The 54,910-nt window shown below is 31.3% G+C and overlaps 5 protein-coding genes across 7 annotated transcripts; 2 read left to right on the top strand and 3 right to left on the bottom strand.

The window, feature by feature from the left end:
* The first annotated feature begins 2,187 nt into the window (after positions 1–2,187).
* On the top strand, positions 2,188–5,140 carry LOC107889748 (uncharacterized). 2 transcript variants are annotated; one of them, XM_016814298.2, is made up of 2 exons: positions 2,188–3,244; positions 4,536–5,140. In XM_016814298.2, exons 1-2 carry the CDS (start codon positions 2,808–2,810, stop codon positions 4,774–4,776), a joined length of 678 nt encoding a protein of 225 aa, XP_016669787.1. In that variant the 5' UTR covers positions 2,188–2,807; the 3' UTR covers positions 4,777–5,140. The 2 variants fall into 2 exon arrangements, with proteins under 2 accessions (XP_016669787.1, XP_040932785.1); XM_041076851.1 differs by lacking the exon at positions 4,536–5,140 and adding an exon at positions 4,167–4,493 and having other exon boundaries at positions 2,254–3,244.
* A 178-nt stretch (positions 5,141–5,318) lies between these two features.
* Positions 5,319–8,860, bottom strand: LOC107889747 (serine/threonine-protein kinase BSK6). The gene is made up of 10 exons (XM_016814297.2): positions 8,174–8,860; positions 7,863–8,083; positions 7,628–7,763; positions 7,425–7,558; positions 7,229–7,334; positions 7,051–7,136; positions 6,546–6,734; positions 6,216–6,380; positions 5,923–6,036; positions 5,319–5,647 (listed from the first exon to the last, which is right to left on the bottom strand). The coding sequence occupies exons 1-10, from the start codon at positions 8,253–8,255 to the stop codon at positions 5,405–5,407; spliced, it is 1,476 nt and encodes a 491-aa protein (XP_016669786.1). The 5' UTR covers positions 8,256–8,860; the 3' UTR covers positions 5,319–5,404.
* Positions 8,861–13,295: 4,435 nt separating this feature from the next.
* LOC107889746 (phosphatidylinositol:ceramide inositolphosphotransferase 1) lies at positions 13,296–16,782 on the bottom strand. The gene is made up of 12 exons (XM_016814296.2): positions 16,234–16,782; positions 16,060–16,149; positions 15,502–15,588; positions 15,324–15,392; positions 15,093–15,173; positions 14,798–14,869; positions 14,643–14,703; positions 14,442–14,544; positions 14,109–14,204; positions 13,974–14,020; positions 13,761–13,888; positions 13,296–13,666 (listed from the first exon to the last, which is right to left on the bottom strand). The coding sequence occupies exons 1-12, from the start codon at positions 16,264–16,266 to the stop codon at positions 13,589–13,591; spliced, it is 945 nt and encodes a 314-aa protein (XP_016669785.1). The 5' UTR covers positions 16,267–16,782; the 3' UTR covers positions 13,296–13,588.
* A 26,009-nt stretch (positions 16,783–42,791) lies between these two features.
* LOC107889744 (uncharacterized) lies at positions 42,792–44,862 on the top strand. Of its 2 annotated transcripts, none has more exons than XM_016814294.2 (3): positions 42,792–43,370; positions 43,725–43,863; positions 44,155–44,862. In XM_016814294.2, the coding sequence occupies exons 1-3, from the start codon at positions 43,338–43,340 to the stop codon at positions 44,730–44,732; spliced, it is 750 nt and encodes a 249-aa protein (XP_016669783.1). In that variant the 5' UTR covers positions 42,792–43,337; the 3' UTR covers positions 44,733–44,862. The 2 variants fall into 2 exon arrangements, with proteins under 2 accessions (XP_016669783.1, XP_016669782.1); XM_016814293.2 differs by having other exon boundaries at positions 43,725–43,899.
* Positions 44,863–45,354: 492 nt separating this feature from the next.
* Positions 45,355–50,061, bottom strand: LOC107889743 (uncharacterized). Its single transcript, XM_016814292.2, has 4 exons — positions 49,853–50,061; positions 49,675–49,737; positions 46,093–48,687; positions 45,355–45,997 (listed from the first exon to the last, which is right to left on the bottom strand). The coding sequence occupies exons 3-4, from the start codon at positions 48,601–48,603 to the stop codon at positions 45,698–45,700; spliced, it is 2,811 nt and encodes a 936-aa protein (XP_016669781.1). The 5' UTR covers positions 48,604–48,687; positions 49,675–49,737; positions 49,853–50,061; the 3' UTR covers positions 45,355–45,697.
* Positions 50,062–54,910: the final 4,849 nt, after the last annotated feature.

Raw genomic sequence — 54,910 nt, 5'->3', positions numbered from 1 at the left:
GCACCCTTGAGGTAATGGAGGCTCAGTGTTGTGACATCCTAGCATTAGAGTTGCAACACCCACATCAGAAGTAGTTCTCCTCAAAGTTTGGTCATGTCATCTTCCTACACCAACTCAAATGCACCATTAGATTCCCAACTGCACCATTTTGCCAATTTGGACCTTAAAAGGACTAAAACTAAATAAAAAACGATTTTTAAAACTAAAAATCAACGAAAAGTATAGAAAAGACTCGTAAATTGCTTGAGAACAAACTCATTAAATGTTTTAGAGAGCCCGACTTGACATATTAAATTTCGATAGATCAGCTACGTATGAATTTGCTTCTACTTAAGTTATTAATTTGTAAAAGTTAGTTGTTATGTTTAGCTTGAACATTTTGTCAAGTGTTAGGCAAATGGTGCATTCAATTTTAGGACTTTTTGCGTTTCTTGATCATAGTTGTTATTTAGGCCTTTCATTTCTTATTGGGTGAAACAAGAAGTAGGTATTCTCATTTTTTTGGGATTGGCTTGTAAGTGTCTTTTCGATTGGAAGAACTGACTCCTCTCATGGGGTGGTAAGGAGATTCTATTGAAAATGGTCACCCAAGCTCTACCATTCTACTACATAAGTGTCTTTTTGCTTCCACTTAGCATTTGTAATGGCCTTCAAAAGTTGATTAATTCTTATTGATGGAGCTCGAACTCAGGTAATTCTACTCATTTATATTAGACTTCTCAAGCTTGATAGTACACTCGTCGAATGGAAGATGAAATGTGTGCATCTCGGGTTTCCATCTTTCCACCAACACACTTATAAGTGTGGGTTCCAATTTACATCCCTACCTATACGAGCCACGTGCAAAAATCTCACATCTTTCAAGTATGATTCAATTAAAAACGATAGAGGAGCGGGTAGATTATGAATATAAGTCTCCAAAATTTGTTCTTTCGACTATATATAAAAACCATACAAAATATTAAATTTCAGTATGACAACAAAATATTTAAATTAGATTAGATTAAATATAATGAAAACAATTATTACCATTTGCAATTGATCGATCAAAATGTGTTTGTCATCCAAATGAATTAGAGATTTTGTCATTACTAATTTCAAGAAATACAAAATTAATTTAAAAAACCTTAATACCATTTTAACAAAAAAAAAAGAGAGTTGAGAAAAGAATAAAAATTGAGTGAGAATTAAGAGAAATTTAAAAGAGATTCGGGGGAGAATTGAGAATGTGAGAGAGAGTTGAGTTGAGATTGAATTAAAAAAGAAAAAGAATTAGGGGTTTATATAGGGAAAAAGAAGAGACGTTGGAAGGGGGGGTTAAATGGCCATTGAAATAGTCGTTGGGGTGGGGGAGCTGTTGGGTTTTTGAACGTTGGGGTAAGAGGTACCTGTTATGAAAAATGCTTCCAGTTCGCCGATCCACTAAAAATGCATCCATTTGGACGTGTTTTCATTTTTTCTTCCTAATTCGATAAATTTTAAAAAAATCGGCCAAATCCAATAATTTTCCAAAAGAAATCAGTATTTTTCTGTATTTAACCCCAGAATTTTAGCATAAATATAAGTAATCATATAAGTTTTTAAACGGATAATAAAAGAATTTAAAAAATTAAGGGTGTCGGAGGCTGAGCACAACAATTTCGATTAACTAAAAATATAGTGATCAAAACCTCGAATTTTAACTTAATAAAAGGACTAAGACAAGAATTTGACCATATAAGCGTGAGGCCGTGAGTCAGTGGTGGTCCACGTCCAGTCAAACCGCTTCCTTAGAACATATTTATCAGATGTTTCGCATGTTTATCAGACTCCATGCGGGCTTACTCCACTCTACCCTTCCATACATCAAATCATCATCACTGTTCCCTTTGCTTGAGAAGATGAGCGATCAAAGTTTAGTCAAATCGATGCACAGAATTTAGAGATGGAAATGGAGTTGAAGTAATTACTTTTATTAGCTTTGTAAAGATGTAAAAGCCAAGTGATGAATATGTTACAATTTCGTTTCTATATTAAGTTTTAAAACAGGCCATTCATTGAAAACCCAATTATTAAATGCCAAAAATATCTATTTAAGAAATATCCACAAAACAACCTAAAAAAACCCAACATAAATATGTGAAAATGGAAACAGAGAAAGAGAGCGACACCAATAAATATTAAAATAAGAAAGACTGAAATTGGCAATTTTCCGACATGTAAATTTGTTTGTTAACCTCGAAATTCTATTGTAATGAAAAGGACTGCGCTACTCATAAGAGTACGCCTACCTCAATTCTTAACCGCCTGATTATCGTCAAGATTCACACATCACTATATTGATACCATCGGACGTATAGAATCTGCTTAGGACAGAGATCCTCAAGTACCAACACCAAATCTTCCAACAACTTTGTTTCTCCGTCTTTGTGTTTTTTTTGGCTTTGAACAGAAGACCCCTTCTCCTCTTTAAGCTTCTCTTTCACTCTCTCTTTCTGTCTTTGTATTTTTTTTCTATGCATTTTTCTTAAGTGAGAAGCCATGGCTCTGTAAAAGCTTTCCATGTTTTCAACTTTTGGTTCTCTGTGTCAGTCCTTTTTTGCTTCCATTTTATTGTAACTTTTCTGGTTTAATGAAAGGGTAATGGAGGTAAAGGGTAATCTAATCCAATTGTAACTTGTTTAAATTTTAACATTTTATACGAACTCTGTTCAAAGCCCTTTCAAAAGCTTGAACTTTGAGACTGTTGAGTATAGAAACACTTGATGATCTTCAAAGCTTGAAACTTTAAGCCTGCTAATGCTCTTCAGCTTCTGGGTCTTTCCAAAATGTCATCATTTGAGATGTCCCATATCGATTTAGAGCAAGGAACTCACCGCCGGAACGAGAGCGAAGTCAGCGCCGGCGAAGCTAGCGTGTGCTTCTCCGACGCCGACGAGGGCTCTTGCTACTCTCAGTTTTATTCCACCACGGGTGGTTCTTACGATGAGTACAGCTTCGGTTGCGAGATTGGTGGCGATTCGGATTCCAGGAGGGTGTCTTCGGCCTCGGATTGCTCGGTGGAGGTGCGGGCTCCAAGTGGAGCTAATGAACTCAAGCTGCATTTGGCCAAAGTTGAGAAAGATTGTAGAATTTGCCATTTGGGTTTAGAGAGCAACAGCCATGAATCTGGTGCCCCTATTGAATTGGGTTGTTCTTGCAAGGATGACCTTGCTGCTGCTCATAAACACTGTGCTGAAGCATGGTTTAAGATCAGAGGAAATAAGTAAGTTAAAACAATTCCAATTTCCAACCCTTTTTTTCTTTTTCTGGTTCAATCTTCTTAACATTGCTAACTTTTTAGTAAAAAACCATCTTTTTTTTCATGGATCATAATTGAGATTTCTATGTATTGTTCTTTTGATGATTGCTTGGACTTGGGAATTGAGAGTTACTCTTTCTTGATAGTTAAAAAGGTCGATTATCTTAGATGTTAGTTTTACAATCCTAGTTAAAAAATAAGGTGTAAGGTGAAAATATGCATGTGAAAAGGTGAAATTTGCTTAATGTGAAAGAAAGTGGGATGGATATTAGATTTGAAAATAAAGCTAAAGACTAAGACGATTCTTTTGTCAGTCTAACTACACCGACGATTCTGTGCTGTTATGTGCTTTTTTTGAGGTATAGGAATCTCTCTCTATTTTTTTTTCTTCTTTTTGTTACTTTATGTTCTCTTTCCATGTAGGAAAGTGGGGATTTGACCTTTTATTGATGCATTATCTAATTTTTGGTTGATGATTATTGTTTGGTGGTGCATCACTTTGTGAATTTTTAATTCGCAATTGCAAATTCTAGATTTCTTGCTTGACATGATTAGGGATTAGTGATATTTTAGGTGCCAAACCACTGGTGCAAGGAATTCCTTGATTCTAAAGTTTTAGCACATCTTGCATTGCCATGTTCTGCACTTCATGCCTGCCTACATTGGCGAAACAATTGTTGACACGGTGACTACCACGTTTGCAGTGAACTGAGCAGTGTTTGCTAGCTATTGTACCATCGAATTTCCAATTATGTGGTTAATTGGTCCCTCCATCATTGACCTTTGTAATTGATTAGATTGGATTTAGAACTGTCTAACAAATGATCTGTTGTGCTCCTAATACAACTCTTCTATTGATCATCTAAGTTTACTGGTTTTGGATAAGAATTCAAGGTATCCGTCTTATATGTTGCGAACGAAAGGTCATAGGCAACAAAGTGTTTTCTGATGTGATCACATACCAAAAGAGACAGGCATTTGGAATTGAAGAATGTCAACTATGATATCCGAGTTAACGTTCAGCTGTTAGAACAATGAATGAACTTGTTATCTTTACACGGGAGCATGATTCTTTATATACAATGACATCATAATAATTTATGTGATACATAGATTCTTGTATTTAAAGCATTTAAGTGATAAGTAAAGTGTAATGATCGTATATCAAATCATTGTATCTGTAACTGATAATGCATTGCTTTTCTTTTGTGGATTATTGTATTATGTACTCAGTCAATCTGCTTAAATCATTTAGGACCTGTGAAATTTGTCATTCTATTGCACGCAACGTAGTTGGAGTGAACGAGGTCGAGTCGACAGAGCAACCAAACGAGACAAACAGTTCCACTGCAACCACTGCAGTCTCGGGAGCAGCATCCTATACAGAGTCTCGAAGCTTCTGGCATGGTCATCGCTTCCTCAACTTTCTCCTTGCTTGCATGGTATTTGCATTTGTCATATCTTGGCTCTTCCACTTCAATGTACCGTCATCCTAAAACTTCTTTCCGCGCACAGTCGTCGAACAAAATCGAAAGAAGGAAAAAAAAATAAAATAAAGGAACAGAATTAAAACTTGTTGCTGTGATGATGAGCAATGGAATTAGCCTAGAGTCTCGTGATGGTTAATACGAATTATATACATCTCTCTTCTTCATACGTGTAGAAAGCTTGTTATATTATGCACATTCATCATAGTTACTAAAGCTGTGATATCTTGGTTTAGTAGACGACCACCATATCTGGTTTTAGAAGAGCTCTTGATGGTTCTGCTCTGGTTGTGTGGGGTGTTGTTATATGGGATTTCGCATTTAAACACGGTTGTGATTCCAAGAAAATATCCAATGGGAAATTTTAACCAAATTTTCCTTTCCATGTGATCAGTGAGATAGTTGTTTTCTTAATGTTTGAAGTGATTGTCTTATAGAATCTAACCTAAGCTAGCCATTTTGAGTTGCAGGAGCTATTGTCCTTTCAATAGGAGACTGAACAAACGTTAAATATAAAAAACCAACCATAAAAACATTGAAGAATTCTGCAATGCGGCGAAAACCCAGAATAAATACAATAGCCAGAAGAAAAAAAAAAGAGAAATTAAATAAAACAAATTGAAAACCTATACAATTTTCAGTTTTTACTCCTTTTGGCTTCCAAGTTGGTGCCATCTTTGAGGGTTTCTTGAGCATCACCTTCCATCCCTAGGCTAAACAGGCAAGTCGCTTGTAAATACAAAGCAGTGGGCCACTGTGGCGACACCACCTGGGCTTGCATCGCATCTCCAAGGGCCTCTTGGGGCCTATCATTCATCAAGTAGGACAAGCAGCGTCTGGCATAGACTGTTGGTGACACTATGGTCCCGCCATCGATGAACTACATAAGAATGGTCAACATCTTCAGTCTATTTATCATACTGTTCAAACCATCAAAAAGTATCTTTCCTCTATGGCATATTAATGCACTAGTTGTTAGTGCTAAGAGAAAAAAAGCTGAGAAAATCGAAAACTAACGAACAGTAGTATGATCTTGTTTCCTTGCGTTTGAAACATGGTGTATATTATTTCAAATAGGCAGTATTGAACTCAGTATGTTGTTATAGAGCAACAATCACAAGCAGTATAGATTTGTAAGATTTGTGAGAAACTCACCCGCGTGTAGCAATCAATTGCAGTTGCAAAATCCTTAGCTCGGAAAGCGGTATCACCATGTTTCTTGGAGTTCAAGGTTTCCTGCATTTGGCTGGTCCACATTTGAAAAGAAAGCTGAAAGGAACCAGAGAATTCGCATACAAATTACATGATAGGTGAAGTAACATTAAACATGTAAAAATAAAACTAGACTCAAGATAACTAAAGAAGTCGGGTAATGGTCCTTTGCCCCTTGAGCTACAAGGTATTTTGCACCTCATAAAAGTAGAATATCGAGGACAGAGTTAGCAAACCTCATTAGCAATTCCCTCATCGTCTTTGTATCCCATCTTCTCCAATATTTCATGTATAGCGGTCAAATCTATCCTCATGCAAGCCTCTCCAAAAGGTGTCAATGACAATGGCTGTTTTGAAGAAGCAGTTCCATGTGGAATACCCATCAACACATGTGATGGTACCTAGCAAAATTCCATATAATTAATGAGAAATTTAATGGTGTTTACAAAACATAAATCCTTAATAATGCAGGACATCGAGTTGGGGAGATACCAAACTGCACAGAATTAATGGTTGGAGATTATGATCTTGCAGTATTTAATTCAATCAGCAATTATTGTATGTACCTCTGCTTCCTTCTGAACAGACATGAGAGATATGACGAGGGATTTGGCATTTGGCCTCTCACGAGCTTCATACTGCAAACAGCGAGAAGCTAACCTCACTAACTCCATTCCGTCTTCGTTTGAGAAATGGCCCTCCAAAGCAGAATCCATCAACATGAGAAAATTCTTACCGCGGATCAAATCAAGTGCCTATAACGAAGCAAACAAACTAAAATACCATGGACAATTCAACCAAGATACACTAAAAGCAAACAGCATCCAAATGTTGACATCACATCTTCATCTCCCGCATGCAGTTATTGCCGAACCTTTAACTCACTTAAGAAATTGAATCACAGAGCAGAAATAACAGTAAATTCTAATTATCCAACCAAAAACTGGTACATCCAGATTAACAATACGAATGAAACAATGATTTTTAAGATAACATCACCAAGCTTTCTCTTGCAGTAACATAAAGATCATAATTGCAGTAAAAAATAATGCTATGACAAAGAGAATTTACATGGCTGGGAGGAATATGTTTGCCGCTCATAAGATCTAGCAGCAAGGTTCCAAAGCTATACACGACACTTTCCGGAGTCACTCGACCTGCCATAGAAGCACATCAAGACTTTGAGTTTAGATTCAAAGAAATAGATTTCTTAAATAAAGATTAAATGAGTGGTTTGAACACGATTAACCTGTTCTCAGGTATTCTGGTGGTGTAAAAGCTAAGTTTGTACTGTAACTCTTGCCATCTCTGCTGTTCTTCATGAGCCCAAAACAAGACAGCCTGGGATTACCATCCTTTTACCAAAGAAAAAAACCCAATTCAGAAATCATAATCAAAGGGTTATTTGATTTCACAAGCAAAATCTTGAAGAACTTAATAAGTACATTATCAAACAGAATCCTATAAGCATTGAGATCATGGTATAAAGCTCTTCCTTTACTGCTACAATACTCCAAAGCTTGTGCCAAGTAGAGTGCCACCCTCAACCTCATTGCCCATTTCATTGGCTGATTTTCCCCTGACAAAATTAACCCTGTAAGTAACTTCAATTAACTTTAATTCCAAGCTTCACTTTTGAGTAACTTACAGTGAAAAAGATGCTTAGCCAGCGTTTCATTGGGCATAAACTCGGCGACCAACAATCTCTCATCGCCTTCACAACAACAACCGATCAGATTTGCCAACCGCTCACTCCTTAAACTCCCAACAGCTTTGGCTTCCTCCTAAAAACATGAAAATTTCAAAGTAATCTTTACTCAGTTTAATGATCAAAAGTTAGTAAACAAAATGAAGCGATGAGCAGGGAAATGAATTAAACGGACGAGGAATTGGCGAGAATCGGGCCAGGCGAACTTGTTAAACCGTTTAACAGCAACCCAGCGGTCATTGTCGAGTTTCCCTTTGTAAACGACGTTAGGAGCTTTTTCACCGTGTTCCGACACTATGTTATCGGAAGAAAAGCCAGACGTAGCAACTTTGAGTTGCTCCAAGCTAAACTCACCGAAACTCGGCCATGCATTCTTCTCACCTTTGCCCCCATTCTCTGCATTTCATTAAACTTTTTACTCCAAAAAAAAAACACTAAGCTTTTTTTTAACAAAGAACGAGAATCTGAAGATAAAAAATGCAGTACCGAGATCGGAGGATTCGAGGACAGAAGCTTTAAGGTGAGAATGAAACCAGCAGATAGAGAATTTAGAACAACGAGCTCCCATTTTTTTTTCTTTCAAGTCAAACGATCAAAAGACGGAGAATCAACGGAAAGTAAAATAATCAGATTCCGTACATTTCTGCAACAATCCCGAACTCTGATCGTCGTGAATCCAAAGTTTCCCTTTTTTCCCCCTTTCTTTACTATAAAAATGGGAAATTTTACAGAAAAATAAAAATGTTCGCTTTTAAGTAATTATCAAACCGATTCTAAAAGGAAAGAAAAAGCTCTTTTTTAAATTTATTTTTTGTTTTTGAGTTTTTCAGCTTTTTCTACAATCTCATCATTTGAGTTCCCTTTTCCCTCTCATTCTGTTTTGAACTTTGTAGGTGGTTTTTCTGGAAAATATGTTATGATGAGGGGGTCATTTTGAAAATTCAGAGACACAGTGTTCTTCAAACGCGTAGAGGTAAAAGTTGGGACAAGATCAAAGGATGGTATAGTTTGGTCTGGTCTGGTCACTGACATGGGAAGCGGATTTATGTGAGTATGTGGGTTGCTTTTGTCTTTAGATCTTATCTAGCTTTGACAGAGACCAATTCACCATTTTTTTGGGTTAAAGTTTCCTGCTTTGGCTCAAAGTTGATGGGTTGATTTGCTAAAAAAATTTAAGTGAGAAATGAACATATATTGTATATTCGACACGCTTTGTATGACTATGTATGTGAGCATGATCATCTGGAAAATGATTGTTGATATTATTAAAACAATTTCTTTAGGAAAATTTGAAATTATAGACTCCATTGATGATTGTAGGAAATGGTGGAAAAGCATGTGATCATTGACAATGAAGCGAAATTGTCGTGTAATTTGACTCGTCAACCTCCTGTTTTTTTCACTCTTTTTTTCTTTTCTCGGAATTTAAATAATGTGATTCCAAGAAGCCATAATCAAAGGAAAAAAGGTGGATGTCTTTTTGAAGGAGATTTTATTAACTTTTATAAATTATTATGATAATTACTAACGAGTTTGATTCTCAATCGGATTTGAGGATTGCTGGTAAAATCGGGACAAAATTAATTTGTATATTTTTATTAGATTTAAAATATAATTTTAATAATTTTTTAAATGACAAAATTAAAATGTTATTGTTTTGGAGTTAAAATATAATTTTACTATGTACTAATTTAAAATTTTAGAAATTTTAAAGAGCTAAAAGTTAGGACTCCTACTAATCCCTGATGCTACATTTAAAGAGAATGTTGATTCGAGTGTATTTTTCTTCAATCTAAAGGTCGAGAAAGTGTTATAGGTAGAAGTAATATTGTATCAAATAATACCAATAGTATCAAAACTATGACCTCCATGTTGTTGTATCAATGGCTTGGATTATAGTTTTGTGATGGAAAAAACAATTACAACTTTTGTGCCCCATTCAAAGGCCTAATTTGATTGGTACTTAAATTTAGTTTATAACATATGTAATTGGTTAATCACTTAGAGAAAGAAAAATGTTGATACTTTTCAATGATGAATTGGATCATAGGTTGAATTATGAATTATATAGCTAGGAATTTACAAAACATAAATGAATTAAAAAATGTTGGAGTTAATATTCCAAAACATTTTTCGATATTTAAATCCGTATTTAAATAGAGAATTGATAAAAAAAATTTAAATGTATTTGATACAACAATTTAGCATTGATAAAGAAGAATGTCAAAGAAGAAATTAGAAACATGCCATGATTGCAGCATCTTGCCCTTCTAGGGACGTTAGTTGCTCATTCTTCTCTGCTACTTCGGTTGAGTTAGGAAGGCTATGTGAAACCTTCTCTCTATTGGAGGAGGGAATTTACTGATGTCACGTCACGTATTCTTACGCTAGTATATCAAATAATGGGCATGTTGAGTCTAGACTCGTGACAAGTTATGTGCCTTAGTTGAGCCGAAGTTGTTTGGATCACTAGTTAGGTTAAGACTGCCAAGGTTGTTTGATTTTAATTGGAATGGCTGGTCGGATTGAGAATTAGTTGAGATATCGATTTACAGAAATGTATTGAATTAGTTAACATATGAACGGTTGAATTAGATTTTTAATATTTTATAGTGATTTATTTAATTGAACTGTATTGATTGGTCTAACAAATTGATAACTTGATCAATTTGACACTAGTCCGGTTCTGAAAATCTTACTTATAACCACGTGTAGGCTTTGTGCCCTTATTGAGTCGAAGTGCATTTAGGTTGTTGTTTAGACTTTAAATGGATCTAGTCCATTTAAATAGGATACAACGCAAGATATATTTGATTAACGAATAATATTTGATATACTATTTAGTGCATGAGTTTCCTACACCATTAGCAAATAATAACAAGGCACATCAGTATTGGATAAGACAAATAAACACATTTTAAAAATAAATATTAATAACTTTATTTAATCATAATTAAATATTAGTTATCATTTTTATATTTTTCTCGAGTTTAAAGTTTATAATTTAGAATTTAAGAATTTTTGAGTTTAAGATTTGGAGTTTTGAGTTTAGAATTTAGTGCTATTCATCCATCACTATTTTTTATATCACTAGTGAGATATCATGTTATTTTTTAGTGACAGTGTACTAAAAATTCACTCATCAATTAAAAATTAAATATAACCCTTAAATTGTTCACTTTTATCAAATAATTTAACCAATAAAAAAATAATTTAGGCACAAGATTTCATATGAAACTGAAAACATAAAGGTCCATGTCGCAATTTAACCATGCCCTCCTCACAAGATTAAAATATTCGAAATTTGTGTTGAATATTATTTAAATATGAATATGAACATATGGTTCAAAAAAGTTAAAAAAGAGTTAAATATTGAAAATATTGCTATTTTCAAGACTCGGACCGTAATCATAATAGCAGCGATGGATAACATATATTGCACCAACGGCCGAGGGATAAATATAAAAATAAAAGGATTAAGAGAGAGCATCCATGTCTGACATAATTAGAAGCACCCACTTAGGGTTCAAGAGGACCCAACGGGGAGAGCATGCAAAAGGAGACAATGGTGGTTATTCAGACATGCAATGCTATGCAACCAACAATGATGAGAATTGCAGCCTGCTGTTTTGCTTTTTTCTCTAAATCAGACACGCCGTTGTTGCTTCTTCTCTTTATTGACCAACTTTTCCATAGCTTAAATCGCGCCCCTGCATGCTTCGCTTTCCTACTCACAAATCCCCCACACCACTTCCCCTTTGCTTATAATATCACCCAACAATTATGGGGCCTCTTTGCTGTCAACTTGTCCTCGGCTCTACCCCATACCCTTCAAACTCTACTATAGATAAGCAATGACTTCTGTATCATATCATATATATATATATGAGCTCAAATGCTTGATTTGTGTATTCAGGCATAATGATTTATTTTATCTTACAACTTTATAAAAAAATCGTTTTAGTATTTGAATTTGTATTTTTATCAAATTACTTCAAAATAAATGAAAAAGTTAACATTTAATAATTTTACTAATGTAACATCCACATTGCAGTCTACATATATGTTACATTAACAATTAATTAAATTTTTATTATTTTAAAACAATATTTTTATAATTTTTAATAATTTTTAAAAAATACATAAATTACTTACGTAACAATCTAAAGTTAACAAACCTTAACTTTTTTGAGTAATAAAAAAATTTCAACTTCCGAAATTAAAAACAAATCACATGAGCTGACTAACTAGTTTTTTTTTTACTGTGTTAGTGATTTGAAAATAATCATAATATTAATAATAGTAAAAATACAAATTATACATAGATTAAATTCTCAATTTAAATATAATACAAGGAGGAAAATATGATTTAACCTAAATATACAGCTGGGAGCATGACATGGTTCTATCTTTACCCCTAAAAAAATAAAATATTATAGAAGTAATTATATTAGAAATTAGATTATATTTTTCTTTTTACTAAAAAACACAAATAAATATTTATATATTAGTCTAAAGAGTAAATTGATCATTTTATTACAAATTCTATCCATTTCTATAATTAAAAGCTTATCATTATACATCATCCTGATATACATGTGACACGTCACATATCATTGTCTAATTATTTTACCAGACACACTAATTTTTACAAAAAGTACTAACTAATTTATAAAAATTAATTTGACAATTTTTTGACTCTTAAAAAAAATATTCATGATATTTTATGGAGAAAAAGGTTACAGCACTACAGTTGGATAATTGTTAAACTCCGTTAAGATTCGTTGGCTATAATGCGCTGCAGTTAGACGTTGCCGAAAGTATGATTGGATAAAAAAGGGAAAAATCTTGCTATTAGTCCTTGCACTCTACATAAATTATGGATTTAATCTTTATACTTTAATTTGATTAATTTTAAACTTATGTTTTCTGCATTGATTTAGTCCCTGTATTTTTCAAATTTGAAATTTTAGTCCTAACCAAATGGTAGCAACTAAATCTATTTGGTCAAATTCTACTATTAATCTCGTATTACACAATATTATAGATTTAGTTCATGTTCTGTGATTGAATTATTTCTTGTCTTTATATTTCTAAAAATTAAAAACTTTTAGTCTTAATGCAAATAAGAGCTGTTAAATCCATTAACTAATTTTTGTGTGTAGTATGTAGAAATAACAAATTGACATGACCATTACATGTAATAAGTTTATCATATCAAAATTTAAAAATAGCATAATTTAATGAACTTAATAAATGTTATTTGGTTAGAATAAAAATTTTAGAATTTGAAAAAGTAAAAAGATAAAGCTGCCTGGCTTGGTTGCGTGGAGGAAAAAGAAGCCTTCCCTGGCACATTATTGTACACCTTCCAAACGTATAAAAAAGTGTACTAAAAAGTGGGTGCAAAACCTGTAGACAACTGGCGCTCGGGAACGTTCAGGCAATGCGCATTAGCTTACATTAGAATCAGATCCTGCCAACGCCACATCGGTCTTTTTAGTTTGTTGAAGTAATTATAGTTAAAGCCAGGCTGCCACAGCCATATGAACATTAAAGGGCCCAAGACCCTACCAAAAATCCTATCTTGAAATGGGAAACATAAAGATTTTCAAGTCAATTGAAAGCATTCTTATCTCAATGGCCTTCGGCATTGAGAGAGACCAACAAATTATATTTCACCAATTCGACATTTGTTTAGAGAGAATAGGGAAATTCCATGATACATGTTGATGCTGATGATGGTTTTAACAAACACACTTTAGGAGGACTGCACAATTTACAACTGCACTAAGGTTCAGTTTTCTTATGATTACAAATTCAAATTTACCAGCCTTGGAAGAAACATAAAGGATTCAAGCAGGCAGCCCCATTATAGTGACAGCATGTAATTTCCATCACCTATGCTCCGTTCATTGCAGTATCATGGATTCCATTGCCATCTTCCTGAATCTTGCCATTTACTTGAGTTCTCGGCCTCTAAACAAATGAAGAAGGAAACGTAAATACGAGAATCTAATTTGGATATCGTCATGAAGGTATCCAAAGAATTAACAAAATAAAATTACTATACCCAATCTGCAGGATCTACAGAATTCCCATTCAAGAGCTTGTGGTTCTCTTCTTTGGTTTTACTATCCTTGTCTTTGGTGCTCAATGGTAGCAACATTGGTGAGCTTCCACTGCTTCTGTCAGGCAATTCTGCAGTAATATCTTACTGTTAGAACATTATGCCAATTGAAATAAGATTAGACGAAAGTTCAATAAGATCACAGAATATTCAGACCTGGCAGTTTCTTGTCTATGAAGAATACCACTAAATTAACAGTGTACCTGCGGAAAAATTATACCATTGTCAAACTAAATTGAAAAGAAATAAAATATCGATCATAGAGAGAAATTTCAAAAGTGTACTCCATACCATGCCACAACTACATCAACCATGTAATGTTTGCGGGATGCCACAATCAAGAGACTTTGAACAATAGCTACCAACCACGCAAAGTGCTTTATGAAGCTGCAATTAGACAACAATACCATCAGAAAACTATCGATTATTTACTCGTATGTATGTCAACATAGCAAGCTAGAGTTACCACATCTAAACATGGCTATTGCGAATAAAAAAGTCTATAAGAATACTATTCGATACAATAATTTTTAGGTGTTACCAACGATTATATTCATTTAATTCTTTTTCCTTTTGGGGGCTAATAGCTAAAATCAAGTAAAAAGAGTAAGCTATCTCTTTTACCTTCGAGTGCCATATTTTTGATAGGTGAGCACAAAGACCAAGGTGAAGATCATGTGTGATGAAAAAATCAAGTCACCACAACCATATATTACACCACGAGGAACTGCAAATTTGACAAGCAAATCAGCCAAAATATTTATAACAAAAACATGCCATTATCTTTAAAAGCAATAATTGAAATTTTCAACAAAACAGACATACAATTAATTAAGAGGACTTCCAACACACTCTCTGGTTTTGGCAATCTGGCAAGCTTAGAACCCTACAAAAAACAGAGTTGTTTAATATATGATCATAAAATTCAAAATATAGAAATAAAGGTAAGGACAAGCTCCCATATAATTTCAAGACTATACCTCTCGGCAATGATAATTTGGTCCAGGAAGCTGAGTAGAATAGAATGTGATGATTCGGAGAATCTGAGAAGCCTGCAGAAAATAAATAAACAAAGAAAAGAAACAATTCTAAGTAAAATACTGAAGAAATGCTCAATGTTTCAAAAGTTATCAAGATAAATTAGTAAAGGTAGTCTTCAGCAATGAGTTCAGTTTTATTAGACATATTACTGATGAAAACGGTAATACTAGAACAAGACTCTATGTTAGGTGCACATATAATCAGAACAAATAGAAACTAAGCATCAGTACTCACAACTAGAAATGCTAGCACCCTGCACCAAACAAGAACAGTGTAGATCTTTTTACTCTTGAAGATGAATGGATGGAAAGTCCACTGCAATATCCATTAATATGTTAGAAGTCAGAGAAATAAATATTGCTAACAGAACTGAAATAAGAGAACTGCAATATCAAGTACTAAAAAAGTGAAAGGACTACCCCAAGAGAAGTAAAATAGAAAAGGACAGTATCAAGATAACTTTACCAATAAAAATGATAAAAAGACAAAGGTGAACACAGTCTCACTGATGTAGGCTTTATCTTGCCCAAGCTCCTAAATTTACAAGATAATTAAATATAAGAATGCATTTCGCCAAACAATTGGCAGATAATAGAGATAATCAAAGAGCAAAAACGAAAACAAAAACAAAACTAGTTCTTACTGGAAGAATATAGAACCCAAGATCCTGAAGTGTTGGCCCTGGCCTATGAAGGTAATGAACTCCTCGGGCAGCTAGACCATGAATATACTGCAGAGATGAAAAATGCACATTTCAGACCCAGAACAGAAGACACAATCTAGTTATGAAATGACCATAAATTAAGCATACTTTTTTTTTGGAAAATAAAAACACTAAGCAATACAGAAAAGCTTAATCAGTAGACCATGAAATCCATTTAGGTGAAAATTTTCGTTGCTAAAGCAGCGTTATCTGTATGAACCACGTTAGAGATTTATCTTATGCTAAAAGCATAAGCTCCGTTTCTCCAAGTATATGAAACTACGATCATTACAGTTTACCAGATCCTACCATTTTTTAATCAAAACAAGGAACTCACTTTTTTTAAAAAGAAAAAAAGACAGTAAAATGTTTGGTTTTCCACTGCCCATCAATACTTAAAACGCTAAAAAAGTTCGCTAGTAGGATTTTTTTTTTAAATTATTCAAACAAAATATATACTGAAAATAGAAAATGGGTTTAATTTGAACAAAATGAAACCTGAAAGATGAGACCAGCAAGAAGGTATTTCCAGTTATCAAGAAGAAGGTTGATCTCTGTAGTTGTCTCTGAACAAATTCTCTTCCATAACTACAAAAAAGAAAATAAAAGAATACTCACAATTTAATAAAAATCCCTTATGCTTTTCATTTCTCGTAAACTAAGAGAAAAAACCTTTGAAGCTTCGCGACCAATGTAAAGCGTCATCTTTATTGCGGTGTAACAACAAGGTCCATAGCACTTCAAAACCCAGCAGTTAAGGCTAACATCATTAAAACTAAAAACAACTCGATCTTTTGAAAAGAAAAATCCCCTTTTACCCAAAACCTTAAACAAGTTAACCGCCGCCAAAAAAGAAAAAATTTAAGTGGGCGAAATTTATTTAAGCTTCTATTTCCTTCCACCAATAATTAACTGAAAATCGACGCCCCTCTTATCGATTCTTCAAGCGATCATCAAAGACAACGCGATCCCTCTATCGAGATCGACAAATAAGGAAGACAAAGAAAATGAACGAGGGAATAAAGTGTTGAATTAAGGCTTCTTCAGCTTCGATATAAATATGAAGGAAACTTTTCTTTGAAAAAAAAAAAAAAAGACTTTGAGAAACTCTTTCGCTGGATTTATCTCTGTGTATCTTCTTTTTGGGTTATGGATTCGCTTATTATTAATTTTTTTTCCTAGTAGAGAACGCGACGCGAGTTGAACACGGAGAAGGACATTACAATGAGACTTTTATTTTCAATTATTTTTAAATATTTTCACCGCTATTAGCCTATTCCTACTATTATTGCGTGGTTTAATTCTGTCGAGGTCCTTGTACGCTTTCAACTTTTAAAATTGTATCATTTTTAGTTTTAAGAAGATTTACAAGTTAATTGTTGTTAAATTTGAATGCCTGGTCGATTAAATTTTAATTTTTTAAATCAGAAAATTTAAGTTTAGAGGTTGAAAAAGTAGAGGACTGTCGGGATATTTAAACCTTATCACGAAAGTGAAAGAGACAGGAGAAACGGTAATTCCTTAATTACTTTTAACGTTAATTGAAGTTGAAAGAAAGGGCAGATCTCTAATTTAAAGTTTTGGAGAAAAAGAAAGGCGTTCATAAATTTTGTTGCTTTTTCTTTTTTTAACTTTTACTTACTTACTGGACTTTGGAAAGGCAGTAATTTTTTATTTTACACGTCTATCCATTGTGAGCTCCGTTTTCGGCCTGCAATTTCGGGTAAATCTGCAGTTAATAATATAACTGCTTTATTTACTAAAATGCCCTTTTATGGGTGAGTTAGTCACGAGCGTCTCGGCTTACGATAATTATGAAGCAGCCTCGTGGTCTTGGGTCTCTGTTTGACTCTTTGTATTTACTCGTCTTACGATTTTCAAATTTTGAAAAATCAAATTCAAAGTTGAGTTGCCAGATTTTTTCTTTAAAAAATACATAACTTATTAAAAAGCAATTAAAACATTTATATAAATTTGTTTTAATAAATCAAAATTGTAAAAATAATAAAAACAAAAAGCAGAAACTCTGATTTCCCTTTTTTTCAATTTCCAATTTTCCGGCTAAATATAAATCAACAATTTTAATCGATTTAATTCAACGGTTGAATTTGATTTTTCTAAAAAAAGAAAGAAAATGTAAGAGTGGATTATTTGAGGTTTAGAAGGTGATTAAGTTTAATGATTAAAAGGGGACAAATCCACGTGGAGATGCCATGTTGAACCCACCATTTGATTGATAGATGGGTTCCATTTTCTTTTCTTTTTTGAAAAAGGATACTTTTTCGGCCATTTGCCAACTGCCAAACTGTGAATGTGCAAACTGCAAATACTCAGATTTTGTTATTTTTGCCAGTATGTCTGTCTGTCTGTCATTATGTCATTTCTTGCTTACCATTACTCCCTTCTAATTTTCTTTTTTTTTTTTATTGATAAAAATATTATTTTTCTTTCTTTATATACATGCTGAACAAATAGTCAATAGATTTGTATAGGCATCCAAGTGTTATATAATTAAGGGAGATATTAAGTTTGAATCTCAACGAATAATTATAATCTTTCAATATGAATCGTAAAAATAGATATAGAGAATAAATAAAATTTATAATTTTTTTAAAAACTTTGAATAAAATATTTCAGTATATTTGTTTGAATTTAAAAGATAATATTAAAAGGGACAATAATGAACCGTAAAAATAGATAAGGAGAATACAAAAAAAATATTCATAACTTCTCATTAACCTTTAAATAGAAAAATAATTGAGCTTCAACATATTTGAACTCATGCTCTTTCGCATTGGCAATAATGACAATATCAATCGAACTAAAACTCAATTAATGAAATTAACATAAAAACTAAATGTGAATTTTCTTAAAATTGTAAACTTGATATAAGTAAAATTATGATATCTTGAGTTTAAACCTCATTATTCACGTTTATATGCGTTCATTTGTTTATATATCAATATATATATAAAAAAAACATAAATACCCTCAAAATATTTTTATTTTATTTTATAAAACTAAGGAATATTGGTGATTCTTAACTAAGTTAGGACCCGATTAATGGGCGAGATTATCTCAGTTAGTACATTAATAGATATTAGAAATTTAACTACATGAGTATGCGTGTGGAAACTACAAATTTGGTGAGAGAAAACATTTTATGTTAAAAGTTGACTTTTTTAAATTTATTTAAGAATTATTATTGGTGTAGCGATAAAGAATTAACTCTACTAAATATGAGTTTAATTCCTAAATATGTTAATTTTTAATTCTTTTATTTAAAAATTATATAAAAAATATGGAAAGACAAAAATGTCATCAAAATAATAACAGTAATCATTTAATAAAAAGATGTATAGTAATAATTTCCTAACCAAGTTGGCACCCGGTTAACCCGTGACACCAACTCAGTCGGGGTTTTATAGATAGTATAGATATATACAACTAATGGAAGTAATGAAGTGTGAATAAAAAATTAAAATGTATAAAAATATCAAAATAAAGTTTTAGCTAAATGGTAAATTAAAGATTTTGCTAATACAATTAGTGTGAGTTTAAATTTCATTATATACATATTTTTATTGTATTCTTTAGAGTGAAAAAACTAAAATACCTTCAAATAATATTACTTATTTTAGTTACGTAAGAACATTCTCATAACTTCCTAATTGAGTTGGTGGGCGGTGGACTTGTGACACCAATTCAAGAAAGGGCTTTATTAATAGTAAGTATAAATATACAACTGATGGAGGTAATAAAATTTGCATAATTAAATTAAAATGTATAAAGTATTAAAATAAAACTTTAGTTGAATGACAAATTAAAATTTTATTAATGTAATTGGTTCGGGTTTAAATCATATGATATGCATATTTTTATTAGTTTTTGTTAAAATGAAAAGATTAAAATACCTTTAAATAATATAAATTATTTTAATTATGGGAAGGCATTCTATAATTTCCTTAACGAAGTTGGTGACCCATTTAAAAATATTAACTCAATAAAACACTTAATAAATATGATAGATTATAGGTTATAGGAATGGCTAAAATGCTACAATTTAAATTTTTTTGAAAAAAAATTATTAACATTTAAAAAAAATGTGCTTTGGGTCCTAATAATTCAAGTTTCGACTTTGCTTAATTCTATGTAAAAAGGAAATGTTAAATTTTTTTATTTATGTATAGATTCTCATGCGCAAAACTAAGGGGCTAGCAAGGGTTCTTGATTCCCTAAATTGGAAAAAATTTCATTTAGGCTTTTTAAAAATTTTAAAATTTTAAATTAGTAAATATAAAATTATACTTTGCCCCCTAAAAATAATAAAAATTTAATTTAATCTTTAAAAAATTATAAAGATATAGGCTATTAAAATGATAAAAATATATTTTTACTATCGTAAAAATTACAATTTAATTTCGGCCCCCTAAAAATATTTTCTAGCTTCGCCCCTGTAGATTGTTATTTTGTTCATTGTTAAATAGGGTCAAATGAATGATATATGATTGTTTTGATTTATTTTTAATTTTTATATTATTTAAATATATATGATAATGTTTTTACCCTTATTTGTGAATGTAATAGCCCGATTTTAGGCTTAGTCGGAACAGTGGTTTCGGGACCACAAATCCGACGAAAAAAAAATGTAATGGCTTGAATTTTCAGAGGTGTCGGAACGGTGATTCGAGATCACTAAATTCGACAAATTGGTAGAAAATATTATTAATTTAGTAAGTATAAGTTAAATATGAAGTTAGGAAAATTTTTGAAATAGTGAATAGTGCACTAGAAATAAATATTAAATAATTAGAATCGAAATGAGGTATCAAGACCTCGGGGATTTTAAACTGAGCCATAAATATTTTTATAAATATTTATGGAGTGTTAAAAAGTTAGTATTAAAGTTTCGTTAAGAAATTTTAAAGTTCCGATAATTAATTGAACAAAAAGGACTAAATTGTAACAAATGCAAAATTTTGGGAAATGATTAAATAGCTTAAATGATAAAAGGAAGAGGGCTTAAAAGGCAAATAGACCCAAGGTCTATTTGGGCTGGACGGCAGAGGCATGAAATCAGCAAGAAAGTAAGGAGAATTAAGGGCAAAATTGCAAAATTGCAAAATTTGCTTAATAAAGTTAGGACCCAAGTGGAATTATCTAGATTTCTCTTCATTTTTCTGAATTCTCATCAGCTAAAACACCATGGAAGGGCTTCTTCAAGCTGGTTCTTCATATTTTTATTACAAGTAAGTTCAATTCTTGACTATTTCTTGAAATTTTTGTATTTTTATGACTTTTACAACTAGGCCCACTTGTTAAATCCATTAGTTTTTGATTTTATGAAAGAAGTTGAAAGTTGATATGAATATGTGCTGGAAGTATATGATGATTTAGCATGAAATTAGAGCTTTAAATTGTTCATATGCTGATTTTATTGAAAGAATTGAATAGAAAGTGAATGTTTGGGACCTAATAGTAAAAGAGTTTGAAGATAGAGTTATATGTGGAAATTCTGAATTTCAATAGTTGTGTAACAACTTATAATGTCTATTAAAGTACTAATTGAGAAAATTAGATTAATTGAGGGGTTAATTGAGAAAGGACCGAATTGTATAAACTGTGAAATTTGGGGCAAAATGGAAATCAACATTTTGCACTAAAGCAGTTTTGGACAGCAGCAGTAGTGTAACTTTGAAAAATCACCAAAAATTGTAGAGATTGAATTAGAGGATGAATAAAATATGAAACTAAAGCTTATTGAGTCTAGTTTCTTATAAAAGAAATGATGTGAGCAATGGAATTGTAAATCATGAGATATAATAGATTTTGTGAGACAAGGTCAGAATGAATTCGGGTTCCCCTGTTCTGACTTTGGAAAATCATTAAAAATTGTACAAAAATGATTATGAGTTATAGTTTATATGGTTAGAATCCTTAATGAGTCTATTTTTAGAAGAAACAAGCTAAAACATCATCCGAATTCTGTACAATGAGATAATTAATTTTTAGTGAAGAGTGGTCGGAACTGTCAGACAGCGAAACAGGGGAAAATTTAAAGAATAAACTGTACTATTTGGCTGAACCAAAAATTATGAAAATTTTATGGTATGAAGATATGTGAGTCTAGTTTCAGGGAAAATTAACGGATCTTAATTTGGAGCTCTGTAGCTCCGGATAAAAATAATTTAGTGACTCTGACTCGGATAAACAGCTTTGAATATACATGTTAGTGAATATTGAAATTATGATTAATGTTGTTTAAGTGTGTTATACACATTAAGGATGTGGAATGGAGAGGAGGAGGAGGAAAATTGGGAAATATATGAATGATTCGTGTATAGATGGTCATATGTTTGATTATAACTCATAAACGATGAAATATGAATGATGCTTATTTTTGTGCATTATTGGTCATGGTTTAAGCTCATGTGTGAAAATAAAGTTTCATAGTATGTGTGTATGGTATATTCAGTATATGATTTGGCATGAAATAATACCATGAATGGTTTATGAATTAACACATGTTGGTAAGCCTGATATATGAATAAATGATCAAATTGAGCGGAACGCCGGATTTGAGTACTTCTGATCAAATGACAAAGTGATAAGTGGTAGCTTTAGCTACACTTATCTGATCAAGTGACAAGTGGAAAGTGATAAGTAATAGCTTCGGCTATACTTATCTGATCAAGTGACAAAGTGATAAGTGATAGCTTCGGCTACACTTATCTGATCAAGTGACAAGTGAAAAGTGATAAGTGATAGCTTCGGCTATACTTATCTGATCAATAGACAAAGTGATAAGTGATAGCTTTAGCTACACTTATCTGATCAAGAGACAAAGTGATAAGTGGCTACACTTGTCTGATCAAGAAACAAAGTGATAAGTGGCTACACTTATCTGATCAAGAAACAAAGTGATAGGTGGCTACACTTATCTGATCAGGGACAAGTGATAAGTGATCACACGTAAGACCATAGTTATACTATGGCAAAGTGAAAGTGAAGTACTCAATTTTCCGTGACCGTTCCCTAATTTGATTAAGGATGGTAAGTGACAAATGGGCCCAAAAGAATTAAAGTAAATGGATAAGTGGTAGTGTATTTATATCAGGACGATGTTGTTATTCAAACTAAGGTGATATTTTCATTGCTAAATTGAGAATTTCATAAATGTGTTATTGAATGGTATAATCAATAAACATTGAGTTAAATGGTAAATACGTATTAGTTTTGAATTTGATGTCATTGAATTGTACGTGAATTAAATGGAAATTGCTAGTGATATGATTTAAATTATGAGCATGAGAAATTGCGAATTGAATGAAATGGAAATGAAGCATTAAATTGCATGAGTATGTATCGGGTCTCGCAGGCCCTAATTATTATGATTATAATATTTTGAGGATATATTGTGAAAAGTTATAGAAACATGTTAATTATTTTGAAAGTTTTAATTTTGATGAAATTTTATAACTCGGTTAAATACGTTTACAAGTGTATGTGTTTTGGTAATGCCTCGTACCCTATTCCGGTGTTGGATACGGGTAAGGGGTGTTACATTTAGTGGTATCAGAGCTACGGTTTAGTCGGTTCTCGGACCAAACGTAGCATATGTGAGCCTAGCTATACATGCCACGTTATTACTCTTGATGATGTGATATCTCCGGGCTCTAACGAAATTGCTTTGTTAAGACAGAGATGATTTTCAATCGAGCTATTTTCGATAATGCTAAAAATGATATTGAGATAAATGAAATATGCTCACGTTATGTTGGAATTTGGAAAGGTAAGTATAAAAATTTGTGATATGGATGTGTTCATGTATGAAAAGAGATGACTATAAGTTAAAAAAAAAAGTTTATGTTGTGACAAGCTCATCCAAGTATGTTGGTGATTATATAATGCTATGTGCTCAACATATTTGATTAAGTGAATATGATAAGCAAATTTACTTAAATAGATGGAACGTGTGTATGTACATCTGCTTGAATAAGTGAAATTAGTATGTTCATATGATAGAATCTTATGTTTAATTGTTAAATTAAAGATAATAAGATATTTTGTTTTATGTCTAAACCATGAATATTATAATAGTATGAAAAATTGAATTGGAAGTCAAATTGAGTAGAACGCAGGAATGAGTACTTTCGTTCAGTGATATGTGATGAATTGACGGAAAAGACCATGGTTTGACCATGGCAACATGTGAACATGTGATTATGTGATTCCGTGTAAGACCATAGCTGGGCTATGGCATCGGTAAGTGATATGTGATTTCGTGTAAGACCATAGTTGGGCTATGGCATCGGTATGTGATTTGTGATTACGTGTAAGACCATAGTTGGACTATGGCATCGAGAAAACGAAGTACTCAATTCCGTAAGACGTCCTCTAATTTGGCAAATGTCGGTAAGTAAAATAGAAGCAAAGTATTGGAATTTAATTAGATATTAACGTTGAGCTTGAGTAAGTAAATTCGTTGTGTGAAATTGTGAGTGACAGAAAACATTTGTAATAAATAGATGTGTTAATTTGCTTGGAATGAATTACGTGGTTATGATGGTATTACATTGATGATGAATACAAAATCATATATATATATGTATCTATGAGAGCAAGTTGAAAGATTTATGACTTCACCATCACCCCCTTATCAGTATTGTTCTATGACGAAAATTATCTTGATGAGACAGATATGTTTTTCAACTGAGTTAATTCTAATAGTATAGAAATAAATACTAAAATGTTTGAGTGAAAATGTATTGATTATGAGTTGAAACTCATAAAGGTATGGATCAAAGAATAAAACATTTTTTTTATTGATGAATGTTATAATTATACAAGCATATGAGTTATGATATTTGGATTATGATGCTATATAGAAATTTTGATTGTGAATTAGTGATTTGAGTTAGAATTTTGTGTTGAGAACAAAAGTGATTAAAAGCAAATGTTTATTAAATGCTTTGAGAATGTGAACTTAGTAATGAATTGGCTATTCGTGGTGGTATGTGTTATGTTCATTTATGTGTAAGATAAATTTGAGGCTTTACTACACTCACCCCCATATTAGTAAAATGTTACAATGAAATTTGTGAGATTTTGGTTGAATAAGCTTACGAGTGTAGTGTTACAGAAATTCGTGTACGGGAGAATAATAATGTGGTCGGAAAAGTGAATGAATTAGAAAATGAGGACAATATAAAAAGAGAGAAATATTTGATAGTTCTGAAAACTACTCAGGTTATCAAAATGGATATCATTCTATATGGATTGTAATTTTTCGATACTTTGTGTAGCTTCAGATGCTGAAATATCGCTATCCTGATTTTCTTATGAATCTATGTGATTATCTGTAAAAGATATGAAAATCCAAAATCATGTGTGAATTTGAAATATACTGTGGAAGTAAATCATTAACCTACCATCTGGTAAGATTTTCGGGGACGAAAATCCCTAAAGGGGGGAGAGTTGTAATAGCCTGATTTTAGGCTTAGTCGGAACAGTGGTTTCGGGACCACAAATCCGACGAAAAAAAAATGTAATGGCTTGAATTTTCAGAGGTGTCGGAACGGTGATTCGAGATCACTAAATTCGACAAATTGGTAGAAAATATTATTAATTTAGTAAGTATAAGTTAAATATGAAGTTAGGAAAATTTTTGAAATAGTGAATAGTGCACTAGAAATAAATATTAAATAATTAGAATCGAAATGAGGTATCAAGACCTCGGGGATTTTAAACTGAGCCATAAATATTTTTATAAATATTTATGGAGTGTTAAAAAGTTAGTATTAAAGTTTCGTTAAGAAATTTTAAAGTTCCGATAATTAATTGAACAAAAAGGACTAAATTGTAACAAATGCAAAATTTTGGGAAATGATTAAATAGCTTAAATGATAAAAGGAAGAGGGCTTAAAAGGCAAATAGACCCAAGGTCTATTTGGGCTGGACGGCAGAGGCATGAAATCAGCAAGAAAGTAAGGAGAATTAAGGGCAAAATTGCAAAATTGCAAAATTTGCTTAATAAAGTTAGGACCCAAGTGGAATTATCTAGATTTCTCTTCATTTTTCTGAATTCTCATCAGCTAAAACACCATGGAAGGGCTTCTTCAAGCTGGTTCTTCATATTTTTATTACAAGTAAGTTCAATTCTTGACTATTTCTTGAAATTTTTGTATTTTTATGACTTTTACAACTAGGCCCACTTGTTAAATCCATTAGTTTTTGATTTTATGAAAGAAGTTGAAAGTTGATATGAATATGTGCTGGAAGTATATGATGATTTAGCATGAAATTAGAGCTTTAAATTGTTCATATGCTGATTTTATTGAAAGAATTGAATAGAAAGTGAATGTTTGGGACCTAATAGTAAAAGAGTTTGAAGATAGAGTTATATGTGGAAATTCTGAATTTCAATAGTTGTGTAACAACTTATAATGTCTAGTAAAGTACTAATTGAGAAAATTAGATTAATTGAGGGGTTAATTGAGAAAGGACCGAATTGTATAAACTGTGAAATTTGGGGCAAAATGGAAATCAACATTTTGCACTAAAGCAGTTTTGGACAGCAGCAGTAGTGTAACTTTGAAAAATCACCAAAAATTGTAGAGATTGAATTAGAGGATGAATAAAATATGAAACTAAAGCTTATTGAGTCTAGTTTCTTATAAAAGAAATGATGTGAGCAATGGAATTGTAAATCATGAGATATAATAGATTTTGTGAGACAAGGTCAGAATGAATTCGGGTTCCCCTGTTCTGACTTTGGAAAATCATTAAAAATTGTACAAAAATGATTATGAGTTATAGTTTATATGGTTAGAATCCTTAATGAGTCTATTTTTAGAAGAAACAAGCTAAAACATCATCCGAATTCTGTACAATGAGATAATTAATTTTTAGTGAAGAGTGGTCGGAACTGTCAGACAGTGAAACAGGGGAAAATTTAAAGAATAAACTGTACTATTTGGCTGAACCAAAAATTATGAAAATTTTATGGTATGAAGATATGTGAGTCTAGTTTCAGGGAAAATTAACGGATCTTAATTTGGAGCTCTGTAGCTCCGGATAAAAATAATTTAGTGACTCTGACTCGGATAAACAGCTTTGAATATACATGTTAGTGAATATTGAAATTATGATTAATGTTGTTTAAGTGTGTTATACACATTAAGGATGTGGAATGGAGAGGAGGAGGAGGAAAATTGGGAAATATATGAATGATTCGTGTATAGATGGTCATATGTTTGATTATAACTCATAAACGATGAAATATGAATGATGCTTATTTTTGTGCATTATTGGTCATGGTTTAAGCTCATGTGTGAAAATAAAGTTTCATAGTATGTGTGTATGGTATATTCAGTATATGATTTGGCATGAAATAATACCATGAATGGTTTATGAATTAACACATGTTGGTAAGCCTGATATATGAATAAATGATCAAATTGAGCGGAACGCCGGATTTGAGTACTTCTGATCAAATGACAAAGTGATAAGTGGTAGCTTTAGCTACACTTATCTGATCAAGTGACAAGTGGAAAGTGATAAGTAATAGCTTCGGCTATACTTATCTGATCAAGTGACAAAGTGATAAGTGATAGCTTCGGCTACACTTATCTGATCAAGTGACAAGTGAAAAGTGATAAGTGATAGCTTCGGCTATACTTATCTGATCAAGAGACAAAGTGATAAGTGATAGCTTTAGCTACACTTATCTGATCAAGAGACAAAGTGATAAGTGGCTACACTTGTCTGATCAAGAAACAAAGTGATAAGTGGCTACACTTATCTGATCAAGAAACAAAGTGATAGGTGGCTACACTTATCTGATCAGGGATAAGTGATAAGTGATCACACGTAAGACCATAGTTATACTATGGCAAAGTGAAAGTGAAGTACTCAATTTTCCGTGACCGTTCCCTAATTTGATTAAGGATGGTAAGTGACAAATGGGCCCAAAAGAATTAAAGTAAATGGATAAGTGGTAGTGTATTTATATCAGGACGATGTTGTTATTCAAACTAAGGTGATATTTTCATTGCTAAATTGAGAATTTCATAAATGTGTTATTGAATGGTATAATCAATAAACATTGAGTTAAATGGTAAATACGTATTAGTTTTGAATTTGATGTCATTGAATTGTACGTGAATTAAATGGAAATTGCTAGTGATATGATTTAAATTATGAGCATGAGAAATTGCGAATTGAATGAAATGGAAATGAAGCATTAAATTGCATGAGTATGTATCGGGTCTCGCAGGCCCTAATTATTATGATTATAATATTTTGAGGATATATTGTGAAAAGTTATAGAAACATGTTAATTATTTTGAAAGTTTTAATTTTGATGAAATTTTATAACTCGGTTAAATACGTTTACAAGTGTATGTGTTTTGGTAATGCCTCGTACCCTATTCCGGTGTTGGATACGGGTAAGGGGTGTTACAGTGAAATATTTCAACCAGTTATAGTCGACCAAATGGTATATTGGTTAATTTATCTATTCGAATTAATTTAATACACTTTTTATATAAAATGCAACTATAATTGAATTACATTATCTTATTTAATTGAAAGGTAAAATTTTACTATTTAATTAATAAAATCAAAAGTAATTTTTTTAAAATTATTTTTAATTAAAAAATAAGAATGAGAAATTTTATTAAAAAATGCTTGGAGTAAAACTTGATCATAAAAATATAGAAAAAAAATTAAGATAATAATATACAAAATGGTAGTTCATGAAATATATTAAAGAAAGGGTAAAACTAACACAAATCTTGATTTAGTAAAGTAATTAAAATTACTTAAGAAATAGGTGATAATGAGATTATCTTATATATTTTCAAATCTTGGCACTATTGGTAATATTGTATTATTGGGCCAATGTAATCTTCTTCATCCAAATATGGGAATGTGATTCCAGAATTATTATCACTCATAATTCCACATCCCATTAATTAAATGCCTCTAGATGTTTGATGTTTCATTTGTTATGATTTAAATGAAATGTGATTCTTTTAAACGTAATTGTTAGTAATCATTGTTGGGAGAATTCCTTTACAATGTTTGATAGACATTAGCAAGTATCAACGTTAACACGCTTGGTCACTTAACACTTTCCTAATGATATATTGTGAGTTTATAAAATTAACAATATTGAATAAAATTTATGAAATTAAAGATGTTAAAGGCACCAACCACCTGATCAATAGTAGGCACATAGTTGATTTGAACTAGCTCTCCATGACTTTTTTCTCGTACAAAACACAAAATTGAGTTCAACATGCTTTATATGAGCATGTTGTATTGAGTTAGCAAAGTGCACAACATCATTGGTATAAAAATACTAAACAATCGGAATTGATGATAGAGAAACCCCTAGTTTGCTTAGTAGCGAACTTAACCATTTAGTATCCAAATTCAAACATGGTATTTGTCAAGCTTTGTATTCTACTTCTGTAGAAGAACGAAATACTACACTATTTTTTTTAACTCTATTCACTAATGAGTTTGCCTCTAAATTTTGGAGTGTGTCCAAAGACTAATTATAATATGATTATAATATCATAATAATTTAACTTGTCTGATGATACAAGTATTCCCATTATTATTTCAATTATTATTTTTATGTATTAAGTCAATAGATTAATAATAAAGTCCCTAAAATAGTATGATTATTATTAAATTATTCTTACTCAAGAATTATTTTGGATCGAGACAACAATAACATGTTTAGGCTAATGTGTAGTTGATTCATGATAAGAATTTTTCATGCATATTTGTCAACACATGGATACATGTTAAATAGAGAACAATGTACTAAATTGACCTACTATGAGAATTCTTCTTAGATAATTATGTAATGATCACAATAATTCTCATAGTGATATTAATTTATGTGATATTTAGACTTGAGATCATATAGTTTCCACATCGAGAGTCGTTTATTTTGACGCAGATAAACGTCTTTTGTAGCTAGATGTACTAAATAGATTGTTATTGTATGCACCACAAACTATGTAGTGGGATAATAGTGGCTGAGATAGAATTTGTCCCTCCTATATAATTGGAGTAATATATTGGGCCACCTGATAGAATTAGATTAAAAATGCACGATCGTGCTCAAATTAGTCGATATGAGATATCAAACTATTTGTATATATTAGTTTTTTCAAGATTCAATAAATAAAAGATTTAGCTATAGTAGTGTAATTGTGTCAAGACTCGCGTTCAATCGACATCATGAACAAAATGATGGACTACATAGTAACATTATCACGAAAAGGTTATTTCGAACCATAATTTCCTGTAACTCGAGCAACAATGATGTATTGCTAGATGCCATTCATTGTTTGTAATATTAGAAATTGTTAGTTTTGAAGTCTCAAGTTTTTAAAGTCTTAAGTCATTTGTTGAAACTATGAAAATTTTATCAAACTTTTTCAAAGCATTTCAATGACTTGCAAAAACTAAAAAATATGTCATGTGTTTCATAATGTTCCAAATATTTTTTAGTCAATATCAAAGTGTTTTAAGGTGTTTAACATATTTTCCAAGGCATTTTGGTAGCCAAGTGTCGATACTTGAGGTCTAAGTATTGATACCTGCAAGTTAGTAGCTAACAACATTTTCTAGAGGGGAAAGGTATGGAGACTTACGAGGCAAGTATGGAGACTTGGGACTATAAGTCTTAAGACTTAGCCCTGTAACAACTATAAATGATTAGTTTTATATCAAGTATCGATACCTCCTTGATAAGTATATATCGAGACTTAAGTTGTAGGAACACATTTTTAGCCCGCAATTAATGTTTGCAACGGCTCTAAATAATCCCCAACGGCCATAAACGTCCACAAACTTATTCTTTGGTATAAATACACTTCAAAGACATATCAAGACACAAGAGAAACATCCCCAAGCAACAAAGTCAAGAGAAAAGCCTCAAAATTCTTTATTCTTTCATTTTCTCTTGTATATATCTCTAGGAGTTGATTAGATCTTTCATCACTCTCATTTCATTTTTTAAGAGCTTTATTTCATTTTCTCTTGTTAAATCTTTGTTTACTCTCTTTCATATCACCAACTGTAAATTGGGAGGGTTTTAGTGAAGCCACAAAAACTAAAAAGGGTTCTAGTTTAGCCATAAAAGCTAGAGGAAAAGGTTTTATCTTAGCCTTAAGAAAAAGGTTGAGTTGTAAAGGTTATGCCTTCTCCTTGAAAGGTATCAATTATACTAGTGAATTGAGAAATCGTTAGTGGTGAAAAGCTAAGGTAGTGGAGGTAAGTAATTAAGGTTGAACTACTATAAATTGAAGTGTCGAAACTATTCTTCATTGTTCTTTTATTTTGGAATAGTTTGTAAAGAATTTTTAAAATATCAATTCACCCTCTCTTAGTATTACGGGCCTAACGGAAGTATTTTAATTTTATTATCAATGTTATAGGACCCTACAAGGTTGCACCCAATAGTGGAATAGTTGAGATCCAAAGAAAAAATATATTTGTGCATGACACATATGGTATAAGAAACATATTTGATGTGGTTTTAATTAGAGAAAAATTTTATTTACTAAAATGATTTAAATAAGATATTTAAATAATTTGATTAAAGAGATCTTATAGGATTCTAAAAGAAAATAAGATATTACATTTATTTTTAAATCTCTTTTATCTTCTCATAAAGTGTTTATTTTCATTATTCAAAACAATTTGAAAAAAATACAACTTTGTTATCCCATTTTTTCTAAGCCACCCAAAATTATTTTCGAGATGACTTTTTGAAAAGTTCACCAGACTTTCAATCGTGTTGGTTGGGTGGATATAGTAAAGGCCGGATTGGAAAGGTTGCATCTGTAATTTATTTTTCGAGTTGAGAATACCTTATTAGACTCGAATTCTCCGGATAAAAAAGAAACAAGGTATATTTTGAATCTTTTACCACCTCGGATCTATTATATTGCACAGGGCTCCATGGTGAGGGATTGTCATATTTTTGAATTACGTTACATCAACTATTTTCTAATATCCCAACATATGGTATCCGAATAATTTGTGAGACATATTTGTATTATTTTCATCGAATTGCAATTTACATGATATATTTATTCTGTGATCTGTTTGAGAATCGCATGATATATATCATCATCGCACGATTTATTTTAATTGATTATGCTCATCACCTAGCAACTATTAATTGTTAACATGATACTGACATTTGAAGCAACGTAACAAAAGTTGTTTGTCATTAAGTGTTAATTCATAATGTTGATGAAAGTGTTTAGAGATTTGTAGATAGAATACAAAAATGATGTTAACAACTTCAAGCAAACAAGTTAACTTTATTATACATGACTTAATACAAACTAAGCTAACATTTGTGGACCGACTTTAATGCAAACAATGGCAATAAAATAAAGTTGAGCCTCAATACTACTTATAAACAAGTAACATGAAACAAAGACAGAGAAAATAATATCCTTATAAAATATAACTTGTTTTATAGAAACAATTTTTTCTTATCATTTTACAACTAAATTAATATTCAATTGCCTTATCATATTAATTCATTCAGATATTTTAACTATAATATAAATTAAGAAAATTATTCTATAAAAAACAAATAAGAAATTAATGTGACAGTTAAGGGCAGTTGTGGCTGTTTAAAATATAAAGGAAAGGAATAGTGATTTATGATTATCAACATATATGATAAAAGGAAGATAATGGGAGGCAGGCGAAGGAGGCGTCAATAGTCAATGGTCGTTATTGCCGGCCCTTCTCCACATTCAAGGTGGGATCTTCCTTTTTCGCATCTTTGGGCAAACCGTTGCAATTAACGGCTCCACAAAACAATGTATCTACAGGCGAGGCGGTGACCGGACCAAACCCAATTCCAACACCCAAAAACAAACCTAAAAAATATATATTTTAGTTATTTATTTAATTTTTTATTTTTTTTTAATTTTTAAATTTACATTATTTATCAAATCACATTAAAATAAATTAAAAAAATTAACATCTATAAATGTGGCATGCACATGTATTACGTTAGCAATCAATTAATTTTTAAAAAATTAAAAAATACTTTTAAAATATTCTTAATCATTTTTATTTTTTAAAAAATATTTTTATAATTTTATTATTTTTTTAAACTTTAAAAATTAATTAATTATTGACGTGATGTCACATCAACAAAGTTAATATTTTTTAATTTTTTTATTCACAAATTTAAAGGCTAATAAAGACGAAAAATTAAGTGAAAGATTAAAATAAATTTTTTATGAAATTAAAAGATCAAATAAATTATTATACATATTTTAATATATATAAATTAATATTAGAGCCCACCGTAACGTGAATAGAAAACAATGCAAAAAATTATATAAAAGATTAATGAAATTTTAATTCAAATGATAAGTTGAAGATGTGGGGCTATTAATGTCTTAGATATAAGTCCTATAATGTATTTTTTTTAAGATTTATTCTTTGTTTGAATTGATTTTATAAATTTTATAAAAAAGGTAAAAATATTTTTTATACCATAATTAAAGTTTTAATTGAATTAGTCTCATCCTTAAAGTCTTGAATTAGTTGTGAAATTTTCAAAATCTCAATATTTTTATAAAAATATAAATATAATTTTGAAAGTATTTTTTTATCTTTTTATATACAATTTTAAAAAAATACATACAAGATTTGAACCCAATACTTCGAAATCTTCCTTCTCTTTAGTAATACCATTTCAACAATAGCCACGTTTGGTTTTCATATCAATTTTGTATAGATGTGTTAATTTTTTAAGTTAAAGTTTTACTAACAAGTGTTTAATCCAGTAATAAGGCACATTACATTTTTAAAGAAAAAATTCATGTTCGGACCTTGAAGACAATATTATCAAGAGGGACAGGCATAAATCCTGAGTATAGATCGTAAAACGGATATAAAAGATGTCAAAAAATTAAAAAGTTTTTAAGTCATTTACTATTTAAACCGATATCAAATTAATTCTTGACATAAATTCAAACATTCATACTATAGATAGCAAAGCTTATATAAATACAACATATTTAAATGTGATTTTTAAATTAAAATGATTTCATCAATGAGTTTGAAGTGGTTTCAACATTATGATTTATAAAAAAGAAAAATTAAACTAATTAGTTTTGAAATTAAGTGTGCAGACAAAAAAAAAAGGGTTCATTTTTATAATGAAGATACTGATTAACTCCTAAACTTACCCGCCAAAGAAATTAAGATGATATAAAGTATTGTGAAGTGGGGAGTTGTCATTTAGTGTGATTGTTGAATGAAGATATTTGTAATTAATAAAGCCTATCTTAGCAGATAATATTTTGATTTAAGCCACTTTTCTTGGAAAGGATTATTTACAGTTGAAAACCTGTTCCGCATGACAAATTATGAATCCAAAAGTCAATAAAGTTTCGAAAATTAAAATATATGATGTCAGAAATTGGATGGGTTCCACCTCCCAAATTTCTTCCTTCAACTACAAATTAACCAAGGGATGAATGCATAATGGGACTTGGGACTAGCTTACTACCTTTCAAAGTAAAATAAATTAAATTAATTAAATATATATATATATGCACTAAAGTAGGGGAAATTAGTAGAAAAGGCTGATTTTAGAATTTAATTAGAAATTTAGGTTTTTTTTCCCTCAAATTTATGGAAATAGTTTGATTTTGAAGAGATAAATAGAAAATGCATTCAACAAAACGTGTTTTTGTCCTTCCAAAAATTTTTTCGTGTTGGGTGTTGGAAATTTGGGGGAATGATTTATTTGTGTATGTTTTTTTAGGGAGAAATTATGATAATTTTAAGGTATCTTTGAGTTCACGGTGATGTGGTGGCATTCGGAGACCTATATATTTTATTTCTCGTGTGAGGAGCGCACCATCACTTTAGAAGGTGTTGCGTTGAAACTCGTGCTCCCAATTGACGATGTGTTGGCTCGATTGATCACTGGAAATAACCAATAGGAGGTGAATTGACCTTTTAAAAATTTTGTGGAAACTTGAAAGAAATGATAGAAAAATTGAACACAATGATTTATAATGGTTCGACCCCAATTGCCTACTCCACTACCTTAGTTTTCCACAACTAAGGATTTTCCTAAATTTACTAATTTGATCAACCTTTGAGGATAAGGTTTAATCTTACAAATCCCTTAAAATTTCTATCCAAATCTTAAGACACAAACTCTCTCAAAGAGAAACAAAAAGCAAACAAAGAAATATTCCTTACAAGATTAGAATGTTTGCCAATTAAGTACAAATATAAAGAAAACACTTGAGCTGATAGAAAATACAATGAATGCTCACAAGTATTTACAAGAAGAAGATAAAAAATTGAAGCCCAAAAGTGATTGGTAATGGAATTTTTTGTATCTTGAAGCATTTGATCTATTGTAATATCACTTATTGTTGTAGGACCTTTGGAATCTAGTATTTATACCCTCTAAATTGAATTCCAACTGTTGTGAGTGTTGAGGAATTGAATAGAGTCATTGGAGATGAAAATACCAGATCATTAAAGTCACTTGCAACAAAAGGTATCGATACTTTTTTCTGCGCGTATCAATACTATTAGCATTTAATGTCTGATTCAGTGACCATTAAAGTTGGTTTACAACGATACAAAAGACATTTTATCGATACCTAATATCGATACTTTTTGTGATTGTTCAAAAATCTCAAAGTCAGAATCTAAAATTTGTATCAATACCAACCAAGGTATCGATAGAAAAAGTCTAGGTATTGATACTTTTGATTTTTGCTCAATATTTTTCAACTCTGAAGCTTAAAACAGTATCGCTAAAAACTACAATAGGTATCGATATTGATACTTTTTGTAGGTAGAAGTTTTTCAATAAATTTAAAAATGTTTCAATTGAGTTAAAAGATTTTAAAACCATTTTTGAACTTTGTCCAAATTTTTTCCAAGTGTTCAAAACAATTTTTAAGATGTTTGGAAGTCTTGAAATTTTTTTTATGTTTTCAACTTTATAATTTCTTTGTCTAAAAAAAATTTATTCAAAAATATTTTTATTTGTTATATCAAAATAATTCATCAAATAAAGCTAGTTTAACATGGTGGTTATGCAGTCATAAATTCAAGTATAACTCGGGCCCCTAGTTGGCGGAGTTATGCGGTAACGAGTTCAAGTTTCATACCATCAAAAGAGAATGCTTTATAAACTCCATACATAAGTTTTATATCATAATGATAGGGAAAAGGGGGGTCACCAATATCATCAACTTATTCTTTTTCTCCATCAAAGTAGTATCCTTAACCTCATTGTTTGAAACTTATGTCAAAGGTGGAGACAAGAAGACTTTCAGAGGGAAGTGATTATGACGATGGAGAAAAAGCTGAAATGCGAGTCGAGTCGATCTAATTCTACTCAGATACACATGGACATTTGGGAGAGGATAGACCAACCGAGGTTATCCAGTTATTGTAGGAACCCAGAGCATAGTAAGCCAACATGTCCACACTTGGGGGCAACATTGAGGAGAATACTTAATTTGTTCACAAACTAAATGATTATTTATATGAGAAAATTTTAAAATAAAAAATTCATTAGCATTGTCGGCCTGAATGTGTGCCACAACCCAGTGGGTGCCAGTTATGAAGAAGATTTGTCGTATTTAGGGTTCCAGCTCTTCATCTTCTTCATCTTCATCTTGACTTCCACCGTCTTTTTTATCTTTATCTTTATTTTGTTCTTTTGTGCTAGGTGCATTTGTGTCCTAGGTTCCTATCGTATATTGTTTGTGGTATTAATATGTGGTTGCGAAGATAACCCACCTCTAAAGAACAATGATGCTAAAGTTGTGGCAAGTGTATGGTGTCGAATAATCCAGTTATGGATAGAATGTTGAAATTGTAGGCGATGGCAGATACATCGGTGTTGTTATTTATAGTGGCATGTTATATGGTCTTGGGGATGGAGCTGGTGCAAAAAATATACTTGGAAAAGGTGTTGATGCATGACATAATGGTGCATAATGTGGTGTTTATGTAAAACAAATGGGGTTAGTGAAAGTGTTGGATATATAAAGTAATAATCACTTAATCAAAATTGTACCTTTTTTATTCGTTTAAAATGAATGCTTCGGTCGAATAGTATTCTTCATTATCCTAAAAAATACAACAGGTATCGTTTAGAATAAAAAAAAATTCACAAAATTACCAGTGAGGTAATTTCACAATTTCTTTAAACTTTTGGACCAAGTTGTAAATAAAAAAATCTCTAGAAATCTTCCGAAATAATTTCTTTAGAGAATTTTCTCTTTACAACTTTCTCTTGAATTTTAGTATGTGAAAAATAATGACTCATGGCTCAATAGAGAGTTTAGAGAGCTCAACTATGATTAAAATTAATCACTTTAATATTAAATTAATAGAATATTTATTTATAAGATAAATATTAACTTAAATTTAATATTAAGATAGTCACTTTAATATTAAATTAATAAAATACTATCAAAATAAGTATTAAATTTAATTTAATATTAAATTATTAAAATAATATTATTTTTGAAATAGTTAATTTGAAATCAAATTATTTGGTAGAACCCCAGTAGAAGTGTGATTCCTCTATTGCTCAACCGTCAAAGGACTGCCCATTGGCTACTAGAATGTCGCCATCGCTGGCACCGTAGGGTCCGATGGTGCTATCACAGGTGCAACTCTGACGGCACCCCAAGTCAGTTCCGTCTAAGACAATGACAGCCTAACCGGTCCAGTCCTGCCACTGGTTGGCCCATTGGTTCGGTTTCACATACTAGGCCAGTGACGAAATTATAAATATTATTATGTACCTAATATTAAATTTCAAATCCTTATGTAAATATTATATAATTGAAAATTTTAAAAACAAACCTCGACTTTTGATTGTTGATCTAACAATAATCGGATACGTTCGAGCTCGTCTGGTATACCCATATGACTTACGTCATTGTTCCACCTATTCAAATAATATGTTATTTCAAAAATATAATAATGAAAAAAATATTATGATAACTATATTATTAAATAAATTTTACCTTATTACGAGTGGAAATTCATAAAGGGTGTTTACTCGGGACGTAAAAATGGTAAGTGGTACCATGCCCATGACTGAAGAAAGAGTATGCAACCACTGATTTTAAATTTTTGTGCTTTTGTTGCCTGACACATCTCTCGATACAATGCCGCTAACACAACTGATGCCTAACTGAGTCGTCTCGCTTCTTTTAAGTCGATTAGTTGTAGGACCCACCTTAAATGTACCAAAATTTGAGATTTATTTGGCATTAGAAGACCCTCGATTAACCTCAGGATTAATGCTTGTGTGTATTGTTGTCTTTCAACGACATTAACGGAGTTGTCGATATATGAGAAATTATTTTCTAACCCTTTTGTCGATCTTTAAAATCAGCCTATTTCCTTAAATTTAAGAGAAAAAAAACCTAATTTCTTAATTAAATTTTAAAATCAACCTTTTCTTCTAATTAGCCCCATTAAATTAATGTAATGACCCGAAATTCACGGGCACCGAAAAAGTGAGTTATAGGGCCTCTGTCTTAGTGAAATAAGTTCGAAAATAATTATTAAAAATATTTATGAGCCTAGTGGTATGTCTAATTAGGATTTAATTAGGTGAAATTAGCTTAATTTAGAATAATTAGCAAAAAGAACTAAATTGAAAAAGGGGTAAAAGTTTAATTCTAAAGCAATAGAAAATAAAAAGGACTAAAATGGCAATTAAGTATTGACTACAAATGAGGCGGCATATTGGTGAAATAAAATTAAAGATTTTATTTAGGTTTTATATATTATAATGATTATTATTATGGTTTTATATTAAATTATTATAATTATTAATTAACATTATGGTTTTATATTAGATTATTATTATTAGCATTATTATTAAATAAATTAAATAGTAGATAATTGTATGGTAATAAAAATATACATGTGTAAAAATTATATTGGTACATTTGTAATTTAAATACTTAATTACTTATAATTTAAGTAAAAAGATATTTGTTAAATAAATAATTAAATTATTAAAATTATGAGATTTTTGTTTGAGAAACAAATTAAATAATGACAATGGTAATAAAATCATTGGTACAAATGTAAAAATAAATATGTATCCAATTATAATATTAGTATTTGTTATGAAAATAGATATTTATTAAATTAATTAAATATAAAATATAACATAAAAGAAATAAAACAAATGAAACGCAAAAAAAAAAAAAAAAGAAAGAAAGAAAGTTACAGAGAGCATTCGAAACAGGGGAAAGAAAAGAAGAAAAAGATAGAAAAAAGGAAAATAGGGTTTTTGAAGCTTGGAGTTAATTTGGTAAGTCAATTAAGTCCTTTTTAGTTAATTTTGATGTTTTAGAAGCTTTAAAATAAGATTTTGATGAAATTAAGTTTATAGTTCAAGAGTTCATATGTTTCCAAATATGGTTCATGTTGGACAAATTATGGAATTAGGGATTTAATTGAATGAATTCTAAGTTAGAATTGATTAAGGGATTAAATTGTAAACTAGGCTATAAGTTTTATGTTGTAGGGACTAAATTGAAGAAATTTCGAAATTAGGGAAATATACAGGAAATTTTATAGTTAAATATAAGTTTAGACAAAATTTGAATAGAAAAAGAGAGTGAATTGGATTAAGAAAATAATTAAGTTTAGTTAGGATTAAATTGGGAAGAAGGTAGGAATTGTTTAGAAATTTAATTATTAAATTAATGCTGTAATTAATAATGTAAATTGTTATTATAATTTTTTTCGTAGCTAACAAGGAAAACGAGACATCGGCATCCAAAGGAAAAGAAAAGATCGTTGAGGAGTAAACTCGTGTTTCAGGTTTGTATTACTATAACTCAAACTATTTATTAAATGTATATTGAATTTATAGTTATGAAATAATTAAGATAAGGTAAGTATTATATTTGAAATTAAATATGAGTATGTGTGAAAATTAATTTGTATATGAATTAAGATAATAGATGTTTGAATTGTTTGAGTATTGAAAATTTTTGTGGAAATGAAATTGAAATTAGAAAAGTAAAATAATACCCTAGTAACATGTCGGACTAGATTTGATACAAATGGCATGCCATTGGATTTATGATGTGATGAGGAGATTTGTAGTTCGGCCGAGAAGATGTTTCTGTTATTATATACTTTGGTTTATCCGAAGAGGCATTTAATGCCTTATTGGTGTGTTTGGGAGGATATATTATACCGGTGTGTTATGGAGGATTTACAATATTCAGGATGTGTTTAGGTTGGATATTCTGGTGTGTTTGGATGAAATCCGCGTATCTGTCAAAGTCCGAGCCTTGTTAATAGGGTAAATAATTGAAATGAAATTTTGAAAATGAGATTATTTGTTTTAGCACTATTGAAAAGTATGAGAAAGAATATATGAACTAAATTATGAATTGAGTTGGTATGAAAAAAAATAAATTATGAATTTAAGAATTATGAAGTAATATAATTATATATATAATTAGTTTAAATAAATAATAAATTTATGGTTGATGTTTGTAATTTATTAATGTTAAATAGTCTTGATTTATAGTAATACCACTGAGAATGAAATACTCAGCGTACGGTTGTTTCCGTGCGCAGGTTATTAGAGTTTCGGATTCGGTCTAGCATCCAAAACAAATCCGACTCCAACAAAAAGATTTTGGTGATGTATTTCTTCCTTTTGTTAAGTGGCATGTACTAGGTAGTTGCATATAAATTATGTGTATACATTAAGTTAAATGATTTTGGTTGTATATAAATGATTATAATGTTTTGGACAATAATATGATATAAAGTTGTGAAATGGTAGGTTTGGTATTAAATAATTGAAATGAAATAAATATTATTAATTATACATATATACTAACATGTTATATTGTTTAAACTAAGGTATTAAATTATTATTTTAATATAAATTGGATGTAATTGAGTATACTTAATCATTGGTTGGAGTATTGATATTAGTTTGTTTTTGGGTTTAAAGTTTGCAGGGGGTTTTATGTAAAAATAAGCAGAAATGCTGTCGAAATTAAAAAAAATTCCGGAGAATTTGAACAAGTTTCGTTTCACTTTTAATTTACATTTTAGTTTCGAGCGTCTATTATTAGGACTTAACTATTATATTATACTACGAATATTATTATTTATTTGTGAATTATTTTGTAAGTTGTTGATATGTTTAGTAATGCCTCGTAACCCTATTTCGACGATGGTTTAAGGTTAAGGGGGTGTTACAATTAAGGTGGTCTACAAATAAATAAATTTTGTTCATGTAGTATATTTAGAATAATGTTATTTGTTTTTATAATTTATTGACACATAGAAATCATATAAATATAAATAAAAATTCCTTAATTAATTCTTTAAAATAAGCTATATTATTTGAGGGTAAATTAATCTTTATACGTAAAAAAATCAATAAAAATATAAAAATGATGGGATTTAAACCTAGGTTAATTGTAATTGTAAAATTTTAAGTTTACCATTCAACTATAGCTTCATTTTATTATGTGTTTATATATTTTTATTTTATTTATTTTATTTTTAAATATACATTTGTGTCATAAATCCGTAATTTTCACAGGCATATGCGTGTAATGAGATTTCTAGTAATTAAAATATAAACAAACAATCACAATGGAAGTTGGCGTTAAATATTTTTGTTAACATGTAGAATCAAAATTAAACTAATTGATTAGAAGAAGTCGTAATGGACATTTTTTCCAAGTATTTGAATTGAATGAAGTTATAATTGTTGAGAGAGCTTTACTTGAATACCATCCTGGCGCTGAATAGTATCAAACTTAAATTGTAAAACAAACGAGGACACTTGTAGTTATACAAAAGAAAAAAAAATTGTTGTTGGACATGTTTTTGTGTATTATGATACAAGAGGTGTCGTGAAGATGGGTGGTTCACCTTGTAAGACAAGACAAAGAACTGCAGGATAATGTCTGATTTAATTGGGAGAAGGAAGGAGATGATAAGGCTTGGGATAGGTCAAGAGAAAGAATTTGGGTTGCTTAGGTCTTTCCTTAGACTCGAGGCATTATATAATTGTCATGTTCTGACTCAATATTCCATGTGCTCAATTGTTGTTAGCAATGGCGAAGCCTAGTAGAGGTCCATGGGGGGCCATGGCCCCCTAATGTTTAAATTCTTTTGTAATTTAGCTCTTTGTAGATATATTATAGCCCCCAAGTTTTAAGACTTTTGTAAATTTTCAAAAATATTGCTTCTTTCGGATTGATTGTTTTTATGTTTAAATCGATTATCTTATTGGAATATTGGTTCTTTTGAATAAATTATTTAAATGTTTAAATCGATTGTAATGTTGAAATATTGTTTCTTTTGAATTGATTGTTATGGTGGAATACTGCTTCTTCTTTTTTTGAATCAATTGTTTTTATGTTTAAATCGATTGTTATATTGGAATACTACTTCTTTTGAATTAATTGTTTATAAATTGAAATCGATTGTTATGTTGGAATACTACTTCTTTTAAATCTATTGTCATGTTGAAATATTATTTCTTTTGAATCGATTGTTATGTTAGAATATTGCTTCTTTTGAACCGATTATTTATGTGTTTAAATTGATTGTTACGTAGTATATCTAATTTTAACTTGGCCCCTCCAAAAACGGGCTATTAGTATGCTAGAAGCAAGTGCTTGATGCCACATGCCTAAATAAAGTAACACTAAGACGTATCATGGGTGATTTTAGATAAAACGCGATAATTGAGACTTACTATAGTGATTAATGAGTAAGTCCACTTGTAGACAAATTATAAACCAAATTTTCTCACAAGAGTCCTACTGCTCAAGGTCTATCTTCCAAGCTATAATGGCAGGGTGTAAAATGTGTTAACAAAATACTTAACATTATTTTCAATTGTTTATTTATTTTCTCAGTTTTAAATAGGTTACGAACTAAATTACTTTATTGATTTTGAGAGAAATTAAAATTAGCTGGGAGCCTAGAGTGACCTCCTGAATATTTATACCATACAGTGGTTGAATAAAAAAGTCTACACCCTAAACCCTATATTGAAGCATCGTTTATTCCAAAGGCCTAAACTAGGCTTCAAAGCATGTCAAAATTAGAAAGGCTGCTGGGTGGTATCAGGGTTAGGCCAGTGGGGGACCCTTCCCTGGAAACTCCAGATGAAAGGAGGGCTGACTTCGCTTGATGGCTAATTTGTTTGTTGCTTCCCCTTCCCTGTCTGCCGTGCGTGGGTACCAATTGCCAAATGCCAAATACACATCGGCACCTTTCAATTACCTAACACTAATGTCGCCTTCCTCTTCCTGGATTTATCTTAGCCTCTACTCTGTAGGCTTCAATTTGAGCCATAGAATTTCACCAAACAGGCTTCAATTATGTGAACCCAAAACCCAGGTCTGTTACATTAGCTTATCTTTTGTCGAGTGAATCCAGGGAGCCCATGTCTGAGTTTATGTTCAACTGGACCTTTGAGGCCCATAACCTTTTACTCATTTTCTAATACATGAATGCCCTCCACAATGAAATCTCCCATTTTTTTGCTTCCAGACGCGCCTGTCCTGATCCTACACAAGATAGAGCAAATACAGCAAAACCCTTTTACCTTTCAAACTCCAAAACCCCTTTTTCTTTCCTCCCTCTCTTATATTTATCTTTCTATGTAAGTAACTTTGGGTTTCACTTTCATGGCAATCCAAGGATCTAGCTTTTGCTACAATGTAAGTTTTATTTTATTTTCCCTACTCCTACGTGTCTTTGTTTTTGTAATCTATTTCGCTCAAGTTTTAGTTTGCTGTTAATTCCTCGAATTTGAACAAATGGGCATTTTTTTATTGTTTAATCTAGTTAATAGCCCCTTTCAATTTCTTATTCAAATCCTATAGATATGGTTCCAACTGAGATCACCTTCTTTTTTATATATCTATTCATTTGGGAAAAAAGGAATTCTTGAAATGATGAATAATGAAAATTTCCCATTTGCTTGAGATAAAAGGGCGGGGGCGGGGGGATTTTGTTTATTTCCAGGTATATTTACAACAAAATTATCCTTAATCTTCTTTTAATTGGTATAGGCAAATGTTAATTGCTTGCCATGTTCAAGCACTAATTGTTTTAAGGGACTTCGTTGCTTTTCTCAACCACTTCCAATTCCAAAGCCATGCATTACGGTAGTAGCTAAGGCTTCAAGAGGAAATAAGACCAAGTTTCCGGGTCAGTGCCTCTCCAAGTTGCCTAATGGAAGACCTCGTCAGTTTCTTGGCTTTGTAAATTATCTGAATGTATATATTTCTGAGGGTTTTTTTTTTCATATAAATTAAGTAATTGTGAAGTTGGTTATCTACATTTGGAATTGAACTCATATTTAGCTTCCAATGAGTTCTTCGATATATATATTTTGTTGGAAGAATTTTACTTTTATTTAGGTTTCTTCACTCTACCAATGTATTTTCTTGTTGGGATTTGAGTTTGAGATAGTTCTAATGGCTGATTAATTTAGTGCAGCACCCTTCAGACAAAATCCACATGTGCTACTGTCGATGCTTTGTCAAGCCAAAGGCGATGACGTGGAGGGTAACCTGAGTGCTGAAAGCATCATATCGGATGAACAAACCTTACAGAGGGACCTACAGATTGCCATCGAGGAAGAAAACTATGCTGAAGCAGCAAAAATCAGGGACGATTTACGAGTCCTACATGAGGATAGTAAGGCTTCTGTACTGGCAGCAAATTCACGGTTTTATGATGCTTTTAGGAGAGGGGATCTAGCCACAATGCAGAACCTTTGGGCGAAAGGAGATGATGTTTGTTGTGTGCACCCAGCGGCAAATGGGATATCCGGTTATGATTTCATAATGGAAAGCTGGGAAATTGTGTGGATGAACTATGAATTTCCGCTAGAAATAGAGCTGAAAAATGTTAGGGTTCATGTTAAAGGAGATTTCGGGTATGTTACATGCATGGAATTTGTGAAGACAACAAAAGGTAACAATTGGGGGGCACAGTTTGTAACAAATGTGTTTGAGAGGATTAATGGTGAATGGTATATATGCGTTCACCATGCTTCTCAAGCTGACTTGTGAATCATATTTCATTATCATTATGTTTTGCACTCCTATTATATACTTTTTTTTTTCCTTTTGGAAGATCATCTGTAGAACACATTGTGAACATTTCCTTTTCGATCAAGTCTGGGTTTCTTTTCCCTCTTAATTTGGGTGGATGTTTGCATAAATCAAATAATTTTTTTAATGCATTGCCGATACCAGTATTATCTGGAAATAAAATGATTAGCTGCTGTGGTGGTCTACATTGTTCATAAGATGGTAGTCAATTTGCTTTATAATCGCATCAAGTTTGATCTTTGCTTCAAATATATATAGAAGGTATTGGATAAGTATTTGGTACATTGGTGGAAAGTTTTAACTCCATTGGTGAGGTTAAAATTTTATAATGTGTTTTTAAGTTATATTTTAAAAAATTTTTAAAAATAATAAGACGTGGCAAAATTGCAACCTCGCTTCCGCCTGTGTACCAAATAATTGTCCATGCTATGAAATCTTTTATACAATTTATATTTTATGGAATTGAATTGACCATTACATTTTAGTTTAGTTGTATTCATACACAGAAATCAATATTAATTTAAGATTTTACATTCAGAATAAGTGCATTTAGATTACTCAATCCAATGATCATAGCAAGGAAAATAACTGATTGGTATATTTCATAAGCATATTATTAAAAGGTTTGTGCTAAGTGCTAACACAGCTAAGCAATTGTTGACCTTAAAACGAAAACCCCACTTGATTAAAACTGTGAATGGTATATAATGAATTACCAATATTATTTCCTTTATACAAGTGATCTATTGATGATGTGCAACTCTTAACAAAATCATCATGATTAACCATGTTGAACAAGTCTACACCCAAATCCAATGGATCATGAATGGTTTGACTCTCAACATGGCATCCCAGTGTTTTGTACCCTTTGAGATTTTTGATAACTATACCTGAAAAACCAAAGCTGGTCCCGGCATTTGAAACTATACTCTCCCAACCGGGGAATGTGGTGGGTTCGGAGCATATCTTGCAGGCATGGTTCCAAGGGCAACGGTTTGTTTGTTGTCCATCTCAAGGCTGCCATTCAACATTGTCTCCTTTATAAGTTTTCCTTCAGGCAGGTCACCAAATTCTGGAAAACCAGAGGATTTCCGACAACTTATAATTGTTACTGAGACAAAGAACGCTTGTAATGCAGTGATTGATGAACTGAACTCAATTGCATAAATTCCATTTTTATGTGGAACCAAGCTGAAGATAGGCATGTCCTGTTGTGCTTCTCCCTGCATGAAGTACAAAAGAGGAACTAATTTAGATATTCAAACGACATTATGATACAGTGGTGAACTAAATGGCAATGAAAAAGAAAGGAGAATACCTGTGGATAAAGTTCAAGATGGTTGGGATCCGGGCATGCTTGATACATCCTTGAATTCTTACAGCAACTGCAGTTCTGGTTGGAGAGAATATGTAATTTACAACCAACATCCCAACCTCCACAGTCACATAATCCACCAAATCTCCACCGGTCAATCAATGGGGAAGGTATTCCTTTGTTAGGCAAGCTGTGGACACCACCAGGAAGTATGGCAGTAGTAATATTGGAGCTCGAATTTTCTATAAAGGTGCAAGTGCATCCATATGTAGCCAAAGATTCTGTAGAGCCATTATTCGTTATATCTTCAACCTGCTGTACATTGCTTTCACCAGGTATTTTGATGACAACAGCAGCAAGCTCAGTACTTGGCGTAAACTTTGCTGATGCTTGATCTGCTTGTCTTTGCTCCACACTGAATAGAACAGACTCCTTTACCAAATCTGAAATATGAGAGTCTGAAATCTTCATTTGTCCAATGATATTGTAGATGTAGCCACATTTTTTATCCTTGTTTCCTTTACTTATCCAGCTGCCACTCTTCTTAATTTCACTAACTGAAGAGAATACATAAATCTGATCAGATCCCCCCTTGGCAGATGATGCTAGACTTCTCATGGTAGTTGCAAGCATGTTATTGCCATCGTTGACAACAAATCTGAACAGTGGGAGTCCATTCTTTGTTGCAACCTCTAGAAGAGCTTTAATCATTGATCGCCCCAACTTTTCTGCCTGAAAGGATTCGTTTGTATTAACGGTCCCTGGATTAGAGGAGTTCAAGCCTCCTTGTGATCGTTGAACAGCATCAGTGGATCGGAAGGAATTTAAGCCCTTGGACTTCAGTAGTGGATCTAGCACCCTTCTTAAGGGGCTGGATCTAGTTCTGGTATGGCCATTCAACTTCTCTCTGTTCATATCATCCAGAAAACCAGAAGAATCAGACCTCACTGGGCCGGACTTGACAGAAACATAACCGGGGTTCATTTGTGGGACTGTAGAACTTTCCTTAAAACTGAAACTTCTACTCAGACGACTTAAGCTGAAACTAAAACGGCGATTTGGTGAGCTAGTTCTGCTTCCTTTGGTAGTCAATTCAGCCATTTCTTCTTCCAGTATCTTTAAAGTTTCAACATGAGCATCCTGAGACTTGGTCTTGTTCTCTGCAGAACACTTGCCCTGAGATCTTATATTTCCTGTGCTATTTAACACAGACCTACTAGATGCATCAGAAGAAGGCTTCAGACCTTGTGCCATAATTCTAGTTTCAGGATTCCTCTCAACTCCAGAAGGAAGTGGACAAGAATGAGGAACATCAGAACATAATTCAAGAAAATGATCCTTCTGAAGTAGGTCATAGGAAAAGCTATTCCGTTTTGCTTCATTCAAAGTCCCATCTCGGAGTTCTTCAGAAAAGCTGCCTCGGGCAGATCTTGGAAGAAGAACAACATTCCTGCGCTCACCAGGTAAAAATTGATGAGTAAGATCAATTTTGGATTCCTCCATCTCTTTGTTCTTAGTTTTGTTGCTCTCAGCACTTAGTGTTTTGCTAGGACCCAGTGGAGCTGCATAACTTCTGGATTTCGACGAAGAAGCCTCCAAATTTTTAGTGCTTTTTTGATCCAAGTCCTTTATGTTTACATCAGTTTCCCGCCTTCGCTCTACTCTCTTTTTTGCTCCACCATTACAAACACTTACAGTTTCCTTTGGCAGAGGTGAGACCCCATGGTTTCTCATGTTTGATGACATATTTCCCATTTCTGAAGTGACTTTCTGATCTAACTCTTTTTTCTTCCCCTTCTCAAGAATTACATCAGAATGAATTTTGCCAAAGGATTTATTTGTCTTGGATGTCTTCTTCTGCTGATCCAAGGAACTCTTGGAAGCAGTATCAATATCTTGATAGTGTCTAACCTTTGGAGTAGATGGTTTTGCACCTCGAGGAATGCCACCCTTTTGAGGTGAGGTAGGACTTGAGTAAGCTGAAGAGTGTTGCTTACTTTTATTGGCAGAGGCAACCTTGGTAACAGCACTAGAAAAGGAAGCGGACTTGGTATCTGTTTTCGATGTTAAAATGGTGCTTCTGGATGATACATCATTGCCAGTTATTGTTGGGATATGCTTTCGGTGGTACTTCCATTTTTCTAGACGTGCCCAATCCAGAACTCCGACATTCAATGCCTTCTCTTGAAGGTTATCTGAACTGTCTACACGCTGTAGGTAACCCGGCAAGTTTGACATGTACCTAACAAGCTCATCTTCTTTTGTTGGCTTGCTCTTGAGATGCTGGCCCTGGCAATTCCCAAAAGGTTTTGTTTCAACCAAGGTGCTTTGAATTTGATTTTTTACTATTTCACCTGGCAGATTACCATATGGAAAAGTAATGCCGTTCTTTACATTTAACTTCTCATTATTCTTTAACCTCAGGCCTCCATGAGGCAAGTGAACTTTCTCCTTCCCTGTCTTTGAACTTTGCTGTGGGTTTGAACTCCTTTCTGACTTTGAACCAAATCCCATGTCCCTCAAACTTTTTAATTATTCATTAGCTTTTTGTTCTATCAAATGGCAATGATATTCTTTTGCTTTACTGCCCCATGTTAGCTGCAAATTTGCAAAATTTAGTTTCTCACATGAGCAGTTCACCAATTTCATTGAATTATAGCTGAATATGTATAAATGACATAATGTACTAAATTTATTGTTGTTTTTGCAAGTCATGTTAAAAAAACATGCCAAGTTTCCTCTCAAAACCTATTGAAACAAAACTTTGTTCTAATCATCAATGGCCAACAAATGCAGCAAAAAATCTTTCCGGATCATCCAGGGTCAAACAAATCCAAGCTCATCTTTTCTATTTGCCCAGATATAAGTCCAATTCCCTCCGGGAAAAAAAAACAAACTCAAAATCAATGGATCAATAGAAAAGATTAGTTCTGCTTCAGTAATTAGAATCTATGGCAGCTCAGCTGGCAAGGCAACCGATCAACAGAAATGCAACAAACCACTAGTGATCAGAGTCATTTGCCATTGAAAAAGTCCCAAAGATGTAATCTTTTTCCTTATCATTTAAACAGAAGTCCATCTCTAGGTCTAGTAATCAACTATGGTCTCTAGAAAAAGAACAAGAAAGATTCTATATTCTTAACGACGTTTCTTTTTCCGTACTTAAATTTACGGACAACAATCAAACACAATCAGCTTCGTTTGATTCAAGTCCAAAACAAAAGAATCTCACAGATCCATAAAGAATCCTAATTAAGGATCACAGAAGCCAGCCTCCGTTTAGCGGTTGAGAAATTTACGGAAAATGCAAGATAAAACCAAAAAAAAGAAAGAAAGAAAAGAGTTCGCATTCTTTCCAATGACGAGATAAAAAGCTAACATCGGTCAAAAAGTTCAGCTGAAACAAAATATATAAAACAACAAAAGAACTTAAACAGAACCATTCCTTTATTTTTCTTTATTTCCTTCTTGTTTACCGGCAACCAAACACAGCACTAAATAACAAACAAGAAAAGAAACATGAAAACATAAAGCAAAATTAATCTAACAAAAAAGGAGTGCGTGAGGGAGAGAATAATTGATTACCAGCTAGGAATGGAAGCAATGCAGGTTGGAGAAAGCGACGAAAACCTTGAAAACCTCGCCGATCTAGAAAAAGATATCGATTACAGAAGAGAAGTAAGTCGGCGAAAATCCCGAACGCCAGAAAAAAAGAAACAAACTCAAACGTAGATTCTAAGCAAAGCAAAGAATTAACAATTACCTCAAATCGAGAACAAGGAACAAATGAAATGATATATATCTCTGTACCAAAAGCAATCACCAATCTATATCTTCTTCAACAAAATATCAATTTTGCTTATATTATTTTGATCAGAAATAAAAAGAAGCAATCAAGTGGCGGAGAAAAAAAAAACCGCGGCTAATCAAGTTCTTTTTTTGTTGGGGAGCGAAAGGGGGAAGTGTAAGTGAGAGTGAGAAAGGTTGACGTTATATAATTTAGATCGTACGGTTAAAAAAAAAAAGCGGGGGCGGGGCGGGGGATTTTGCTATTAATGTGGGCCCGCTTTTCGTGACTTTGGAGACCATTTCCTCCCGTGTGCGGATCCCGATGTATAAACGTGGGTCCCACTCGCCACCCCTTTCACTATCAGGTCCACAACAGTGGACTCTTCCTATACTGTTTCTCTCTTAATTATGAATTATTATAGGCTAAGCACTTTGCTCTTTTTCTTATTATTATTTTATTTTTAAGATGAATTATAATTAAAAAAACAGGACAATAAAAAATTTTGAGATTTTTAAAATATCGAGATTTTAAATTTAAGTCATATATTGTATCAATTATATATTTTTTTAATTATGTATTATAATATTAATTATAATTGTAATTTAAGGTCATGTTGATGCTAACAAAGCGATTAATCACTTGTCTTCGATTGTAATTATTTTATCGACCATTCTAATTATTTTTTTATATTATTGATACATAATTTTAATAATTTTTTATTTTAAACTCTGAACCCCGAATTTGAGTCTTTAACTTTAAACTTTAAATTTTAAATTTCAAAATTTAAATCCTGAACTTCAAACTCTGAACCTTAAACTTTAAATTTTAAACCTTGAATCTCAAACCTCAAGCTTAAGGTTTAGATTCAATATTCAGATTCGAGATTCATGATTCAAGGTTTAGAACTTGAGATTCAAGGTTTAAGGTACTAGATTCGAGGTCTAGGGTAAAAGAATTATTAAAATTATGTATCAATGACATGAAAAAATTTGTTAAAATATTATTAAATAATCAGAAAGGAGCTATGGATAATGTGATGAGAAAGTTTCATAAAATAATTTCTCCCTTTATATGATTGACAATTATAATTATTTAATAATTATTTTATTTATTCTCTTTATTGTTTTTGAATTAATATTCTCTTTATTAGTTACATATTTTGTTTATGGATAATTGTTTAATATATATTAATTATTTAATAAGTTGATGGTGTAATTTTTTAGTTTTACAAATGAGGTGAAAAAACTGCCAAATATATACTAAAAAGTTTAAAAAATAAATAATTATTTAATCACCCCTTGCAAAATTTAAAACCCAACAACCATTTTATTAAATAACAATACTTTATTTATTTCTGTAGAAAAAGTTATGCATTTGTTTATTTCTTAATTAATATCAAATTAATTTGACTTGGACGTTCTATTTAGCCAAATGCAGCCTAAGCACGGGGCAATTGGATAAAGTCGTGAATTAGTGACTTTAATATTTGTCTTTTCTGCTCCTCCGAGGACTAAATATTTTAGATATAATTATTTAACTGGTCCTTTAATTTTATAAAAATATTTTAATTAATTAATTATTTTTACTTTTTTATGTTTTAAATTTATATATATATATTAAATCACTTCAAAACGGATAAAAAATTAACGTTTTTAATTTTATTAATTTGACATACACATAGACAATATTTCAACTTTTAATTAAGTTTTTAAAATTTAAAATTTTCAAATAAAAAATAACTAACCTTTTAAAATTTCAAATGTTAGAAAATTTAGAAATTTTAATATCATGATAAATAATATCTTAATTCTAATAGTAAAAGTTTGACATATCTTGGATATTACACTCGTTCGCTTTTTCTTTTCTTTTACTAATACATCCTCATGAAATAATTGTTCTGATTTTAGTAACCGTCATGTTTTAGGTGTAAATAGATCATAATGGTTCTTCTTTTATTTTTTTTGTTTACTAATAATATATTAGTAATTACGTTTCAGGAAAAAAAAACCTTAACAATTAAAACTTACGTTTGAAAACCCTTCACCTAATTAATTCACAAATTAATTGTTATAATTTCAGTTTAATTATAAAACTTCAATTAAAATAAAATTGAAAAAATATCACACATTTTCTGAATCAACATACATTGCTACCTATACCTCACTAGAATAAACCTCTGTTCATGCTCGTTTGTTTATTTTTAAATTTGATCATGTTCAGTTTGTGTTCGTTAAGAATTTTAAATTTATGTTCATGTTTGTTTATTCCAAATTATGTGTGTTCATATTCATTTGTTTAATGTTCATGAACATGTTCATTTAACTTAATCGAACATATTCACAAACATTAAATGAATATGTCCATGAATATATAATTGAACATGTTTACAAGCAATGTTAATAAATAATAAACAAACAAACAAACACATATATATTGTTTAGATATAAAATAGTCAAATATAAATATTAATAACTATATTATAAATGAAAAAAATACAAACCAATATAATTTTATTAATATATACTAATGAAATTTTGATAAGAAAATATTTTTAATAAATAAACGAGCTTATTCATGAACATAAATGAATCGAACAAACCTCTGTTCGTGTTCGTTCGTTTATTAAATAAACATAAAAAATTTATTCATACTCATTTATTTTACTTAATAAATAATTAATAAACGAACATTATACAAATAATTAATAAACGAACATTATACAAATAGTTAGACAATTGTCTTCATTTACACCCTGCCCCTCACAAATCTGTAACATGAATTCAATCAATTCTTTTTTCTATAGTTACCAACTTTCTAAGTGTTTATTATGCAACCCTCTTTTATTTTTTATTTTTATTTTTTTTCCAATTTCTTATTTACTTTCTAATTTTTTTAGTTAATGTTATTACTATTTTGCTTTTTATTTTTATTTTTTTTTGCGTGTGATAAAATAATTTAAAAATTACATCAAATTAATTTAAGCAAAAGCACCACTAGCTTTATCACGATGTAGGGCTCCTACAACTTCATTAAGGACGGCATCAAACATCTATAGACTTGTCTTCTAACCTAAAATCAATTTAATCAAGCAATCAGCGACTTGGTTATTCAAATAAAAGTATAAAAAACTTGCTTCAAATTTTATATTGTTAGGTGAACTAGTTTATATTTTGGTCATTTAATTCTAAAAAGTTACAAATTTGTTAAAAACTATTCAGAAGTTTTCATTTAATGCACTGGTTATTTAGAAGTTTTTATTTAAGTCATTGGGTAGTTAAGTATTTTTTAGAAAAAAGTTCAACTAGTGAGCTCTAAACTACGATTCAATGATCAGTGTAATGGATTAGTACCCATCAGTGACTAGAAGAATTTACTATATATCTAAATAGATCTAATGATTTGTAACACCCCTAACCCCGAACCGTCGCCGGAACAGAGTTACGAGGCATTACCTGACGTATCAGACAACTTATGAATAATTCACAAATAAAATAACATTCATAGCATAATTTAATTACTAAATCCCTATATCGAACTCTTAAAGTCTAAAACATACATTTAAGTGAAACGGGATTCGTTTAAATACTCCAAAATTTTTTTATTTACTTTTTTTTATAAATTTTGACAGCATTTCTCTTATTTTTACATAAAACCCCCTGCAATTAAAACCATATCCATTTCAAACATAACCAATTCAACCAATTTATTTCACACATTCATTTTCTATTCTATTTACTTTCTAATCAACTTAATCAATATAATATTAATTTAAATTTATCATTGTAATGGCCTAAATTCAAAGTTATCGGAATAGTAGTTTCATAACCACAAATCTGATTTAAAGAGAAATTTATTTCAATATTTTTGCATGAAAATTTATATGATAGGAAGATCGTATGAAAATATTGATAGAAAAATTTTACCGATTTAGTGGTTAGTTAGAAAAAGAAATTATTGAAGAAATTAGGTAAAATAAGGTATTGAGACCTCTATCTCATAAAACTGAGTCGAAAATAATTTTATAAATATTTATGAAATGTTAGTAATGTGGTATTCAAATTTCGTTAGGAAATTTTAATGTTTGGATAGTTAATTAAATGAAAATGACTAAATTGTAAAAGGTGTAAAAGTGGATGGGATGATTAAATAGCTTAAGTGTCTAATGAGAGAGGATTTAAAAGGAAATTAGACCCAAAATTTATTTGAGCTAAATAGGAAATATCTAGATTTCTCTTCATTTCTCTTCAATTCCAGCAGCTAAAAACGCCATAGGAGGGGTCTCTAAGCTGGTATTTCATAATTTTTGCACCAAATCCAGAAGATTCAAATACGAAGCTAGATTGAGGAAAGGAAAAAGTTCGGGATTAGTAGATTTTTTTTGTTTACAAACAAGTATCAAGGTAAGTTCGTGTAACTTGAATTATATTCTTAAATGCTTGAAATGCATGTTTTTGATATGAATATGATTTGAATGTTCATTATATGGAAATTTATGAAACATTGATATATTTGATAAAATGGGAAGAAATTTCGTTTGAATGAAAGGAAATTTCGATTGATCTCTGAAAAGGAATTAACGGTAAAAAAGATCTAGCCCGGACGGGTGATCCTATCCTGATATAGCCCTCCCGAAGAATATGTGGAAAATGGATTTAGCTCGGACGGGTAATCCGAATTAGGGTCTGAATTTAGCCTGGACTGGTAATTCAGATCCAAGCTCATTAGAGTAATTGTCGTTGCAGGGGATTTAGCATGGACTGGTAATCCCGACAATACTCTATGAGTTATATTGCAGGGGATTTAGCCTGGACTGGTAATCCCGCTGCAAGGCTGAGGTTCGCGGGAGTGTGCTCTCTGAAATGGATATGTGCGCACATGAATATGAATTGACGGACCCGAAAATGTACACTAAAAGTGTATCTCTGAAAATCCATCAAAAATTCCAAGAAATTCAACGGGATAAATATGGAAAAATAACAAGGAAATGGAAATCATGGTATTGATGAGTTCATCAATCATAGTATATATTAT

The sequence above is a fragment of the Gossypium hirsutum genome, chromosome A09 (assembly GCF_007990345.1).
Source record: "Gossypium hirsutum isolate 1008001.06 chromosome A09, Gossypium_hirsutum_v2.1, whole genome shotgun sequence".
Taxonomy (NCBI): Eukaryota; Viridiplantae; Streptophyta; class Magnoliopsida; order Malvales; family Malvaceae; genus Gossypium; species Gossypium hirsutum.
Note: the sequence above shows the minus strand (reverse complement) of the source record. Positions and strands in the feature narration are given on the sequence as shown.

Excerpts from the sequence above, each read along its gene's own strand:
- LOC107889748 (XM_016814298.2), top strand. The coding sequence starts at position 2,808 with ATGTCATCATTTGAGATGTCCCATATCGATTTAGAGCAAGGAACTCAC. Across the intron at positions 3,245-4,535 it reads TTTAAGATCAGAGGAAATAA|GACCTGTGAAATTTGTCATT; the intron begins GTAAGTTAAAAC and ends TAAATCATTTAG.
- LOC107889747 (XM_016814297.2), bottom strand. The coding sequence starts at position 8,255 with ATGGGAGCTCGTTGTTCTAAATTCTCTATCTGCTGGTTTCATTCTCAC. Across the intron at positions 7,764-7,862 it reads CCGATTCTCGCCAATTCCTC|GAGGAAGCCAAAGCTGTTGG; the intron begins GTCCGTTTAATT and ends TCATGTTTTTAG. Across the intron at positions 6,735-7,050 it reads AACATATTCCTCCCAGCCAT|GCACTTGATTTGATCCGCGG; the intron begins GTAAATTCTCTT and ends GCTTCGTTATAG.
- LOC107889746 (XM_016814296.2), bottom strand. The coding sequence starts at position 16,266 with ATGACGCTTTACATTGGTCGCGAAGCTTCAAAG. Across the intron at positions 14,545-14,642 it reads GGAAGTCCTCTTAATTAATT|TTCCTCGTGGTGTAATATAT; the intron begins GTATGTCTGTTT and ends TCAAATTTGCAG. Across the intron at positions 13,667-13,760 it reads CTGTAGATCCTGCAGATTGG|AGGCCGAGAACTCAAGTAAA; the intron begins GTATAGTAATTT and ends TCATTTGTTTAG.
- LOC107889744 (XM_016814293.2), top strand. The coding sequence starts at position 43,338 with ATGGCAATCCAAGGATCTAGCTTTTGCTACAAT. Across the intron at positions 43,371-43,724 it reads GATCTAGCTTTTGCTACAAT|GCAAATGTTAATTGCTTGCC; the intron begins GTAAGTTTTATT and ends TAATTGGTATAG. Across the intron at positions 43,900-44,154 it reads GTTGCCTAATGGAAGACCTC|CACCCTTCAGACAAAATCCA; the intron begins GTCAGTTTCTTG and ends AATTTAGTGCAG.
- LOC107889743 (XM_016814292.2), bottom strand. The coding sequence starts at position 48,603 with ATGGGATTTGGTTCAAAGTCAGAAAGGAGTTCAAACCCACAGCAAAGT. Across the intron at positions 45,998-46,092 it reads ATCTTGAACTTTATCCACAG|GGAGAAGCACAACAGGACAT; the intron begins GTATTCTCCTTT and ends TACTTCATGCAG.